Source organism: Anguilla rostrata, chromosome 5, assembly GCF_018555375.3.
Source record: "Anguilla rostrata isolate EN2019 chromosome 5, ASM1855537v3, whole genome shotgun sequence".
Classification (NCBI taxonomy): domain Eukaryota; kingdom Metazoa; phylum Chordata; class Actinopteri; order Anguilliformes; family Anguillidae; genus Anguilla; species Anguilla rostrata.
In genome coordinates, this window is record NC_057937.1 from 39,583,025 (window position 1) to 39,655,113 (window position 72,089).

The following is a 72,089-nucleotide window of genomic DNA, read 5'->3' on the forward strand; positions in this document are numbered from 1 at the left end:
TCCTAATTTAATCCTTTTTCAAGACTTTTTGTATTGAAATTCCTTGGGTTCAAATCTGCCATGTTTATCTTTCACTGTTTCTTTTTGTGCTGCACGTTAAATGCTTTTCATCGCCTAAGGTTGTGAGCTGTTCCCAATATGGCCACCAAACAGGTTTTCCATACTTGCACAAACTTCTCACTTCACTTGATCCTCTCATATTCAGAACATGTAGGAGGGATTACTTTTAGATATGTCTAAACTGGTTGTCATAGCTCTTGGCCATGCATAATATAGACATCCAGATTTGCATGTTTTTGTTTGTTCATTAGATCGTTTTGATGCATAATTTCCTTTGCGTTAACACAGCCCCATTGACCCCAGGGACCAATTGATTGGCCATATCATGCATTTACGTCAAGTAGGGGAAACCGAATAGTTATGTGGCTGGGAAGGTGTGGGTAGTATTGGGGGACTACTTGCCAGAGCTTAAACTAACCTTCAAATGAATGCCATGGTTCAATTAGATATACATGGTAAAAGATACATAAGGTTAACTACTCACAGGACAGCTACAGACAATCTGTATCCAACTTATATATACCCTGGATGTTATGGTGAATAAAATCATGTTAAAAATAGCCGGCTGTGTCCACTGGGTGGAGCTGTAAAAAAGTTAAGCATATATTGTCAGGCATTATATGCATGACAAAAATAAGATTGTATTATTCGGTTCATTTCTCTTCAGCAACAGCGTAGAAATGAAGTCATTAAGTTTGGCAAACATTTTATATATGTCTTGTGAAGCTTGGTTGGTGCTTGACACTAGCACATTTGATTTCTGGGGCTTCAAGCTGAAAGCCATTGGAGGCTGTCCAGTGAGGTGGAGTTAAGGGATTTATGGGTAGTGAAGGTGCTGTGGTGTCAGGTGGGATATAAATGATCTTTGGTAGATTGAAAAGCACATTATTGAAAGCACCATAGGTCAAACCATCCCACAACACCATGCAAAATCAATATAAAACGTATATATTATTATTCTGGTGTGCCTGCCAAGCAAAGGAGTAAAATATATGCAGGAAGTTTCTTTCATTTCCTTGTTTTCTCTAAGATCTCATGTCTGTTACACTGCAAAGTTTTTTCAGTAGCACTTTAAGTATCTTCTTTCCCAGTAGATTTACCAAAAGATCTCAGCAGAAACATGTTATGGTTTTCACGGTTTAATGGGAATACAAACTGACTGACAGCCTAGGTTATTGTTAGCAGTTTTTAATATGGGTCTGAGTGAGGTGCTGGGGAAGAGCAGAATGCATGAGGAGACAAATGTAGTCATTGCACAATACCTCTGAAATCATCCAATTACATTTTGGTTCAAGGTGCGAGGGGATTCAGAAAGTGCTGTCTTAATCTACTGTAGAACAAGTCATGTTTGAGCCATGGCTATGTTCTGAAATGTCTAGAACACTTTCCTTGTACATGGTCTCAGACTTTAAAATAATGAGCAGCCTCATTTATTTTAGAACTCTTACAATGCCCATTAAATACCCTGCAGCAGGCACATGCCAGGAATTTTTTTTTTTTTTTTTACAGTAGGGTGCTAAATATTTTCACCAACATCTTTATTCAGGGAAATAAATACAAGGGTTAAATTGTTATCAAAGCTTTAATTATCAGTGTAAATTAAACATTTCTGTCATAATTTATTAAATCACATTATAAAACAATACAAAAAAAAACATAGGTAGTTGTTCACAGTCACAAACAATTTACAAGTCTTAAAATGAATCAGTGAAGTCAAATCTTGATATACTGTGCAAAACGCAAGTGTTTATGCTTTTATGAAGAAGAATATTAGTCAATCAAATATGTAAATTACAGATATGTATTACTTCCCTAACCATTGTCAAGATTTAGATGACAAAAAACTCTTCAAACATCCCAGTAGAATGATGCTGTCCATAGATGCTACCGGGGCCTGCTTCCTCGTCTTGATCTAAAAGTGAAAACAAGGAAGAAAAAAAAGAAATGTGAACCTTTTATAAATTTTTTGAATGTTCATGTACAGTACATACAGCGTCTCCAGAAAGGTTTCACCACATTTCCTGTTTATCAGTATTCAAATATATTTAATTCAATTTTCTCTACTCCTGTATACATAACTATGTCAAAATCAAATAAAGTATTTAGATGTCTTCAGATCTATATTACAAATAAAAACCTGAGAGTGACTTAAGTATTCACCTACATCAGGCCAGATGTTTACCATTTTTTGAGGGATCACACTTAAATATGTTAACTATTGTTGATTTCAAATTGACCTGTGTTCAACTGCTTCAGAATAAACATCACAGGGTACATTCCAGACCTGGGTCAAATACGTATTTGTTTTGGATTCAAATACTTTTCTACGCTTTACTGATCTTGTCTGGTGTATTGGAACCAATGAAATGCTCTCAAAAAGTGCAAACCCCGCCTTCTGGTTATATTGGCAGGCTCAATTACACCAGGCAAGAACAACAGAGCACAGAAAAGTATTTGAATCCAAAGGAAATACGTATTTGACCCAGGTCCGGTACATTCACATGCACGCTCACATTGCGATATTATTCCATATGAGACAGTATTGTGTTTTAGATATGGGTTATGTAAAGAGCACATTCTGATTAAATATCCTGAATAAGGCCTTATTCCGAATGAGATATTTTGATTAAGACATGGCACATAGCAATATTATTTGGGTTATTGGAGCATTGTTTGGTCATGTATACAGGTCATTTGATGGAATATCCATTTCAGTTGGGTTTTCATAACAGTTTGCAACACAAACGGCCTGAGGATGTCATTTAAGGTCAGCACTGCTGCTACTAGGCTATCCATTGTGTTTTAATAGTAAGGTAATTATATGAACACTTGTGGGCTTCAGCAGCCTGCCCTGGCTCATACCCTGGATATGGTGGAGGGGCGGCGTCGTGCGGCCCAACGTTGGTCATTGCCTGCTCATAGGTGGGGAGGCCGGGCTCAGGCACGGTGGGCCGGTCTATGGGTTGCATGGGAATCTCTGTTGTCTCTGGAACTCTGGATAACGGGGCGGAGCTTCCTCGCCGCGCAGGGGCCCTGCAGGAACTCAGATGCTTAATTCGGAGGGCTTCAATTAAACAGTAAGATCCATACAATTATTTACCCGACTGACCTATTTCAATATTTTCGGTTATTCATCTGAACCAATAACTGGGAGTCCTTACCTTCTCGTCCTGTTTTTTTTGTACTTTCTTTGACAGACGAACCAAGTCAGCAGGGCTATGACGACAATTGAGATCGCAGCCGCTAAGAGGCCAATGAGTAGAGCTGTAACATCAACTCTCGATGGACGACTTTTATGGTCTGGAGGATACATCATAGACTGGCATTCAGATAATTTGGTACATTCTCAATACATTATATTGCACGTTATCGCATGCACAACGTGCAAAGAAGATAACTTTCAAAAATGGCTCAACATCCTTGTCTAAATACAGTCTTATATAATTTAGATGAAAAATGATTATAAGAATATGATATAGGCGACTATGGCTAGTGACTACCATCATTTTCAGAATGACAATAACACAGTGTTACAATGTGAAATCAATGTAGAAACAGGCAATTATACTACTATATACTGCCACCTCAGAGGTTCATGCTTAATAAGACAACTTGGGTGAAACATCCTAGTTTGTATGGACAGCATTTTAGACTTCTTTGCAGAGCTGAATTAATGGTGGGTAATTTCTTTCTTGTTAAGTTGTGGTATAAATCATAATAAAGTTAGAAGCTAGAAAATACAGCTAGAAATAGTAGCAGGCACAGCAATAGACTCATATGTTTGCCTCTTACTGTATATTAGTTGTTCAGTATGAGCGTGAAACTTTTCAGGGATTACCACAGAAACAACTATAATGACCACCGATTCTAACTAACTCCTTACAAACATTAACTATTACCTCTGGGAGTATTTCATGAAGCAGGATTACCGAGTTAGCTGAAAGACTGATTTCCTTAGGACAATTATCCAGCTAACTCACTACTCCTGCTTTATGGTTTACCCCCTGATGCCATGTCGTAATCACAGAATTCTGATACAACTTAACACAGCCACACAAAGCATTTAACACACATCACAGCAAAAAGAAAATAAATTATTCTCCAAATGAGACAGCACAAAAAAAATTATCAAAGTACTTAAAGGATATTTGAGATTTTATTACCAAACCAATACTAGACCCATTTTGTGACAACTTGAGCCATTTCCTCTCAGCTACTGGTCCATATTAATCTGACATGGGCTGCCTCAATGTAGAATGAGTGATTGGCATGAACTAGAACATATCTCTTGATCAATTAAGGTTGTGAAGTCAGTGGTCTCCAACCTTGGTCTTGGAGAGCCACAGGGCCTGCTGGTTTTTATTATCACCTTAAAATCAGAACCATTTTGAAGCCTAAGTAACCAGGTGAGGGGAGTTAACTAATCAACTGCTCTAAGTGGTTAAGTGCCGAGAAGCCCCGAAAACCAGCATCCCCTGTAACTCTCCAGGATCAGGGTTGGAGACCACTGGTATAAGTTCTATCATTATTGTGTGGTTACTTATTTTAACACAATGCAGGTTTGGCTTGTTAACATTTGCTATCAGTTTGAAATTCCTGGGATGTGAATATAGGACATTTATTTTTTAGGGCATACATGGCTATTTCTGGCATAATGTGGCTTAATGAGGGTAAATTGTCCTTCAATGGATGTAAAAAGTCTAATTAAGAACAATCAATGTCTAATTAAGAAAAATCAGCAGCTTGTTACAATACAGACCTTGTTATGATGGAACAAAAACCAGCATACACAGGACTAGGATTGTGAAAACACTGAACTAGAGCCAATCAGATGTAATTATTCCCAGAGTTCACAAAACTAAATCATTATATTCAAATGATTTGCAGCAGCAAATCAAAATATTTTTAAAATATGACTTTTCTATTTTAATCTTACATGTCTGCATTTTGACTTGGTAATTCCATTCCAGATATCTAAAATGAAATTGACTACTAATAATATTAGCCATTTTTAGATGAAGGTAAACACAGAAAAGGAAACACTTGATTGTGGGATACAAAGTATATTGAAAGAAGGTGTTTCCACTCAGGTTTTGTCCTGTGTTAATTAAGCAATTACCATCCCAGCATGACCAAGCTTGTGAATAGAAATGGGCAGGTCCAAGTGCCCATTACTGTGACTACTATGACTAGAACGTGGATCATCAAATCTGGCCCTTAAGGTCAGTAGTACTGCTTTCCAGCCCAATAGTGCACAGTCCATTAATGTAACACTCATTTGGTGTGTCCAGTTTAAATCAGTCCCTCATTAGAGGGGAAGAATGAGAACCAGTGGTACTACTGACCCACTGGTTCTTGTTAAAATTTTGGGATTGTAGCTGAACGAAAACCAGCACACACAGTGTGGAGCCCAAGGACCATGTTTGAGAACCGCTAATTTAGTTGATCTGTCATCGTAGTCTTCAACATATTTTCTACTGAACATTTAAGTCTACGAAATTCTTACCCTCTGTGTAGTGTTTCCAGAAAGCGTCCTGCAACACAAAGCAAAATCGCTTGGTTTTTCTCCTGGTTTTAAGATTAAGTGCATGTTAGCGACGTTGTATGACGTTGCAGTATAACTGTAGCGAGTGTTCATTCATAATAAATTGAATACTCAACTGTTTGTGGAATGTTTTCAAAAACCTCGCGTGCTTCCTCATAGTTGCAGACTTCCTCAATGCACTCCCTTTCCAAATTACCGGGAGTGAATATTTCGAAGTCAAATCTGTTGAACAACAGGTGGCGTCCTAGGAATTTATTTGCAGCTTCCTCCTCCACAAAAACTAGGAAGCAAAAGTAACCCAAGTGAATACAGGATGTTTACGGGACATTTATAAATGTAGGTTACACAGACATATAATTATATTTAAATATCGTTTATATTCTATACATCAAGCTAATTCAAATTTCATATAAATTGATTTTTGGCTGTTGTTTGGTTAGCCTATGAAATAACGATAACAGCACTATCTCAGAGGACATACTTACACATTTTTAAAATACTGTATCCCTATTTACTTGACTTTCACACACTAGGCTACTTGTGTAACAAGGCTAGAAAGCAATCGTAGCCTATTCGTAGCTTAAAGTCTAGCACTTAAAGTGTATCACAAAAGGTGATACAATCGCATAACCAACCTTGTTAAACGCATTATATACCCCTGTATGGGCGGTAAATTGTAATTTATAACTCACCTTCACCCGATGGGTCCTCTCTCGGAGTCAACCCTCTTGTAGGTTCACATACAGTGAATCCACAAAGAAGTGCACATAAGAATAAATAAATGAAAAGCATGACTGTCCACGCGATTCAAATTAGTCTGGTTTTATAAATTTGACAGGTAATGTGTTGAACAAAGAGTATGCAGTGAAACATTTGCCAATCAGAAAAACGCTCTCACTTGTAGCTAACTTGCGATATCCTTCTGGGACGGTTTTAAAATAGCCTACATATTATTCCTTGTGAAAAGCTAACAAAATAATAAACAAAATCACTTTGTGTTTAACACGATACAAGAACAAGACCGCTCAACTAAACAAGAACAAAAATAAAACAAACCGAAACTAAACTAGCCAGCGACTATAATAAGTACCCTAATTTGTACCACCGGTCCATTTGTGAAATTTCTTCTACAATCTCTAAAGATTATACATTCGGTTTCAAAAACACACGAACAGATACTTTGATCTCGACCACGCCATTAAATATTGCTGCCTTGTCCAGTTTCACTTTGAACCAGGTGATTCACCTGCGTGTGTGCGTGCGTGACTATGGCGTCGGGTCGCTTTGTTCAGAGTTTTAGCTCTGCTTTCACGGATCAACACGAAAGCATTTTTGTCTCATCAAATAAAAATCCAAACAACACGTAGAAATGGTATTGAAAATGAACTTACAGGCTATGCGTTTCTTTGTTTAAGCTATGACTTCAAAATCCATAGATTTCACAAAGCCTAGCCTATTTATTTACGCTGCTTTTGTTCCTTGAAGTTTTGAAGATTAGCTAAATCACATGAATGATTCTCCAAAAAATAATAGCACATATATCAATTTTTGAGAAAATTTTACAACCGAATTAACGACTGCGTGGGTGTTGCAATTTGCTTATGCGTTTGCATATCTTAAACGCCAGATGGCAGCAATTACAAAGGGCAGCGTCCTCCAACAACTTGTAAATACCGACTCGCTTTATTCTTTTGTACGTAGTCTCCTCATTTTTAATTATGAAAGCAAAATATTTCTACGATGTACAGAAGATTGACACTTTCTCGTGTACGTGGTTGCAGGTAGGCCCATTACCGTATCAGAAACGAAGGCTTACTGTTTTGAAGCGCGCAGCCGAATTGGCCCCCACCCAGACTACTGCAGGATAAGGGTGTCAGAAGTGCCATTAAATTGAGTTCGAATATTAGCTTTTGTAATTAGTTAGAGTTCGAATATATTCGAATATCATTTGCATATAACTCACAAAAATAAGCTGCTTATTGTCGGACGCAATATGCACGTGACGCTCCCTCTGAACTGGCCTGCGCGTTATTTTCCACAAGCGGGCAGTAGAATAGAGGACATCGGTGAACTTTCATACTAGGTTACTACATCTGGGGCCTCGTTTATAAAACGTATTTTAGATCAACTGTGTGGCGCGTACGTAGAAAATCACGTCAAAGTAGTGATTTATAAAATTTCAACACGACTCGATTTGACCGTGGAAACGGTTGTGGCTCTACGTCAGGTCTTCACTTGACGTATGCACACGCAAGTTAATTTTATAAATGAGCCCCCAGTTTCTATAACCTAATGTGCAAATTAATAAAGCACTTTCTCGTGGATGTAATTTGGCACAACTCGGCATTTATTAATCACAATAATTTGGGAATGATTGTTTATAGAAAATCCCTGTTTATTTCTTAACACAAAAACTATTCAAACGGCTAATACTGGCTCGCGAGGTTAGCTGACCAGTAACGTTAGGTGTCCATGGAGCTGAAAGTATCACCGGAGGTTATTGACAAGGAAAACCAGACGATCCACTTGCTCTGGGTCCAGGGCAGGACGTTTTTTGTTGACAGAGGAAGTAACGTTAGCACAGGAAATTAACTTTGCGTGCATGAACATGATTCGTATGAAATTAAACCCTGTATATTCATGTTAATTACAAAAGGCGGGATCCAAAAAAAAAAAAAAAAAAAAATTCGAATGCTCAAATTTAGGTTCAAACTTTTTAAAAAAAGAAAAAGATTTTCGAATATTTTTTTGACAGCCCTATTGCAGGATAGTTAATTAGCAAACATCTCGAGCGAGTGAGTTCACTAACCAATTTGATGTGGTCTGTTTCGTCAAAACTGTTTGTCTTTTGTAAATAAATATAATACAGTTTATACTGTTTATTCAATTTATATATTAAAATGAAATTGCCTGGTGGGCTGGTACAGGAGGGGGACATTTGGTTGATAAAATAAAACCCATTTGTGGAAAGTGAATATTTTGTAGCTGGAGCAAATGGCTGTCAGTCCAAAATCAATTGTAAAATCAATTAAAGTCCATAAGAATGGAAGAAACCTAAATGTATGTTTTAAATAGCCTAAATTGATCAAGGATAGGCCCCGCCTGCTGAGTCTGGTTCCTTCCCAGAGTTTTTCCTTTTCACGGTTGCCTCTGACTTGCTCTGAGGGGGTTTAGGCCAGAGTAAACTGTGAAGCGTATTGTGACAGAACCTTTGCAAAATGTGCGATATAAATGACATTTCATTGATTGATTGAACAACCTGTGTGTTTTGTGATAAACGCACATACACTTGTTCAATCAAACACTCTTTGACTACGTGCAGACCAATACCAGGTCTGATTCAGATCTGAGAATGCTTAGGTGCAGGTCTGAGGTCAATACGATTATGATAATGCACTGCTTGCCCATACAAAACCAAACGTGGTTTAAAACAAAACGTGGTAGACTGGGTGGAGCTGGCGTTACCTCGAGGCAGAGAGGGTCTGGAGGCCGCTCATGATGGTGGATAAGTTCTGCTGCCAGGAGATGATGGTGTCGTGTAGCTGCTTCCCGAAGGTTCGGTATGTACTGTGAATGAAGTGGGTGATAATAGGCCTTTAACATGTAGTAAGTGATCAATGGATTGAGAAGTAACCATATGACTACTGTCAGGCAGACATGCACACACCGCAAAATCATTCCCTGTTCTGGCAGAGATATTTAAAATAAATAAAATATTTTAAACGCATTCCAGTGACCAAAAGTAAAGACTAATAAAGATTCTCCTTCTAGAACTGAAAGCTTTTAGATTGGACGTTTAATGTGCATATCTTGCTAAAAAATAACATTTAGTCATATAAGGTGTAGCCCTGCAGTCAAGCTTGATTAGGCTTGGCCCTGTGGCTAAAGAACCGCAAGCCATGGTAATGCTCCAGACCAGGTTGAGTCATTGAGAAAAGTGTCCTGGGAAAGCATCTCCTTTCACACGAACTGCTAAAGCCATTCCACCCTGGACTTATAGGAATCAAAAAATGACTCAATTGATAATGTGGGAAGAGGAAGTAGCAGCATCCAAAAAAGACAACCACTACCTCACAACTTTGTGCTGAGTCTAGTTGATTTTGCGATATAACATCTTGGTTTGCACTGCTGAAAGCCAGTGAAACATTCAGTCAAACACAAACCATAATATGCCTGGTCCCCTAATAATCTGCTTCCTTTAACTGGTTTATAAATACATCCTGCTCCGAAAATTAAACACAATCTAAACAAGTGCAGATCCTAAAGCAGATCCATTCAGCACCACACCAAAAATAATTACTTCGCATATTCATTGATATATCATCTACGTATGCGAGTCGTCCTTGCTGAAATACATTCTTACTGCATTCTGTGTATGGCTGCCGTGATGTCACACTTGTGGGAGCTTTTAGGCTCTGGACACTGATGATGCCATAAGGTTAGGAAAGGCTTTCCTTTGCAAGCTCTGCACTCTTGATTTTGTTAAATGAATATAATTCAACTCGCCATTAATGTCAAAACTCCACTTGCCACAGAAACTGACCCAGATCTTTTGGAGGGGCGAGGATGATATCATAATACATACTCCAGGTTATGAAGCTGTGCTCCTTTGAAACAGTCAATTACACATGGGTGTAAGGGAGGGCCCAGGAGTTAATTACCAACCCTTTTTATAGAGTGTAAATAAAGAGTATGCTGACATACACATTCCACCCCTGCACACTATGTGCCAAAGCCAAAAACAAACCTGCATGCTGTGCTTAGCTTAGCACAATGGCATCACTCCATTTCTCATTTAGAAAAACTTGTACCTGTCCACTATTTAATTAGGTCTTCACTTCTTGACTCTAAAGCTGATTTATTGCAGCAAATACATTTTAACAGCGATGTTCATAGGCATGTTTAGTCAAGTAACTAAACCCATCTTTTGCCCCAAATTCTATGGAAAAAAAAAACTTTGATTAAAAAGGAATTTGCATAGGGATCTCATGTCACACTGGCCTCTCAGCCTTCTTGAAAATTGAATAGAAATGGTAAATGAAATTGGCCAATCACCTCAGCAGCCACTTCACTGAAGGTACAGACACAAGTGGATTTGGTATGATGTAAATTAAATAACGAAAACATCTCCCACAAATTATTCCCTACATCATCAGTAAAGACGAGTGAGCCTGTTCCAGGGCAGCCATACATGCCCAAGCCATGACTCTATCTCCACCATATTTCACAGATGAGGGGAGGGTGCTTTGCATCATGGGCTGTTCCTTTCGCCACACTTTCAACACTTTTCATTGCTTTGGTAAAGGTTTAATTTGGTCTCATCTGTCCATAAAACTTTGTTCCAGAATTCTTCTGGCTTGTCTGTTTTTTTGGCAAATTCTATTCTTCTATTCAATTCTTGCTGCTGATGAGAGGTTTGCATATTGTAGTGCAACGTCTATAAGTTTGCTCTCAAAGTCTTCTGCATATGGTGGCTTATGATATTTTCACCCCTGCCCTCTGGAGACTGCTGGTGATGCCACTGACTGTTGTTTTATGGTTTCTCTTCATAGCTCAGGACAGGATTAATCTGTCATTGACTGCAGTTTTATTCTTTGGCCAACCTGTGCGGTGTTTAATTCTGAGTCCACCAGTGGTTTTTTTTTCTTTTTTGAGACTTTCCAAACTGCTGTTCTTGATATACCCAGTTTCTGTGCTATCCATCTTCTCAAATCAGAATGCCTTAATTATACAGCAAAAATGACAGATTTCACTCTACCGTTTTCATACTTTTGGAAGGCACTATAAAATCTTCCTGTCCTTTTCATTTCAAATTGATTGCTATCTGTATCAGTCTACACCGCCAGCAATAAGGTATTGTGAGTTTTATTCTTCAAATGAATTGTATTTCAGTAGATGCCTAAATTATGATTCAATTATTAATCAAAACAGATTTGATCTCGTTTATCATTCCATATTTTTGTTGTAGCATACACTATGGCTAATCACAAATGCAAAGCCTCTGACTATTAGAGTGCTAACAAGCATAATAATAAAGATTTGATGAAGCACATTCTTTGCTTCTTGTCTGCAGGTTCTCATGAGGAATGACCACAGGGTGCAACCTACCTCCGTGACTCTCCACCACACAACCACAATGAATAATATCTTGGCTTCCTATATAAGATTACCCCTCACAGTGCTGGGAATACAAGACCAGCTGGTTCAGTGCTATCAGAGGTGAGGGGAGGTTTAAAGTTTACAGGTCACACCATTTATCTCCTCCTAAATAATTCCCATCTCAGCATACTTGTAAGTCTCCTTTTCCAACCTGTTATCAATCTTTAAATGATGAGATAGTCCAGCCCAATGGCTTCTGGAAGAAATACTATATGAATACTATTCCCCCTTTGAATTATACTCCACAAGGCCAGCCACAATACCATGTGCATAATTTTAGCACACGATTACACAATGCTCCCTCTGCCATGAAATATGTCACCGTTGCCGATATATTTGGTGGTCTAGCTATGTGCGTCATAAAGCATGAGCCATTTTGGCACTGATTGAGGAAGGAACTGGAGGTGGGCCTAGATGCCTCCATGCATTAACCGCTGCCCTACGGAGATGTCAGCTCGTATGTCTTGTTCTGAGGGGTATATCACCTGAAAGAGAAACATGTCCGCTTTCCAGAATAACTTGTAAAGCTGTCATCTCTCATTCGTCAGCTCTCTTCCTCGCCCTTGCCTCCTTGTCAAGTTGGCTTTACTGTCTAGATCATGGCCCAAGGTGTATCACATTCAAATCCATTGAACAAAGAAATAAATGCAGTCTTTCAAAGGGACCCCACAGATTCAGATTGTGTCTCCTTACGCAGTATAGTTTGTTGGTGGTGTGTTGTCAGTTATGTGTGTATAAAGTTATGCGTCCTTTTTTCAAGTGTTTTTGTGTGTCCAAAGCAACTCTTGTTTTGGAGATTAGCATCCTCTGTGTGAATGATCAACTATCATCTATATTTTTTGGTAGATTCAAGTGTCACAATTTGTTGAATTAAAATATATTACATTTTAAAATAAATACGTCACTATTTGCACCAGTATTAGCTATAGAAAAATTGAATGTACTGACTTATTTCTGATGGAAATTTTTTTAATGTCAAATTGATGACTTCATTTGGGTCATTCAGGACTGATAGTGATATGCTTGAGTGACTATGACAGTTGCAAGAGCCCTGTATCACCTCATCAATCAGAGAGGTAATTAGTTACAGCTGACATGGTCATTTAACCTGCTGAACATCAGCCTGGTGAAAAAACTGCCTCCTTTCAGGAGGATAATGTCTAATTATTTTGATGCTAGTATTTTACCTATTTAACTTCTTAACAACACTAACCCAAACGCAAGCATATTCTTACCGGTTTTATATAGTAAATAAATATTGTATATTTATATTATAAAAATATCAGGAAGTGCAATCCTGTAAATCTAATTGAGCTTTTAAATAACATATTTAACACATTCACTTTCATTGTTGTAGATGACTGCATATGAAGGATTATTTCTTCATTAATTTCTAAATTAGATTTTAGTGTTTTGTGCTCTATTGTAAACAAGGTATCAAAAGAAGGTGAACATATGCATAGCACTTACTGTTACAATTGTAAATGGGTTATGTTAACAGGAAGTGTATTTCCAGAGAACACTGCAGTAAGTAATTCCACATCAACATTTACTGAGCATGTCTGGTGCTGGTGCCAGTCTAGTGGTTTTACAAAATGAAAATGAAACATCAGTACAAGTGATTAACAATATAATATAATATAATATAATATAATATAATTCTTGCACATTTCAAGGACATATAAACTCATGTTAATTTCAAAATGGAACTAGCCAGCCCAAGCAGATTAAAACAAAATAATGGAAAGGCTGGAAACACTTGATCAACACAATACAATGTCCTGTGTTAATGTAACTATCACAGAGTACATATGAATCCAATAGGACTCATGTATACCCTGTAAGAGTTGATTTAACACTGAACATTTTACTGTGAAGGCCTAAATGACCAATTTCTCTGCCAACCAGCACGTGGTTCACAAATTTTAATTTGCACTACTTTGATGTTGTACTGCATGGTTTGTGCAGGAAGAAATTTATGATGTCATACTGAAATATCCGTATATAAAATTAAAAGATTACATAAACAGATGTCATAAGCTGCTATTGCATAGTCGTTGTATTTCCTAACCATTCAAATCAAATGACGAGTGTTTGCTGATAAGCAGTTAACGAGGACATGTCAACAGTGAATAAATGGTAATCCAGAATAGAAGTATGTTGTGCATACAGTTTTATTTGACAACACTTCATGTTCTTGACCTTAAAATTCTCTGCTGTGCCTGCTAAGCAATACTATATTCTTTCTGCACGAATACTACACCAAATCATATCATTCTAATTCAGGTCAGCTTAGCAAAGATAAGAAGTTCATAAATAAATAAAAGGAAAAACCCATTTTTATATTTTACTCGATCTTATAATCTATTCAATATCTCAACGAAAAAGCACCAGAATCAAGGTGTTATTGTTCTTTGGAATCCATATCACAGGTGTCTGTTTATGCTACATGTATATAAATAAAGGCACACGTATGTCTATGAATATTCATTTTATTGCACTGAAGTTTTGGGTGTGGACAGCCTTTCTCAAGATATATGCAGGAGAATGGCTATAGACTGCCTTATGCGCTCATATTGACATAATAACCCAACCCTGTCATAAGGTAAGTGAATGTGCTGACTATAATTGAGTACCTGAATGGGCAAAGCTGTTTAAACATATGCAAAGTCACAGGAAGGCAGTGAGCAAATCATTCATATTCATGAATCGAAAGGAAAAGCATTATCTATATACAATTGAATGTGTGTATGTGCATAGCAATTTGGAATTGTTTTAATAACTATGTAACAAAGTGCAATAAAATGGAATACCACAATGTAGAGAGACGTGCGGTTTTATCTAATTCTGTAAAACGCATACGATTCCACCAGTATAACTAGGCACCTATGAAATGGATTCACAAGTGCAATAGCACCTTGAAGCAGATGCATTTCATGGGTAACGGATGTAAAATAAGAAGCCCAAATTAATTCCATCAGTCCATTGCTGGCAGTTCCATGGGCTCTTGTGATATACCCCATTGTTGCTGTATAGGCATGGTTTACACCACACTGGTGCTGTGTTGGGATGGATTATGCCCCAACATGCCCATAACTTGAAAGATGGCGCTCTACTATTGCAGTAATGTGGAGCCTAAACATGCTTCCTCCTGCGCTGCTTTTGCAGACAATACCGGGAAAACTTTAAACACAGAACTGAGGTTTTCCACACAGTTGTAAGTTGTGTCTTCCTCACTACCTTCGTAGCCTGTAACACCAGCACCGGTCGCAATAATCTTTGTTGTCAACCTGGAAAGGCTTGGTCTGTGTCATCAAGCAAGCTGTGCATGACGGTCCATTGATGCACGTCATTGCTTTTACCCACTGACCCTCGATGGCGCCTCTTTGATTAATGAAAACACCAGATAAATTTCATCAACAGGTTCCCACTGCCTCTGCTGTCTCCCTGGTTAATTGCAGTATCAGTGCAATTGCACTGAGAACCAACCAGGTCTTGATAGATTTCCTAAGCACTGGTTCACAATGCACGCTCCCAAAAAATATTGGACGATACTATTGACAAATGATAGCTTGTATCCTGGCCTGTCAATGTCCATAATCAGCTATTCATCAGAAGACCCTTATTTTTCCTGTGCAAAGTCTGACTTGCCAACTCCATGTGCATCATAATTTTTCTCATAGAACAGGTGTACATTCAGTACTTTAATCTAGCTCCCCATAAAACTTGTGATGTTACCACCACCACCACCCCATGATTTTAGAAATGAAACATAAATCTTGCAATATTATACTTTGTTTGGTGTTCAGCGCTAGTGCTTGCAGTAGATAAAACTAAGTGAAAACGTCCACCAGGGAGTATTTTGTGATCCCCGCTGATAATGGGGTGACAGCTATGCCATTATGGTTTGCTCCTCTTAATTGAACCGAGTATTGAGTTCCACCGTGCTAGGCGCTGAACGAGCCAGGTTTGATCGGTGCATAAGTCACTTTTATGAGCAGCCCCAGTCTCCGTGCTAGAGAGGGCCCCCAGTGAGGGTGGGGCCGCCAGTCAGACTCTTCATCCTCTGGTTTCCACAGTTTCTATGTGGCTGTCGCCCTGTTGAACAGGGCTGGTCTTATTTTTCAGCGCCTTGAACCGGGTCCTCAGTTCCCACTGTCTGGGCGTTCCTCATCAGGCGACGTCGCGTCTGAGCGAGCCGCAGGTATGCTGGGCGGCGGTACTCCGGGCTCCAGGAGCCCAGGGGATTCTGGGAGAGGGCAGGCCCTGGCAGAGGAGGTTAATGGTGGGGAACTCGGGCCTGGAGCAGGTGTCTCCTGTCAGAGACGTTTTTGCGGGATCACAGCCTGGCCTGGCGCGCCCCGTGCTGACCTGACCCACCCCGTTGGCATGGGATAGGCATGGGAAACAGGGTAACACCCCTGTGTGTTTTCCCTCCTAATCCCGCTGTCCAATGATCACGGCGACCACTTGTTTTCTCTCAAAGCATGCGGAGTGACTTCGTTCGAAAGGCTCGTCTGTCTACTGTCCTGTCCGCTAGTGTTTGATAGCGTAACGCGTTCGCTGCTCGAGAATTCATTCTGATTGTTTGCATTCCGCAATGAAAGAGTGATGGAGAGAAAGAAGGCCCAAATACATCATCCTGTGTTCGGTTAGACAATTAGTTAAGGGCAATGATAAATTATAAGTTTGCAATGAGAAAATCTCTTCTGAAACATTGATAGGGAACAATGACCCAGCTTTCTATATGGTTGTTTGACTGATACTGCATAGTTCAAGCATTTATGACCTGTCATTGTAAGAAAAATGAGGTCAAAGGTTTTATGACTGAAATAATAATTGATGCTAGTGTGTGTGCACCCCTTCTGACATTTTTTCATTTTGTTGCTGCGATAAGAATGGTTGTGTCTGAAATCACAAAAGTTTATCTTGAAATCATATATTTTGTCTATTATGTTCAGAGCTCAGTACATATTTCCACTATATGGTGAGGGTATTTATACATTAAATTCTACTTTTAGAAAACAGTGATTAGTAGAAAAAAACGAAAACCAGTGCAGGCCTATTTCTGTTTAAACCAGTTAATTAGCCGAGTCATTGCTCATGTCAAAGTGTCTTTTTTTTACATGAAGGTATGTAGGGACATTAATTACCAAATGGAGGAATGTGGTCTCTTTTAAAATTTTAATCTATGGAACAAGAGTCATTATTTTCTAGGAATTTGGATGATTTAGGTCTGGCCTTGAATGCCAGACAATGGTTCTTTGAATGACTGGTTGCTTTCCACTTGATATCAGAGAGCAGTAAATGAGCACGAACAGTCTTGCAGAATAATTCTGAAGTAATGTATCAGGGCTAATCTTGCAATTCCTAACACTGAGAAAAAGCAATAGAAAATTAGTTTCCACAAAAATAAACAAATACATCCACAATAAATAAAAAAATAAAACCATGGGGTTCTGTCCAGTAAATGTCTTAGTCTTAGTCTGCTGCATGTGTCCATACGAAAAACAGCACAGGATATTGGAAGACAAGACATGAATAAAAATTTGGCACATTCATAGCCAGGTGACTGCCTGTCATTTGAGGCACATGCAGAGCCAGTGATTTTGGTCACCATTTGATGTATTGATGTATTGAGTCAGTTGGTACTCCACAAAACAGCTCTGCAGACATTTCCTACTGAAATGAACCCTTGTCCTCAGCTGTGGTATTTTTTAATTTAAACACAGTGTAGCATTTTTTAATCGGAGCAATACCTTCTCTTCTTTTATTACCGGATTTTGATCCCCTGGTGGAAAACAGGCTTGACATGCTCCTCAGCCCGAAGTTCAGGGCTTTCTGTCTGGCAAAAGATAAGCGCTTTGCCGTGATTTGTGGGCCTGGTTTTTGATTCCTGCAGAACCGAAGCTGTATAGTACAAATGTGGAGATACTATCTCTGACCAGACAATATTTCTCCTGTCTGTTGGATGGGAGCCAACCTCTCTGAGTTTTCATTCCCATAAACCTACTGTAAATGAAGAATGAAATATTTCTCTGCAGAAGATTAATTTCATTTTCTGAAGATATAAAATCTGCTGGATTCTGGTAAAAGGGATCTTTTCCTGGACTCTTTTGTTGTAATCTATTTAGGGAACACCTTTTCGGGGGCATTGAAAGGAAAGTTTCAAATCCAAAGCTATCCATATGTTACTATTTTCGTGGGGGCGGTTGGCTATGTGGCCCATTTCTGTGAACTTTGGTTGAAACAGCTCAGTCTATTTCTGTGAACTTCAGTGGGGATTGGCTCGTTACATTGAAGCGAGCAGTAGCTTTATTCAATCACTCCATTTTGGCTCGAGCTGTTCATTAGGAATTTTGTTTTGGGCTTTTTGACCAGCAACCAAGGCCGTTCTTGGAACGTACAGAGGTGCTCTAATTAATGAGCTTGCAGCTGGCCGTACCACTCTGACCGGTACACGGTTGCCTCCTCTTCCATCCCTTCACCGTCTGTTTAGGTAATGTTGGATGGGGTCCCACATCCAGTTAAAAACAGAATTCTCCCCATTCAGCCTTTTGAAGAGAAGCCAGTATTTTAGTTCTTCAGAGTGTCTCACACTAGAAGGTTTTTTTTTTTTTTTTAGATTTCCCTAATGCATCATTCCAACACGTACCGCTATTAAACACCACATGGAACACTGATTTTAATATTATCCTTTTGTCCACCTGCTCATAATATCAACAGCACCCTAAATTGTTTTCTAAATGAAATATTTGCTCTAGGACAGTCACATGTAAGCCAACAACCACATTGTTGGCTACAATTTATAGCAGGATTTTGAACGTTTACACTGAAATTGCCTTTTTTATGTAAATGTTTTAATTATGAATTTTTTTAAGTTGTGTTTGAGATGTACAAGTGATGTTGGAAACCCTGGTGTATGCATTCTACTTGGTGCTCGGGGCATAGGATGTAAAAATTGTGTCAGTACTATAGTGAGCATAGCTTGTATCTGCACTGTAGTGCATTTACTATATAGTGCTGGTTGTAGATATTTCCTATGTTATAATAGACAAAGGGTAACTTTTCAATGCAGTGTGATTATTGACAGCAGTGATTATGGCACAGTGAACAATCAAAGAGAATAGAAGCGCTGTAAGGTATGCAGCCAAATGAAGGCCACTGCCATCTTCTTTTGAGGAACTCACGTTGCTTACAGTGCCCCTTTCACTCTTTACATGTTAGTAAAAAATGTTCTTTGTTTCTTATTTGCAGAGTGCCTGTTCTTTCTTCCTTATTTGCAGAGTGCCTGTACTGTGTTTTTGCCGTCTGAAAGTATTTCTGCCAACTGGCAAGGTTGCCGGCTAACCCCCCCCCCCCCCCATTTCAAAAAACAGTGGAAGGGAGTGAAGTGTCATAAGACAGCCTCCCTTTCATAGCCCAGGGCCCAGGTGAAAAGTGACCTCATTCTACAAAACTAATCCTCTTCATTATCTCCAGCATCCATTTCCAATTCACTTTGAAGTCCATGGAGATAGATATCGCGAGCACATTATACAATGTAGATCATTGGTTCCCAACCTTGATCCTGGGGATCCTGTGTATGCTGGTTTTTGTTCCAACCAGAGTTGTAATCCTGGAATTTTAACATGCTGTTAATTTTTCTTAATTAGGTGCTTTTTGTGTTCAGTGGAATTATTTACCCTCTTAAGCCATATTGTGTCAGAAACGGCTATGCACTAATGTTGCTTAGGTTAAATAATCCCTCTAAACATAAAAAGCATAATTAAGAAAAATTAATGGAGTGTTAAAATGCTGGGCTTGCAACTGTGGTTGTACTGAAAAGCAGCACACAGGGGATCCCCAGGATCATGGTTGAGAACCACTGCTGTAGATGATCGGCAAAGTTTTGCTGCACCCTTGTTTATATTAACATGACATTGTTGTGGTCCAGACAAAACAAATTAATTTGTATTGTGCTATATGTGACTTACATAAAATCTGAAGCAGGTATTAATTGGCAGTTTCACACATCTGGGGCTATGTTGATGCATGACTGTGTATTGACCATGGAGGAGAGTTTTCAGGTCAACATTACCACTTGCTACAGCTTGTCCTTACAACTTTCTCCACTTTGTAAATCACTCACATTCCACAATTTCAATAAATTTCCCCCATCTTGTTATGTTTACTTAAACCACTGCAAGCAACTTCCAACTTTGGTGTCCTCATCCATGGGTGAAAAGTGGCATTGACCATTTCCCTTTTCTTTGAAGGCACTGTTGTTTTAAACCAAAGATGGATCTGTGGGACGAAAGTCTGTTAGGGGTTGACATCAATCAAGTGGCTGAATGTAGGCAAAGGTTGAGTCTGCTACCTTGATAGAGTCCTGGATACGGCTGCTGGATGTGGTCAGCCAGCATACTTTCTGGGTCATTTATGTTGTTTTTTTTTCGCTTGTACTTTTTTGAAGACGTCTTTGGCTAAACACAGTCGAGTTTTATTTTAAGACAATTTGTTGTTTGTGGAGGAAAAATGCATTATAACGGTCAAGGGACCCATTACTTCTCTCTGCTATTATTTAAGAATGGCTCTTTGGACATTTACAGATGCCTTTGTGTTCCTTTGGGATTGGACGGGCCGAAGCTTCCTACTTCCAAAACAAGTAACTGCAAGTAACTTCAGGATCTTTGTTGTGATAGGCGTCAGCTCCTCAACCAAAAGTCTCAGCCGTGAGGCTAATTTGGCCTAGCTGTTAGTGGAGTGATCTTATTGAGCTGTTTATTTATTCTGTCCCAGAGAGCTTTGAAGAACTGATTACGGTTTATCTCTGAGTCAAGCCAAACAGTAAAACAAAAGGCAAACAGTTTCCATAAGGAAAGTGAAATAGTGAAAAGCATCACAATCAATGCCATATTTTTTTACAATAAAAAATAGTTTCACCATACTTATTTATTCCTAATTTTATGTTTCTCTCTCCCTCTGTTGGCGTGTGTGTGTGTGTGTGTGTGTATGTGTGTGTGCATTAAGATATACAGTCCACCCTATGTATACTGATTGAATTTCTATGTTGTGGGAAATGTTCACTAAAGACAATTGAAAAAAGCACCTATCAGAATCTGAAACAATGCAATGAGAGAGACAGAGAGAGAGAGAGAGAGAGAGAGAGAGAGTGGGGAGCAAGTGGAATGGAGGGTGGGGTGCGATGGTCAGCATTACACTTAAAAAAATACAATAACTTTAACTGAATTAAATCTCATTTCCGGAAGGAGACACAAGATAATGATAACATGAGCAGTAGCCATGGGTTCAGGCTTGGCATTCTCAAGTTCATCAAGGAATTTCAGGAACCGTTGTTACCACAGTCTACCAACGAGAATGCAAATAATTTCTGGGTTTGACTATGCAATTGAAGGGGGGGTGGGGGGAACTGTTTTCAGTATGTCAGCGTTGTCTTCAGGACTCATCCCGTTCAAATTGTGCACTGGGCTCCATTTAAATAGGGAGGCAGGGAGGCTTGGTTTTTGTAAGGAATCAGACTGCAGATTCATCAACAATCCTGAGTGTGCTGCCGGCTCCTTGTGTTTACATTGTCGTCTTTCTCTTTTCAGGGCTTGCAAGAATCATGATACATGGAGCAATATTCGCATAAATGTAAAAGAAAGCAAACAGCTCTTAAAATAGACCAAATCTGATGTGGCTATTCTGGTCTCCGTCATAAATCCATCTTTCATTTTATTCTGAGAGGCACATGTGAACAAAGATCTATACTGCTGATGCTGATGATTTCACATGAAGCCCAGAGAGAAGCCAGAGAGGGCCAATGACTCGGCCTGAAATTCAACACTGAATGTCTGAGCATTTTATTACTTAGGTCTCATTCTCAATTCACAGCACTGGTCCAGGTAAATGTTTCTCACTTTGTTTTCCTCGCTCTGTATCTTGCTATCGTGGCCTTTGCCTGGAATTGGAAGTTCTCCAAGCATGTTCCTATTCCCTGGATAATGAGAAGATAAAGAGGCTCTGACACAGTGACTCCTCTGACACTGGCAAGCTTCTTTTTTTTCTCCCCCTCTCACTCTCGCTCTTCTCTTTTCCCCGAGTTAAAGAGTTGAATCCTGGGTCAGCGGCTTTCTGCGGAATCCCAGACTAGATTTCCAGATGCTGCAGCCGGAGAGAGGCGGGCGCGAGTTCTGAGCTCATCAATTTCATCCTCGCGAAAACCCGGCCGCCCCGCGCGCGGGGTTGAGCCGCGGGGCCACGCCGCGGTGCAAATGGCGGACAAATCGAGACGCGCGCCGGTCTGACTCGTTCCGGGGTGGCCGGGGCTTGCGGTGAAAGAGGAGAAAGGGAGTTTCTGCTGAAACGTTTCGACTTAGCGGCTCCGTTTGCGTTCACGGCACCTTCGAGGGAAGACCGCGAAAAAGCCTTGCTCTGGTTGGCGGTAAGTGAGAGTTCTAATTAATGAACGGAGTGACATTACAGAAACAATTAGGATGTCGCAGATAAGCATGCCCTTTTCCACACAGACACACTGAAGAATCTCATGCCTGGTACAGATCATTTGACTCAAGGGATACTGTTTTTACTATAACAGCTAAAAATGCATCCATTTATTAAACTAGCATTATCATTTTTTGTTTTTTCTTTATTTTCCAGCTTCCAATTGCAATTTGTAAGCCCTGGAAACATGCAGCCAATCATATATTTTGAGCTTTGCAATTGGCCTACCCTGCCTGACCAACCAGGGCAGTTGCTATGAGCAGTTTGGGTTTGGATTACCCTGCTGAATGCAGCCCTTTTTCCTCTGGAAAACATAATTGATTGACAGACAGATTTATTTATCTTTATCAGTCATGTTTAAAAGAAAATGTAGTTTTTCTTGGTGGCCATATAGTAGTTGTATATTAGTCACATTTATACATATGATAATATATAATAATCTAGAAGTTCCATACGAATGAAGAAAGGTACAGTTTATGCGTTTATTTTCATGTGTCATGGAGTCATGAAAGCATGCACCATATCATATTATTTATTCTGTTCTGTTGTATTTGACCAACAGCATTACTGCTACATGTACTGTTGTGCCACGGTACTGTCAGTTAAAATTCAAAATAGACAGGTCATTCAGATGTGCCATGGAGATTCCGTGAACAAATGTTTGTATCACTGTTATCATGATCACAGCAATGGCGGGCAAAACCAGTAGCTGAAGAGATGTCCTTAAAAAGTTCATAGATTAAATGCAGTTAGACTGCTCAAGGACAGCATTGAATGCAACATCCCATGTAAGACATATGATTACATACACATATGTAGGGGCTGTACGTAATACGATACATGGATCAAATACAAGTCTAAGTCAAAATTTTCTGAAATATACTTCATAATCTTTCTCCTTTAGTATGCACAAAATGACTAACTGACACAATTATACCCTATATATACACACACACACACACACACACACACACACACACAATGTTTCATTGTTTGTATGACTTTAAAAAATAATTTTGAAGCTATAAGAATGTTTTCTTTTTGTAAACAACCCTATTCAGATATTGCATAATTGATCGTCTGTGTGAATCTCTGTCAATGCCAGCTGAAATATTTTAGTTCAGTTGGATATGTAGTTCAGAATAGCTTGAAAACTGACTTTTTTTTTTCTTTGTACCTTTGTGTTTACTTGACCAATGAAATTATCCACTGTTAAAAGTACTTTATAAAACATAAATATACATATATAGATGATCAGCTAATTCACTATTGATGTCCAGTGCAGTATTAATACAGGCCTATTTGATATACTGTATTATACTGAGAGCACTACAGTACACACTGTAACTGTCTGCCATTATCTCAATCTGACCTCCTCGTGAACTCATTTGAAAATGTTTGTATTTTTTTTTCAGTCATATTGGACTCAAATATACACTGTATTTGTTTATTATTTATGTGGCATTTATAATTTGGTAATGCTCTAGAGTTTTATTCCATTTTCAATAGAGCAGAATCTGCTCTGATGGTGTGTACTGGTGCTTGTGTGTTTTTTTCTCCCCTCTACAAAGAACAATGTTAATGTTAATTAACATTAAACATAATGAGAAATACATATATCAACGTTGCAATTTTAAACTATTTTTTAGTAGTTACCAACAAATGACAAATGCCATATGTAAAATTCACGAGTTGCTTTAATGTCTAAAACTAAAACAGGCCTGTTTCGCCCTTTATTTAACAGGTTAAGGCCAATTTGTTTTTCACAGTTTTGCCAGTTCTATGTGCTACTAGTAGCCAATTACTAAATTTGTTAGGAATATATAGGAATAGATTGCCATTGCTTACTATTTTTATTTGATTGCATTTCGCCATTGACCACTCTGCATTTGTTGTGGGTATTGGACGTTGGACGTGTAGGATTCATACGAAGTCGCGGATGCCTCTTTTATTTAATGTAAGGGTTAACGGGGTTTTCAGATATTCAAAACAGAATTCCCTCCGTGCCAAACTCCATCAATCAGCTTGAACTCCTTTCTCCTCACTATTTCGGCCTTTCGCTAGTTGGATCTCCCGTGAGATAAACTGCTAGTAAAAGATAGCCTATACAAGGGGAGTGTTTTAAAATTATTTTATTACTTTTTTACGTGAACGGTGTCTGTTTTCTCCAGGGTGTACAAGAGATGGCACGAGATGGCAAGTGTATTTCATAGTACAGCCTATTGTTATTAAAGACTGATTTCAGAGACAAGAATTAATAATCAAGCTATTTTATTAGGTCGCTGTTTTGCAGTATAAGCAGAATAAATGCGCGGAATATTCCTAAACTAGTAGGCTAGCTACTATTATTTTTTCTCATCTTGGTACTGGAGATAATTTATATGCGTTTAAGAAAATAAACAATAGCATATGTCAAACTTTAGAATGAGCTACATAGAGGTTAATAATTAGGTCTACTTATTTTGTTCTAAATAATGGTTCAGAGGAGTAGCCAGGAGAAGGCATTTAGAAATAAACCTATTTACCTACGTAGACTATCAACAAATTTTTTTGTGCCCCTCCCGGCAATTTAGAATTTTAGTGGTTAATCTGTGCAGAACTGACATAATATATTTTCTCTGAGAAAGTAAATGTCGTGATGTTTTATTTTTACTTTTCAATCTGATGGAATTAAATAAATAATTCACAATCTACACAATACTACAAGACTAGCCTTTTGTCTATTACGACGCCATTAAATGACAACAATTATTCTGTACTTTCTGTTCTTTTATCTGCACTGACAAGAGACAATAAGCCTACAATTCAGATTTGTTTCTTATAATTCGAACGATCCGACAAACGATTTATATTTAATGTAGGCCAACATAAAAATAAAAATAAACCACAAAATGTGTATTAGGCTACAATAATTCGCTACTAGGACTACAATAAACCATTATGTCACTACCACTGATAATATTGCGTTATACAAATAGCAGCCTATTCAATAAATGTACTATCGTGGGCCAAGCTTGGAAATATGACTTTAATTCATAAAATTGCTGGTTATTCCAATTGTAAACACAAAATTACGCATTTATTTTCTGTCACATAGGCTAATCTACAGATACTCGTGATACTAAGTTATGAGCCTTTATGGAATAATAATAATAATAATAATAATAACAATAATAATAATAATAATAGCAGCAAGAAGATAATTATATGATATACACACTGCCAACAGAAACTATCGTTACATCCACCTGATTAACAGTCTTTACCACAATTATAGGGTTATTGGATGATATTGGTTATATGAAAGTGTTGTACTAATTTAATAATCTAGCCTAAATAATTACAACGTTCTTCAATGGTTTCGCAACACCATTATGTTATGTATCACATAAACCTCTCCGGTATTAATCAATTCCACATTGCAATTTGAAGAATTGTTCCACCTCTAATTGCAATTTGTGGAAAAAAAATTTTTAAAAAAAGAAAAGAAAAAAAAGGATTTTAATGGATTTCACTTGGTCTGAACGTACGCGTATGGCAGTTTGTCTCATATTTAATTAGACCTATACTTAATACACGAAACAACTTTCAATAATATGTAAGAAGCACAATAATTGTGAAGGTTAATACAGAATTTAAAATTTTTAAAAATTTGTTTTCCTGGGTTAAATTCTGCGATGATGCGTTGGGAATAGCAAGGTTATGGGAGGACTTCTGACTGAGTACCGGAAAAAGTTCCCAAGCTGCTTAGCTGCTTTAAATTAAACCTGTTCGGAATTGTGCAATATTAAATAATGTTCATATCAGAAATACGAACGTAAATTATGTGTTCCAGATGCTAATTTATTTCGCACTTTACAATGTTGCTATCGTCGGTGGGCAATACTTATTTCATTTGTTTAGATACATACGGGACATTTGTGAAAATATACTTAGTCTTCATGTAAAATTTCAAATAAAAAATGTAAAAAAAAAGAAATATATACACATACACACGCACACACACACACACTCTCTGAATGGAAAGCTCAGGCAAGTGTATTCACTTCTGGCCGCGTGTTATGTTTTTTGTTGAAGAATTCCTTGATGGCAAACTGTGAATAACTGAGAAATAACTGCATAAAATAAGAAAAAATATAATAATTCAAACAGTTGCAACACCAGTAACATATTAATCAACGTGGGAAACAAAGCATATATAAAAATTTTAAAACAGTTAACCGCCTCCCCCACCACACACCAACATCCATACAGTTGACATCCATCTAACCCCACTAGGCACAGTCTCTTACATTCTCACTTGCGCTGCCTGCTCTGGGACAGTGGAGTGAAAGATGTTTAGAGAAGAGGGTCAGTGAATGAAGTGGTGGACTCATCCTCCTTACTCATTGGCTCGAGGCTCCTCCCCCCAACCCCGGAGTAAGGCTCTATTTGAGCTTTCGGGACTCCGGCGAAAAAACAGACACATGAGTTACGGAGCTGAGGGCAGCTCCTCCACCCCCGCACTCCCCATCCATTGACAGAACCAAGACCGCATCACCGCCAGGACCGGGCCTCGACCATCCGTCACCGCTCCACCGCGTGGACCGTTCCCGGTTTGTTTTGAGCTTTCAAATTACCGTTCGGAGGAAAGCGGTCGCTGCTCTTTCGCTCGACTATGAGGGTCTGTTGGACTTGACTTGCGGCTTTGAGAAGCAGGACTGTGCTAGGAACCTCTTTCAGTTGTGTGGCTGCTAGGAACTTTCGGCTGTGCGGCTGCATCGCCCCCCACTCGAAGGCAACGAAAGTCGTGCCCGGCCGGGTCAGGAGCAAAGTGGCAGAGATAAGGCTCGCCGACCTGGGCGGACCGATGGGGTCGGACATGCGGGACCTGAACGCCCTGCTGCCGGCCGTGCCGGCGCTCCCGGGGGGCGGGGGGAGCTGCGCGCTGCCCGTCAGCAGCGCCCCTCAGTGGGCCCCCGTCCTGGACTTCCACGGCGGCTCGCCGTACAGCTCCCTCCCGTCCCACCACCCCTTCATCAAGCAGGAGCCCGGCTGGACGGCGGCCGACTCCCACGAGGACCCCCACTGCGGCCTCAGCGCCTTCACCGTGCACTTCTCCGGGCAGTTCACCGGGACGGGGGCCTGCAGGTACGGGGCCTTCGGGGCCCCCCCGCCCAGCCAGCCCCCCGGCAACCAGGCCAGGATGTTCGCCAATGGACCCTACCTGCCCAACTGCGTGGACAGCCAGCCGGCCCCCAGGAACCAGGGTAAGTCTTCCACACTCCTTCACTGCTGTCAAACAATATATGCAGGGCTAACCATTCTCTAGGAAACAGATCAACACCTTTGATCGATCCACTGAACTACATTTTCAGGCCTGCTAGTATGGAATAGAATTATTACTAATTATAGGCTTTGTAGTTTATTATTGCCAGGCTCATGTGTTTGGTATGATAAAAGTGTATCAATTATGTATCATGCTATAACTGTATTTTTATTAGGGAAAGCTAACATCATGTTAGCCGTGGCTGAATATGCACAGTGGAACTGTATTTGTCATTCCAAAACAGCCTGAAGCTGCATACAGGTCATCATGCATCGCTCATCACACTTCTGATTCTGTTTGGAATAATCATTCTTCTACTTTTTTCTTCTTAATTCTTTCTTCAATGTATTTTTTAGATTTCATTAAAATAAATTACAAATCAAACTTCTAAAGTAAAAAAATGGCATTTAATGTATTTTAAGTTTAATGAAATCATTGGATGTCAAGATAGGTGACAGCCACTATGCATATTTTTAAATATTTATTTATGAAAAATAGCATATAAAATTAAGTATATATTTCATACATTTTGAACAGCAATATATTATGTAAATGTTTTGTTCCCATTTAAACTTTGACATGAAGGCAGTTGCCAGGGTTAAATGTTTACATTTATATTTTCATAAATGTGATAGTCAAATTATTTACAATTCAGGATGAAATAATAGTCGTAATTATACTAATAATGCATATTTCATTGTTTCAAATAAATAAAAAGCCATTTTCAGTATATTTGAAATGGCAATATATTTGAAATGGAAATACATTTTTGGAGCCTTGTTCTTGTTACTTTTTTGGAGTAGAGATCATTGATATTAATACTGCTTTGTATTGCTTCTATTTTATATATTTTTTACTTCTTTAATCACAGTAAATGCACGAGAGCACACTACATCAGAGGTCATATAAATTATTGTATTTCTGAATTATTGCAGGTAATCGTAGTTGTTATTAAAATAAATTAATCCAGACACTCTGGTGAAATAACAAAGGGCAACACAGAGTCAATGTTTCAATTCTAGGTGATCTTTGTCAGGTCTCAGACCCCAGAACTATCTTATAATACTGAAACTTTGTCGCTGTTTTGTCCTTTGGTAATATGGAGCATTGCAGATGTTATTTGTCAGCTCATTACCTCATCTAAATGTAATGTGCTTATGCCCACTGGTTTCTAAAATCATATTTATTAAAGTATCTTTAATATTCTTATTATTAGAATATCAGAATATTTTTCATAAGAAAATCATGATATATTACTATAGAACAATGAAATAATACCTAATTTAAAGTTATCTGAAACCCACATGTTTATGCATTGTGAAGTGGAACAATGGTAGTCGATATTAGAGTAGCACATTTTGTTTTCCATTTAATTTTGGCAGTCAAGGTTGTGGCTTGGTACATGTTAGGCAACAGGATGTGGGAACAGTGTTAGTTTGGCTCATAGCTTGTGGCTTTTTTTCACTAAGTCTAACCGTAATCTTTCTAGACAAAAACTATGGTCCTCCATGACCCGTTCCCCCATGCCCACCGCACAACAACTGGTCCACAGCATCCAATATCTGTGGTCCTTCTCAGGGACATTGGAGGCCCCTCAAGATGGGACAGTTATCTCCAAACAGATGTACAGACCTTAGCTTTACTTTCAGCACACTGCCATAAATCCCTGCCTTTTGTATGGGCCTAATTAAAAATGAACGTGCTATTGAAAATGACTTTGCTGCGTGGGCCAACCTCTTTATCAAGTTCCTCCAGGACCAGTGGCAGGCTAACACCAGGAAAAACATAGCCAAGAATCAATCTGCTAGGAGAAGTTCTGTGAAGGTCACCAAGGGTATGCACAAAGCTGGGATAAAGCAATCTACCGACATTGGGTATGTGCGTGTGTGTGTATCTGTGTGTGTGTGTGTGTGTGTGTGTGAAGTGGGGGAAACTCTGTTAGAAGAAGAAAGAGAGGTCTGTTTCATGAGTTATTGAACTGATAAGGAGGACAACACAGCTGTGAGACTGGAGTGTCTCTGCCTTTGACCGCAGGATTTTGAGACCATACTTACGAATATGTCCCCCCCCCCAAGATTTATAATAGCAGGTGAAAGATTGGCCCCTTGCTGCAATGTCCAAACAAACACTGAAATCAAAATATAATTTTCACGGCCAATGTAGCCATGAATCAAAATGCAATATGGAATTAAAATAATTCATTTTGATTACTTTTTTTTCCGAGGAGTGCGTGTCAGCATTTAGACGTGAGAATATTTTCAGAATATAAGTGTCTTTATAGCTTTTTCTGAATTCAGCGTGAATAATCGAAACAAAAGTTGACATATTCACAAAACAAAGTCATTGAATTATTGTATCCGACGAGACAATGTATTAATCAGTTTTATTAAATTTATTATTTATTGACTGTGTATGTGATGAATAAACAGTACATTTTATAATATACGCATATGTGTATATATATATGTATAAATATATTGCTGTTTTACTGGGGTGGGGTATTTTAAAGAATATTCCAACAAAATAATGCACTACAGTCCCATAATTCATTGCTAGCTAAATTTCAAACAATATGGACACTGCTCAGAACAAAATACACTTATTTGAAAAATAGTCTTTAATGAAAATATACGCCTTATCAAAAGGCCTTATTTATGTCTTTTGAAAGGGCTGTTCAAGTATCTAAAGAACAATACGCGTAAGAAAAAACAACTCATTGAGGGAAAAGGTGATTCTGGGACAGAATTCCCAGTTGCTTTTTTATTGCGTTCCGACCTAACCAGTACTGTAGCTAGGCCAGCTCGAGAGAGCTTTGGGAAAAGGAGAGTGCTGAACTGCTTATAGTCTATGCTTACTGCGTGAACTGGACTTAATGTGTTCATGGCTACGAATAACTGATAAATAACGAGTATTGTACCCTATTGGAACTGTGCTGTGTAGTTGTTCCAAAAACCTTCGGTATGTACTTATTGTACGTGGCTTTGGATAAAGGCGTCTGCCAAATAAGCGCAACGTAAGTGCAATGTAATGTTATAGGGATTCCCCTCTCAGAGCCAAGTCACAGTTCTGTGAGCACTCTCTCAATCAGTTCATTTCCACGGAAAAACACCAGGGTTCGAAGAGTCGGGGACCGGCAGAAGAAAAATAGGAGCCCTTAATGAGTTTTGTGTCGGAGGGTGCCGCGAAAGTGGTGCCCGGTAATTAATGGAGGTGGCGCGTTGAGATGGGGTGATTTATGAGGCGCCGTCAACCGGGGGGTCAGGGGTTCGCGTGATTCACCCAGGAGTCCGGTGTCACCGCCTCAGCGTCCCGCCGAGGGTTTGTTTCTACCTGGGACGTTTCCTCTCACCTCTAGGGGGACGGGCGGCGAGAAAAAATTGAAAAATGCGTCCCGTTCAAAAGACGCCCTGTTTCAGATATGGATACTGGACTGCTGGTGTTCCTCTGGTGTCAAACATACCATGCTTGATTTATGTTTTTTGTAAAGGTCCAAACAGTTTGTAATGATTAACTTATACTTACTAAGATATAAGTTCATTTATACGTATAAGATAAAAGATGCTTTTATGATCACACCTCAATGCCTTGTGTTGTTTCACTGTTGTAAAATAAACGTATCAAACACTGTATTTGTTTGATATGTTTGAGATATTTGAATGAGCACATACACGCTTTGTTTCTCAGAAAGGGAACTGTCATAGTCAATAATGTGTACATTAAAGGGAACATTTCTCTGTGCTGTAGTTTTAAAAATTGAACCATGCTACCAGAGAAACATGGGTACTGTCAAAGGACTTATGGATTGTTTTTTTTCTTCTATGAGTGCCCTGATACTATACATTAAATTAACAGTGACATCATAAAACCATTTCCCTTCAAATCGTACAAACACCAAGATTGCCAGTATTCTTAATTGCGCCAGTTGTAATTTATTTTGAGCATATTTTGTGCTGTATAATGTATAATTAAAGGGTGATAAAATAATAAATGGCTTCCAGGGTGCATCACATTATAGTTTTTTTGATGGCAGTTCCAAACAAAGACATTTTTGTAAATCCTCTTAACCAAAAATGCACTTCCTTGCAACAAATACATGTCCACAACCTAGGAGACGATCCGCAAGGCTAATACACTGTCCCGTCTCTCTCTCCACCACTCCCTTCTCAGGTTATGGCGCAGTGGCTTTTGACAGCGCCCTCAACTATGGTCACACTCCGTCACACCACACCTCCCAATTCTCCAACCAGACCTTCAAGCATGAGGACCCTCTAACTCAGCCAAGCAACATGGGTAATGAGTGCAACGTTCAGACTGACCAGCTGCCTGCTGTCCTGTGCTGCTGCCCTTATGATGTATGTCTGTGTGAGTATGTTTGTTTGCGCGCGTGTGTGTGAACTTTTGTGTGTTTCCACTTGTTTCTTGTCTCCGTGTGTGGGCATACTTTATGTGTCAGTGTTCATGCGTGTATGCGCATAAGTGTACGTGTAGATGCTAGACGTGTGCAGAGATATCGCTATATACTGTATGTATCTGTTTTATATGCAAATTATGTGCATTTGGATACAGATAATTGACAGAAACCTGGAAGTGGGCGTGGCTTTGAGCAAAAAGGTGTGCAAACGAGAGACAGTGGAAGTTATTATGCCATACAAACTCATGATTAATCACTGATATATCATTAATCATGATCATAACAGGTTTTATAAAAATGAAACCATATCAACCGTAGGCTAAGGAAATGTCGCGAGAGTATGTAAATAAGCGCTAGAAGACTACAAGGGGTAAACTACAAGTTTAAAGGAAGTTAGGGGACGTGACGTCAATGAGGGGACATCGCAAGGTGAGCAGAAAGTCGTCTTCTGGCAGCCCGCGTTGCAATGATGTATCTGCCAATGTGGCAAGAGACCATTAAAATATTTTTTTAAATGTTTTATTGTGTGTAATAAATTTTCATTGTTTTCTTTGCAGTATGATTTTCCTTTGGAACTAGCTGAAGTTAGGTGGACCAAATGCTCGATTAGAGCAAGATGTGTATTTCCAGTTTTTCATCATTGGAAAGCGTTACTCATTTCCGTTTCATACTCACCTTTTTCTGCAAATCAATTTTATGTAATAACAAGGGATTTGCATGCTTTAGCAACAGATGAAGAGAAAATCTGAATGTCATTGGGCAATTTCAAGAAAGGAAAATATGTGTTTACAACGCATTATCTGTGGCTTTCTAAATACGGCTTTTGGATTGAAAAACAACCTTAGTAGTTATATATTCTTTGTGGTGTTAGGGTAAACTCTGCCATTGGAAAACTCCCACCATTGGCTTTTCTCTGAGGGGATGCCTTCCATTGTGAAATCAGATACAAGTTAACTTACACCTACTCAGGGTAATGAATACATAGCGTCCAGGTTCTGTATGTTCTTTTGCAGCCAGTGTGTGAAAAGCTAACAAACAGCAGAGTAACCCTTCTCTTAATTTTGTGGAGATAAATTATCAATCTTTTTTTCTGGAGGAAATGGCAATAAGGGAAACTATTGGAATGTTTAGAACTACCAGGGGACCAATTCACAATGTTTTCAGGCGTAGAAAGAGCCCAGATTGTTCGTGTGCTCCTTGATATAGAGGAGTGTGTGTTTACTTTTTTTTCGCTTCAAAGCGACTATTGTTTTCAGAACTTAAGTGTGTATGAGGCTACATTTGGCTCCCCTGCCTCCCTTGATATTTCAGCTTTTCATCTCTGAGAATGGATTCCTTCTGGGTTAAATGGACTAATAACCAAGGTTCACTGGAAGCACACAGCTCTGAATCAGCATTGAGTCACAGCAAACTTAACTGATTTGTTAAGATTGGTGTAGTCCACTGAAAACCTGTGACTCCACATTTCTATATTTCAGTGTACACATATAACCCTGTGAAAAGGCTTAACAGAGGACCCTGATCACAAATGGTAGCTTACATTTTTTACATTTTACTCCCACTCACATTTCACTTAGTAATGCAGAAGTGCTAGTCTCCGTGGGATTGGGAATTTTATTTTCCAAGAAAGGAGACTTACGATTAATCAGCTGGTTTGCTTTATTGATGTTACACAGAGGACTTGATTCTGTAGCCGCGGTCTCCTTCTAGTAATGTAAAAATATGAATCCTTGAATGTGCAGGTCGTAGTTTTGACATTCTGACAAAAGGGAGAAAGGAGGCTTAAGCTCATTTGACCTGCGTGTGATTTTAACATTGAGACAAAAGAGAGATGCGATATTTCGGCTTGTTCGATTGTTGTTTTTTTGTGATTGCAATGTAGGTTGAATGGTGAGGGGTAATGTTTAGCATTAGCATTTAGCAATGCTTAATGCTGACACAAGGGGGAGAGATGCTATTTCAGGCTGCCTGACCTGCGTATTTGTGGGTTTTGCAGGTGAGCAGCAGTTCCCAGCGCCGCCTCCTGTGTACAGCTGCCACACCCCTTCTGACAGCTGCTCCACCAACCAGGCTCTGCTCCTGAGGAATCCCTACAGCAGGTACCCTACAGACCCTCCTGCACTTTCCTGTGCTCCTATGCCAACCAAGCTTTATGACTTGTTTAATAGGTACAGATTCATTGAACCCCTTCCTGGGTATGAAGGCACAGAGTGTGTTGTATTGGTTAGGCAAATAAATTAAAAGGGTTAGACAGGTTGACTAGAAGGGTTAGAAGGAAAGAAGGGAGCGGCCATGATGAATGGGATTTATGCAACCAAAACTTCTCTATTGTGGGTCTTGATTACATCTGGGTGACTCAAACATATGGAAACATTGCTCGATTACATTTTTTCTGTTGGCAAGAAGTGACTTAATGCTCTGTGCATATGTTCTCAGGATTACGGTAAATTAGGCTTTCTAACATGGGAGAGTGATCTTCTTTGTTGTAATTCCAAGTCTAGATCCAAGCACACAAAATTTTATAACCCAAGTTCCCAGCTTTCTGCAGTAATTTGACCCTCACGCCAGTCCTGCTTCTGGCAAGAGGAGAGTGCTGACATGATTGAATAAAAGGACATAGTGTATGTTAGGATGCTTACAGACTAATACCTCAGTCTATAATCTACACTGGTAGAATTATCTTTTCTGTCATTATAAACATTATTTGAAGAAGTAGCCATATTTTGTTTTGGGGGTGGGCGGGGGGTTGGGGGTAGGCAAAACTATCTGTTGGTTTGGTACATTCCATCCCCTGCACCCAACCACATGCACAAGATTGGGTGATTTTGAGCAATGCTCCTTCCTGTCAATGTACCTCAGTTTCAATTAAGTGCCAATACTGACCTGTGCTGCAGAGTGCTGTAGATTTTTAGGTTTTACAGAATCATTGGTTGAAGTCTGCAATGGTCTTTTAGGCTTTAAAACACACATCCACTCCAGAACCTCACAAACACAGACTGTACAGGATGTTCATTGGCGGTTTTGTTTCCCTGTGACCTCACATGCGGAGATTCTGTTTGTCTGTGAGGACAACATTTGACATGGGCCTTTCAAGATGTGTCCAAAAGTCACATTGCCATTGAGCACATCCTGTAGCTGGGAAAGGATGCAATGTAGCAAAAGAGGAAGGAAGAGGAACTCAGTGAGAGTCTGTGCTGGATTTTAGTGGGAGACCTTCACTCGTGACATAATCAAAATAAAGACATCGATCAGCTTGCACACAACAACACACCATACAACCCCTCCACATTCCTCTTGTAGTATCATACCTCACCCCTAATTTAGTAGTCATGTTTTAGATAAAAATAGATTCACTGAAAATAGCCTTGTGAGACAGTATTATTGGGAAGAAGGGGGAGGAACCCTAATTATATCACATCAGTGTGGACCACAATTTCAAACAAATGGAGTTTCCTTGCCAACAGCCAAAAATCTAAATAACTTAGTATCAATTAAATTTATAGTAACAGATATCCTCATATAGATATTTACAAACATATATTCTTTAAAGAATATATGAAATTCATACAACTGCACTCATTCGATATAAATACAAGTGTGTGTGTGTGTGTGAGTGTGTGTGTGTGTGTGTGTGCATGTTTATATACTGAATGTATGTACCCTCTGAGGTCAAATCTCTTCCTGCTTCATAATAGAAACCGAAGCTAAGCTAGTGCAATGGTTCTGTCTGGTTAAAAAGGACAGCTCTACACAGCTGTGCCCAGCAAGCCAAGATAAACTCAGTGTGATCTACTTCTGGTTTCCGTCCGAACTCCCCATCCCAATTACTGTTTGGCAGTCTTCTGAATAAAAGGGCCCTTACCCTTCTCTGCGCACCAACTTCCTAAGAACCGTAATTACCTTATTTTAGTGTGAACAGTCCAGAACAGTCTCAAAGGATGATGCATACTGGAGCTGCATTAGTGAGCTTTACTTCTGTGTACTGCATATATATTGTTATGAACAGCAGATACAGTAGCTATTGGGGCTTGGTAATGGGCAGCCCTCTCAGGAACCTTTGTGCCATGCCATAATCATAAGCCTGTGTAAAATTATTTGCATTGGCAGGTGTCTGCTGAACTCCAAGCTGGCTGGACATTACAAATGAGGTCCTACAGCACTGACTTCATGCAAATAACTTCGCTGTTTTACTATGGCCCCACATCATGGCCAATGCCACCTACACCTGCACACATGCATTATTCCAGTAGTGGAAGATGCGTTATTCTCAGCCAAGGGATAAGTGTATCTCTCCCCTGCAAAAGCGGGAATTCTTATAGTTGCCTAGTAAGTAGGTAGGGACTGTGCACCAGTACCCCTAACTGTCCAAGCCCTTTCTGACATAAAAGCCCCACACCACCTCAATTTAAGAGGACTCTTGTGTAGAGCCATGTGGTGATGTGGATCAGAACCACCATCCAGGCAGAATCAACCCAAACGCATGAAGAGTCTGGATCCATGGAAACTGCTGAGTACTGAAAGGTTCATAATGGTACTGTCACCATAATGGATGACAGTGTCCACTGTGTATAATTAATGAGAAGCAGCATATTTAGAAGCCTAGAGTTAATATTCCCCCCAATACACTTTGCTCAACTCAAAGATTCATCCTCAAAACCCTTTCAGGTTGATACCGTAAGAACCTTGTGTGCTACGCACCAGGCACCAAATCACAGTTCTGTGTAGAACATGAAACACCGAAATGTTTCACTGGTTCTGATAAGTCACGGAAAATATGTGTTTGTGTAAGCATCTGCCAGGATAATGAATGATCCCACTGTTTAGATTTTTAATAATGGATCGGTATTTGAGTCCCGAGAGTGTGTGGGATTGGATTAATTCATCACCCTGGAGGTGTGGGTTCGCTTCTTTGTGCAGTGCATTCATTCCATGTTACCCAGGATGCCTCAGAGGGGAAATTTTTCAATTAGAAGGTAGCTTGCACTGCACTTGGATTTTCGTCTGTTTTTTTTCTCCAAATCTAGTATCCCCCCTGCGTCTTCAAAAAAGGCTGAAGTTTTTTGTTCTTTTCTATTCATTTTGGTCCCTGCAGTAATGCCAAATGGCATGTTTGGAATTCACAACATGGAGCCCTGCTAACATACTGGCATTCATCATGAAGGGGTATGTCAGTTGGTCCTCCTCCTGTCAGCTACAAAAAAATTACAAATTTCTATCGGGATTTGCACCCATTGATACAAGCCCAAGCCACAGTACAAGGGTCATTTTGCAGTCTCTGATTATCCTTGACCCAGCACTAAATCACATGTTTGGCCTTTCCTAACAGGCCAAAAAATGATGCTGTCAGATCGGCCTAAAGGGGCCAGTAAAATCTATCAAGTGGTTATCAAGTCTGTTTCATATGGTTTGGATTGAACATCTCATCTGAAACTCTTTTTCGCTTGAACACTTGAGTCCCAGATTTTTTTTATTTCCCCTAATCCATCACGACACACCCGGCCCTGGCAATGCATGTGTCCAGACCTGCCATCCGTGGAGATCTGGGACGTTCTCCATACCTGAAAGGCATCTTACTCCATGGCCGTTGATCTCCTGCCTTGAAGGATCTTGAAGGCTTAATCTCCTTGAAGGTTTCATGGACCCCTGCCTGCTGACATATGCAGATAGCTCGTCGATGGGTCCTCCCTGAGGATTATCTCCGGGTGGAGGCCTCGCTGGTTCCCCGTAGACACTAATGAAGGGGCAGACATGCTGTGCTTCAGCTCTCGACTTTGCTGCTTTATGGCCTCAACACGCCTTCTAAATCTTCCAGCATGCGGTGTTAGACATTGTTTTGTCTGTTCCCAAGGAATATATCCTGTGGAACGTTTCCTGAGCAGAAGGGCAGCCTTGACCGTGCTCCAAGATGCGCTAGCGGGGAGGGGGTCGGTCTGAGGGAGCTGGGGAAATGGACCGGGGCACAATGGGACAGCGCTTCTCTCTGAGGTCCCAGAGCCCGCCCAGATCCACGCTGAGGTTAGGGGGAGGGATTGACCCCTCCACCACTGCAAAAAGCAAAGAGGCAAGGATGGTATACATCTGCTAATGTCTACTGCTCTAGTAAACGGAGGCTGAGCTCACAGATGCTTGGGCTCATCTCTGCTAATGCAAGCCAAGGGATTTATGTGTCCCATCCAGACAACTCTACAGACCTTTATCTCTGAAGTTACAGATGGCATGAGCCCAAGGTATAAAATGTTAATCTCCAAAATCAATGAATGAATTAATTGTATGAAATTTGTTTTTCGTCAGGAGGAAACAGCAATCATAATAAAGCACAAAAATAACTTATTAGGGTTATGTGAAGCAGGTTGTGTGACTGGCTACTGTAAGTGTGTGAATAAATCAAATGAATTGCTTATACTGATATATCAAAGTCTATGTGTAGCCAGTTTACTAAAACCTTAAAAGAATATTGATTTCTGAAGCCAAATATACATTTAATGAATAACAAAGCAAGGGGATGGCATATTCACTTTCTGTAGTATAATTTCTTATATTTCTGTCAAAATATTGATACCAATATATGCGATAAATATTTCAGTTGGTTCATTAAAAGTGCCTCTCATTAAGACAGTTTTGGGCTTTTGATTTAGGAATTGCAGGTAGCTGCCTGGTCTATGTCATTAGCCAACTGAGAATAGCTTTGGAGTGGGTTGGTTGTTCCAAGCTGGCGGCTGGAGTTCCAACAATGTGCAACAATGAGAAGAAAAATACTTCAGATGTTTATTTTTTAATCAGATTGCCTAACCATACAGGTTAACTTAACATAGATTGTATTGTTAGACACCATGTACTCCAGTTAAACTGTTGGATTTTAATGCATAGCATGTTCAGCAGTTTAATTGTAAGAATACAAGGGCAAAGCTCTACCTTGGAAGTGAACCTGCAACCTTTTGACACTTGACCGTTACACTTCACTGTCATCAGCTATATTTGGCCATTTTATGGGAGCCTCCTCACTGCCTCCTCGGATTGTGTAATGAGCAGATGTTCAGGCTCTCCGCAAGTTTCTGATGAACCGATGATTGTATAAAACCTTGGAATGCCTGAAGATTAGATGGTCAACCAGCCATGTGGTCACATAGGAAAGTGCTAATAGAAAAAAAGGAGCCATAAAGCAAAACTGATTTGCCCTAATCTGGGGTCAAAGACTAGGCCAGCTAACTGCCGGGCAATAGGTATAAATTTTGGGATGTGGGGAAGTTGCCCATTTATCTTTCTGGGAGTCGTACCTCAGACCAGAGAGGCAAATTTAGTGTCTTGTGGAGCAAAGATCAATTTACCTCCCAGAGTAAAAAGAAATACCTTTTAATATAGGCCTATTGTCAACATTACATAGAGATATTTACAAACAGGGACAATGTTTTTATTTTTTGGAATATTTTAGTGGGGATTTACTGTTGTATAATTTTTGTGTTGTTTCAATAAATACTGAAATGAATATCCCAGAGTTTCTGAATAAAAAAAAACAAACAAAAAAACCTTTTGGCTTGTATGTTTATGCTTGTGAAAGACAATTTCAGCATACTATTGGCAGCGTCTCTCAGAGTCTTACGTTCTCGCATTCAAAAATCAGACCAGGAATGGGAAATAGTACTTCTTGATATGAGATCTTTTTTATGCAGAAATGTTACGAAGCATAACACACATCTGGCATTCTACTGTTGAAGTTTCAGCCTTTCTCTTTGCTAATTTAAAACGAGCTGCTGCAAACCTGCCTCGAATTCTTCTCTCCTCCGCAGCCATGCCACGGGCTACGAGAGCGAGCCCAGCACGCCCATGGTGTACAGCTGCAGCACCCAGTACCACATCCACACCCACGGAATGTTCCGAGGCCTCCAGGTTAGTGTTCCAGCGGTCACTCAGAGGTCACAAACTCCCGACGTCTCCTCCCTGCCAGCGCTTTGTTATGCACTTTGGGTCCAAGGTCAGGACACAGAGTACGCAAAGCTCCAGTGCGAACCGAAGTAGATACTTTGTTGGATGGGTGTTGCTTCACGAGAATAGCAGCTTGAGCAAGATATGCAGTTAAAGTCTGACTGCTAGTTACCTGAACAGAGGAGATACTCAAAAAACATCTGAGTAATAGTCTAGCAATGCTTTTCAGAAAAGGGTATTAGTTCTACATGTTTTCCAGTGATCATAGATGAGTATCTTAATTCATTCCTGTTGACTGAGAAGAAAGCCTCTGAAAGAAAGCACTGGGGGCATTCTAAGAGAAAATGCACTTAATACTGCCTTGTTTTTTTAAAATAATTTCCCATACCATTTTCTTCTCTATCAATTTGGAATAACTGATTTTTTCCATTCAAGCTATTGCAGAGTCAGTTACACAAACACAGAGAGCGCTGTAGCTGAGACACTTCCAGCCAGTGACTGTTTTCATACTAAAGCCCACACTGTCCTAGTCTAAAATCCACTTTGACCATTCACTAATTTTTCATAGATTTTCCTCTGAAAGGATACATATAGCGCACAATTTTTTTACTGAACCAGTATGGTCCCATTCTTTTTTATAGACCCAGTCAGGTGTATGGTTTTACTAATTAGTTTAATGTATTTGTTGACAATATTGCTTTCATTTGAGGAGTCAGTGACCCTACCCTGACTCAGCTATTGGATGTCACCAGGGTTACTGGGCAAGTCAAAAAGCCCTTTCATACTTTACTTTTTGATGACTTGTAATGCTGCATTAATTACTCCTGGGGGGAATTAAATGGCCGTTATGCAAAGCTGTTACTAATTGAGAGCAGATGGGATGAACTGCTGAGTTGGAGTGAGGAGCTTGGGAGATTGAGTTCTGAGATTGTATGCCTGGCCTCCATGACTAAGGGTCAACATTTAAATAACAAATCAGTAACATGAGACAATTTGGGCGATCATTTTACAGCAAAACTGCAACAATGTGGCCATTAAACAAGATAAATCACTTGTTCCCTCTAATCTTGAGCCTTTGCTGTTAGGCCACCAAGTTTTATTGCAGAAGCAGGGGATATCAAAGCAAGTTTATTTTAGCATCGTTTGGGCTGTACAACGCTAGTTTGTCATTGTGTAATTCAGTCAGCCTTGCATACAATCACATTAAACTGAATAGCTATGAATACTGTACAAGGGAGAAATGCCCCATTATCTTCTCAGCCAAAGATTTAGAGATTGCATATACATTTTTGTATGACATTAAATCTTACAGCACTGAAAGTTTTACAACATTCTGGTATCCCATTAAAACATGGTTGCTTTCAGTTCCCATATAGATAAAAATAACACATGGTTTTACAATATTCACAACTAAGGTGAAAACAGACAGAACACATCAACCGTGCGTTTATATTTTTTATTAACATTATTACTGCGTACATAGTTCTTGTGGTGTGGTAATGTTGTTGTAAATCGGTATGTATGTAGCTCTGTGAGAGAGTGATACCATGGTCCATTTATTTCTTCATGTCTGTGAATTTGGTGAATATTGAGAATTTTAATTCCGTGTCTGACGTCCCCCTTCCCAAATCTCGGCACAGGACGTCCGGCGGATGCCTGCCATAACCCCCTCCATCATGAGGTCATCAGAGACCAATGAGAAACGGCCATTCATGTGCGCATACCCTGGCTGCAACAAGAGATACTTCAAACTGTCCCATCTCCAAATGCACAGCCGTAAGCACACAGGTGAGATCAGAAAATGTGAGCACAGTGTTCACCCAGCTGTTAATACTACTCCCTGTTTGGATTGTTGTTCTGCCATTGATTATTGTGGCCTGAATATGGGTTGTTTGTGGCAGCTGGGGAGAAGGGTGAGTATAATGATTCATCTAGCACTGTTGCCTATTGCTTAACGGCGAGTAAAACAACTAGGAAGAACTCCACTGAGTGTTTATACTGAGCTTCGATGGGCCGCACACAACCAATGTGTATCACTCTACGAAACTTTTTACAAGCTAGTGGACAAGTCTGGCTCAGCATAGATGTAGCAGAATTTTTTATTAGTATCTGACCCACCAGTTATTTATTTATAGAATACTATATTATAGTTAGTTATAGTACTTATAAATTGTGAAACATTTAGCTCTGATGAAGACATTACCCAGGTAAATATTTTGGTTCACTTTGATAAAGGGTGTTCCTATCATATAACACAGTTGCAGGGATATTGCGAAAAGGTTCGTTAATGCTTTTTTGGCACTCATCGACTGCAGATGTAGTGTTGAGGGGTTTAACCTTGTCTTTTGTGAGGTAGTGAATAGGTATAACATGCAATCACTCAAAGATTAAGAATGATTTACTGTGAACAGGCACTTATAAGAAACCACAACTCATATGGTATCTCCTTGGCTTGCATAGATATTTTTTACTGTCCACCAGTAGTTTTTTCTCAGACAGCTGTACTTGAATTAGCACTAAAACAAATTCCATTGCTCTACTAGGTAAGGGTTTGGCTGAGGTGGACTCAGTTCTACCTAAAAAACCCATAAAGAACCAACTTGATAAAAATGTGTGTGTGTATAAAAAGTTGAGTGGTACTTTTTAGGATCTGTACGGTTTTGCTGGCCAGGGGAGCAGGACGGGGTGTTGAATTCACAGGTTTGCTGTTTCCCCACGTAGGAGAGAAACCCTACCTGTGCGACTTCACAGACTGCGGCCGGAGGTTCTCAAGATCTGACCAACTGAAACGGCATCAGAGGAGACATACAGGTCAGCCGCTTACTCTGAATCCCTCTCTATCCCCTTTCCTCCACCCTTTCTCTCATTCTACCTCCCTCACGCAATTTATATGTAAGCATCAGCCACAGTGACTATGTTTCTCCACTTCCCATGCTGGCTGACTCACCACATTGAACTCTTTACCCACCATGCTGTGGGTCATACTGAGATGACGATGTCCACCTGTCCGTCAACAACAACTTTTCAATACTCTACATGTCAGAGAATTTCACATCGTCACTAACAAGTTTCTTTTGACAGCGCTGAATTCAGTCTATGGTTGCCCAAAATGCTTTGCTTCTGTCAGTGCAAAATGAAATTGTCAATTAGATTAAATGCATTGTAGCAGGCCTTGCATTGACATTTTCATGATACGATGATACTGTCTGAGAGGCACTTAGTGTGTCTCTTAGAAACGATAAAGCAAAACGACAACATAATAATCGCAAAAATGAAAGGTTATCCCCTGTGGCCTAAAACTGTGAGGAGGTTGAGGTGCAGTAATAAGTGCCTTATTACCCTCCTCTTACATGCTGGCACCCCAACTTTGTGTATATTCCTCTCCCCCCTCGTATGTGTGCCCAGGTGTAAAACCTTTCCAATGTGAGACCTGTCAGAGAAAGTTCTCACGATCTGACCATCTGAAGACCCACACCAGGACTCATACAGGTAAAACAAGTGCGTATAATTTTATATTTCCCTATTGCTTATCGCCATTTGCCGCCGTGCTCTTTGCAGTACCCAAGCATGCAGATATTACCTTTAGCTGTTCATTGCTAGGCTAAATGAATCACAGTCATCTGAAAATTATCTCAGTTAAATCAATGTCTCAAATTATGTCTGGTTTGGTAAAATACAATTGCATGACCTTATTTTTAATAATAAAACAGATTAAAAATGAGTCTTCACTTTTAATGTGCTTCCAGAATTCAGTCACAAATATCTTGACTATTTTTTCCATTGATTTTCCCCTTCAGGTACTCTTAATAGTTCTTGTCTTGTTTGCTGCTTCCCTCCATTTTAAAACCTTTCCCTGTCTTTGCAGGTGAGAAGCCATTCACCTGCAGGTGGCCAAACTGTCAGAAGAAGTTTGCCAGGTCTGACGAGCTGGTGCGTCATCATAGCATGCACCAGAGGAACCTGACAAAGCTGCAGCTGGCCATGTGACGTGGCTGACCAATGACTGTCCTGGAACGAACGTTTTCGCTGAACAAGGGCTCAAACCGCGACAGAGGCCGTCACCTAGCGCTGATGGGTAGGAGCGCATCTAGGCTGACGGCACTGGTGCTGGTTACCCTAAAGTGCCTTCCCATACTTGCCAAGGCACGGACGTCGGCTAGCAGAAACCAATGTGTTTTGTGTTAAAGCGTAACCGAGCACCTCCATTACCTACGGAGGTTAATAACTCCTTTCACTTTCTGTAGTTATTGTTAAAATGCAGTCTTGTGTGTGCCTTTTTGAAAAAAAATTGAATAGACCGTGTGCTGTCTGCGACAAACATATTTATTTTTTTAATAAAAATGTCAGCTTCTATATCAGTCTGCTTAAAGAGATCCTTGTTTCCTTCATTTTTTCCCATGGATTTTTATGGTCTATTCAGTAAAATCAGAACCATATACTGGTCTGTCAAAATTAGATTCTTAATTGACATCCTTACATGGGGACAAGATATGACTATATATTACTTCACATGACATGGCTAAATTGTACATGGGTTTACATAAATCTCAATAGTTATGTGATTTGAGAACCATCTCCATTTTATCTTCTGTAATGACATCAAATATTTATAAGGCTCTTTGAGTTGTGGATTTGTTCACTATAGATTTGTGATTATGGAGTTAACAATTTGTTTTTAAATTCCATAAACTGGTCTGTTTTATAGGTACAGTTTTATACTATCCAGCCTTAAGTATGCTTTGCTTTTTGTGATATTTCAAAAGCAGTGGGGTCAGAAACTGAGGTTTTTTTTAAATAGCTGGCAGAAATGATTAAGCTGTTTTAAAAGCATATTTTTCATGTGTTCCTCACTGTGTATACAAGTACCAATCATTAAAAAGCCTTTTAATACAATACAGTAAAGCAGAAACTGGAGTCACACCTCCTCCCCCTCTCGAATACGTTGATAGCATAGTTTTACAGCCATTGGGCTGTGTTTGTTATTTTTTCCAGACAGCTTTTAATTAAAGAAGACTGGAGGCGAGCTGTGCGCTCAGCGGTCGCGTTGGCTCACGGGCGGTGTCGGATTTCCCCGGCCTCCGCTAACAGGGGCAGGGCACGTATAGCCTCTGAGAGCCGCCGAGAGCCGCTGACCACGGGGTGACCCATCCAGGTCCTGACCACACTCAATTCACCTGACAACAGCCATCGGAGGAGAGTTCACTCTGGTTAGATTTCAAAATGTAAAAAAAAAAAGAAGCGGCTCCCTCCGAACGCTTTGTTATCTCTGCAAATTTCTGCGCGGATTCCTCTCGGATTCTTGGGCCGCCCTGAAAGCCGCGAAGGGGGGTGTGGGGTTTTTTTTTTTTTTTGGGGGGGGGGTGAAAACATGTGTTCTCACTCTGTCTCAACCATGTCCCATTTCAGCTGACCAGAACAAAAAAACTGTATTCCCCGGACCTGACCCTGAGTGAATTTCCACAGGGTCAGAAACCTTCGGAAACTTTCTATGTTGCGCAAGTGCACCCTATTCCGCGTCTCGGCCGAAAAAATTAATTCGGTGTTTATGTGAACGGTGAGAGAGCGACGTATGTTCAACATTCAAATTTATAAAGGTTTAAATGAAGAAAGCGTATTTCACAATTGTTTTCTTTGTAAAATATCTACAGGCTCTGGTACTTTATCATGCGCGAGGAACCTTTCTCGGCAGATATACTGCAGAGCCTTGCACCAGCGTTGTGTAAATCTGTTTGGCTCCCCACCCAATTACTCATGTGAAAACCTCGCAACATGTCCAAATGACAGCCCTTAATCTCTACCCTGGACTCCTCTCTTCCACAGACCCATTCCACTGCCTTTGAAGTGAGGTGGCTGCTTTTTGTAACTACTCTGCTTGTATCAAGAGCTGATAAAAGAATCAGTTGTTTACGATGATCGGAATCTTTGTGACAAAGCAATGCAAAAGCACGTAAATCCTCCGTGTATTACAATTTAATTTCTCTTGACTAATTTGGTCCTGCAATGGGTGTGCAGACTACCCCACAGCGTTCCATTAAAAATGAGCCGTGCAAATGGACACTGAATTGTATGCAGTGGATTCTGAGTAATGTTACTTCACTCTCACCTTCGTTAATGCAATGTAACGTCTCTCAGCGTCTCCCTGAACTTTCCCTGGCTTGCCATGCAAGCCACGTATATAAACAAGTTTATCAGCATGAAATTCATTAGCAGTGTTCCAGAGACAGGGCCAAAACAGAGGCCTGAATTCTCTGGCAACCATCTGTCTCCGAATGTTACAGCCAATCAAAAAGTGAGAGTCTTTTGTTTGAGCGGAGGGGCCTTTCCTTGGGCCCATTCCACCAGATCATTTATCAGAACTGGGCCAATACTTCCTGGAGAGATGGGGGCACATGGGGTGAGTTATAAATGTTGTTCAGGGTCGAAGGTCATTCCTCGTCTAAACAGTCCACCAATGGAGGAAATACAGAAGCTGGTGTTTGTGTGCCAGGTACCTTCTGTATGTATTGACATCTACTTCCCCTACTTCCCTCACTTTCACTACCCAACATATATTCAAAATCACTTGCATAATTTTCATATTTGCCCATTAATGAGTTTAAATAACACCACTTAAGTCACTGATGGTTCATGGCCTTGTGCCCATACTTATAGACACTAAGGTCTTGTATGTGGAATAGCTCATGTTAAGTATCAATGTAAATACATTCACCGATGAATGACTGTACTCCAATGACTGTTCCTCCACTTGTAGACCAGCTTGTGACTAATTTTCAGTCTCATTACATCACGTTACATTACAGGCATTTAGTAGACGCTCTTATCCAGATCGACTTACATAACTTTTTACATAACATTTGCATCCATTCATACAGCTGGATATATACTGAAGCAATGCAGGTTAAGTACCTGGCTCAAGGGTCAGTCTCACCAACAATCAGAAAGATATTTTCACATAAAGCCAGATGGTCATGCTATAGCTAATATACAAAGCAACCCCACTTAATCTGATAGCTCTCAAAGTGCAGTTTCAAACTTTCGTTGTTTAATCCAGAACACATACAGAGAATAACATCACTCAGAATTTAGTTATATTATTTGAAATTCACCATTTAACATTTCAGTGGTCACCAATACTGCATGTCCATTTTGTGAATGATCTAGTCCTGCATGACATACATTCAAACATGCATATATGTCACCTGAGTGACATGCAAGAAAATATGGATGGTGCTAGGAGGGTAATGCCAATAGATACTAAATCCCCTTTGACTTTCCGTAAAATGTGTCACTGGTCAAAGCTGCTCCTCCCAGTAACACATTTATAGTCCTGCCGCTTGGTTTCAATTACATCAAGCCCACCAGGTGATTTGTGGGGCTAAATCTAAAGATAAGCTAACAGAAAACCATAAAAGGATTAGATGCACCCCAGAAACAGAGCTTCATTGAGAGGTGTCGGGGGGTGTAAATCACGGAGGGTTGAGGACGGAACCCCCTCGCAACAGGGGAAGAGTAACAGCATCAGTTAGGGCCAGTGTGTGTGGCAGAGAACTTAACCTTGCTGAGGGTCAGTCTCTAAAACAGCATTCCCCTTTAATACTGACATGGCACAGGGCTTGCACTCTCAAATTGTCTACATATGTTTCCCTCTCGATAGCATCTGGCCTGTCATGTGAAACCACGTACGGCTGACAGCCTGAGCAAATACCAGATAGAAGTGGGGAGTGCTTGTAGTATCAGCAGGTACATTTAAAAGAGCATATCCAACTGCTTTTGGGTTGTGGACAGGCTTGAAGGTAAGTAGCAGACATCTGTGCAGAACTGGGGCATTTACGTTAACAAAAAGAATTCTACTTGTTTAATATCACTTTTAAAGCTAAGTGAAGAATGTAATGCAGCTCCATTAATTCTGAGCCTAGCTTTATTATAGTAACCACCAGGGCAATTGGGAGTTCAGGGTACTTCAAGTAACTCCAAAACAGCTTGTACAGCTACATCATGCCTCCAGGGGCTATATGAATCTATAATACCTGATTTTTCTTCAGACAGGTTGTTTAATCCTATTTTTGTTTGGAGCTATTACCTATGGCCATACAAACTTTGATCAAGGACATTGTCACACAGTTTCTTATATCAACCTTACTACATGAGTCCTTTGGAGTAAAAAGCTGCTGCTTGAGAACTGAGGAGAGAAGTACTGCCAACAATATGACAACTGATTTTTTGTTTATACTTGTGAATAAATTGTGCAAAATGAATATACTCATGTGATTAGCCTCAAGAAACAAAGCATCATGGCACACAAAGACAGTTTGGGCAAATCAAAAACATACATTAAAACATACTGTAATACCTATGAAACAGTATTTTGAAAATTCAGTTAACTGTCCCTTTAAAAGTCAATTGTTACAATACACTGAAGCAAATCAATCAGGTCATGAACTTTTTACAATTTCAGGTAAGCATAACAACAGAAGACACATGACCTTCTTATGTACCTGCAAATAATCCTGAAGAAGTTTCATATTGTGGAGAAACTGTCATAAGATTTAGGGCGCTGGGACTGAGAGTAAGTCTAGATTTTGTATCCCTGGAAACTGCATTCCTTGAAATTCTTTCAGAGGACAAGAGGGCATTACTTCAGGTCCATCACAATTTACACACAACCCAGCTCCCGCTCCCTCTCCCCAGCCCAGGCCCTTGTGGGTACATTAGCAGAGTGTATGGAGCAATGAATTTCGAATCCCTATAAAAAAACAAAAAAAACAATGTATCCTTAGCTGTGACACCACAACACGTCTTGTCCGGGATACACATCTTATTTCAAGTGCAACGTTTTTTTTTTTTTTGTCAAGGCCTGGGCACCGAAAGGCTTGCCGGACAGCTGAGGGTTTCATTCAGCAAGCTGTTGATTATCCCTGTTAATCAGGTGTCCAGGACTTGAACCACAAGGCCAGTTGAAAAAAAAAAGAACTGTTTCAAATCTGCATAAAGCTCGTGATAATCCGCTGGTATTCATACACAGAGGAGAAAAGAGCCAGCATGTGCTCATTTTGATAACCGCCACAGCCGTGTGTGATAAATACTGTCCGCACACAGAGGCATGAAGCTGATAACATTTCCCAGGAGAGCAGTGATGAGGCAGCTGCGTTTCTGGCTACAGGCATGCATCATGTCCTAATCAGTGCTGTCAAGAAGGATAAAGAGGGATTGCTCATAGAGTGCTGTAGAAGATTCAGTGCTCAAATATCATGTAAACCAATTAGACATATTTTGTACTACTTGTTAGTTGTAATGTACACATCTTGAGGTAAAAAAGGACATTTTAAAATGGATCCATCACAAAGGTTTGTCAAGGGAAACTGGCAGAAGCAATTGCTTTTCTGTGTTGGTCTGGATGTACTGTATAATGGTCTTAGTGATAAGTTCTGTAGCCCTTTTAATAGGTATTATTTTAGTGGGCAACATCTGATGGAATCCATACCATTGTGATGAAGAAACAAAACAAGCTAAATCTTCCTGATGATGAGAAAAATCTACTTGTCTTTTCGCCCCCATGTAAACTGGCCATTGTGAATTCTACTGGAAATTGTAAAACTGAAAAAGTCAGTGCAGTGATAAGGACACACAGGGCATGCAGTAGCTTATACTGTCCCCAGGGACCAAAGAAATTATTTTCCTTAACTGAAAATGATTTTCCCCAGTTTCTACAGATGAGTAATTAAGCTCTGACAAGTATAGGGATTGCAAATGCTTTTTGGCTCCTACTTTGGCAATTAAGGTGCTATTGTGAAACTCTAGTGGTGACTTGAGGTGGTGGCAAATTTAAAGGAATGGCTTTCTGGGGTTTTTGATATTATTTCAGTTTTATCGTAGGCTGAAATTTGGGCCAGAAAGTTTTGTGTGTGAAAAAAGATAAGTTTTAGAGACTACCTTAAAATGTACATCAACATTATACCTTGTGAGATCATACGTGTGTGTTACCTGATTATCTCTTAAAAAATACATTTAAAGCACTATTAAATGTACTATTAAACAGCCCAGTTTTGAGTGGGCATATTATTTTGAAACTATTGCTGCTTGCCACCTGACAATGCTATGCTTAACACCTGCATGATATAGCCTAACACTGATATTTATGTCTATAATTGTACTCTACATGACTAATGTGTTCGATATCTACAGCCTCTGGAAACATATCATCGCAGTACAAGCAGGTTTTGAGTAACTTTAAGGGCCTGGATTGTGAATTGACTTACTACCTTTGCATGAGCAAAACATTTTAGCACACACAAAACCAATAACACAACCAATTATTGATGCAAAACAAATAGGCCTACAATGACCAATCATTGGTCATGTTATTGGTTTTGTGAGCTAAAAAGTTTTTCACATGCTGAATGTCTTAGCAAATCAGGCCCCAAAGCCACTTTCACTTGACAAGAGTGTTCAACGTCAAGAAGGGCGGTGACTGCACAAGAGAAAAATTGAGTGCCGCCAGCTGTTGAAACTTGATGTCATCCATTCGGAAAAGTTGTTGGTTCAAAAAACTGTAACGAGCAGTAATAGTCTGTGGGATAAGGCTAAATTGTGAACTCACATTGTGAAACCGAAAATCCTGGGTTTATCACAAAATATTCTTCTATGTTAACATCTGCCTGTTTCATACAAGTCTGTGATGTGATTGGATGCGCTACGAAAGGTGAGCTTCAAAAAAGGCCAAAATTCAAATGATTTGATCTTTGAAGATCGCACCTTGGCTTTAATTTTGAGCTGTGCGATACAGAAGGCTTAACATTTCTGTGTCGGGCATCAACGCTCCCTCCATGGGAATTTACTGGTTTAATGCCTGTTAATGCTTTAGTCTACCCTGCTGAAATTTACAGCTAAAACCAGCTGGGATTCTAAGCCGGTTTAAGATGGTTTAATGTGTGTTTTGGACACTTCTAACTGGTCATAGTTGGCCTGCGGCTGGTCAAAGCTTACCTCTACCCGGACAAAGCTAGTCAAAGCTAGTTAAAGGGTAATTGCAATTTCAAACACATATGGGATTATTTTGTTTATATTGTCATTCTAATGAATGTGTCGACCTTAATTTTTTGATTAGTTATTTCGTTTTAAATGTCTAACGTTTGAAAAACAAGGACCTTTTTTTTTCTTTTAGTGCAAGTCCACATAGTAGTATGGTTTCCGGTTTTTTCTTCCTCCTTTGAAGAAAAGCATAGTGTTGAAGTCGTGCAATGACATGCTGCCTAGGTCTACTCCCTGAATTTGTAAAGGTAAGCAACAAAATATCGTAAAATATTAACAAAACGAAATAACTAATCAAAAAATGAAAGTCAACACATTCATTAGAAGAAAATTTGAAATAAAATAAGCCCATGTGTGTTTTAAAGATGTTTGAGTGTCAAATGCACAGCCTAAACCAGTTTGACCAGTTAAGAGAGAATTGTCAGTAGGGTGCTATCCCTCGAATGCCTTATAAAATACCTCCAATTATAAAATCGGTAAGTCATCAAACGCCTAGATATAGCTATAGCAATTGGAAATTTCAGTAGGTGTTAATGATCACAAAATAACTTGCAAACATCACCTCTTCTTACAGGTAAGGTGGTAGAAAGTGTTACCTAAAACATAACAGTTTCCTGAGCACGTCAAAATGTTACATTACAATGGTGGTGATTGTAATGCTCATCATAACTCTCTCAGGCTTATATAAGCCTAGTACTTAGTTATGGTAGGCTGTATTAATGGGATGTTTAGGCTACTTGCTTGTTTTGTGAGTGCAGTAGGCCTACCTTTGTAAATTCTGGAAATGTGGCAGAACTCTCTTGTAAACAGAAATTCCTCTCTGTGTACTGCGAGGGACATAAGAAAGCAAACAGAATGAGTAAGTGCTTGAAAGTCAGGCAGTGGTTGCCCTTGAAAAGACAGGGTGGAAGGTGTTCTGCGCACATGGACACAAGCCCCTTGAAGATAAGTTGTTTAGCTTTCAACAGTGGGAGAAAAAGCTTCCATTGAACAGAGACATCACTCATCTCTCTACAGCTTTATGTGTTTATTTTATCTGAGCACACAAGGCTAAATAATTCACCAGCCCAGGTTAAGCGGGAAACAAGTTATTGGAATTATTGCAGTTGAATGGAATGATTCTGATTATAATGTGCTTTTAAAAAAATTCCTGCCTTAAAATGGGTAGTGAGTTCTTCATTTTGATCTGAGGGCTGACGTTTCACAGTCCCAGATTGGGATTTTTCACCGCAGTTTGTGGTAGGATTAGAGGAGTTTGACCAGCGATGAGACTTGTACTGCTTGGGAGAAACCAGATCTGCATCAAGTCTTCCTGGACATGTTGGAGACAGTAATAACTATATTACTAGTAATATTAGCAATACTAATATTACTAGTAATATTAGCAATAATCCACATTTTTTGAAAAGCTGAACTGAACCCAGGCCAGTAGGCTACTATGAAATGGCAGTACATTTTTGAAAGGGTGTTGGGTCATGCTTCCAATGGGGGTCTCAAAAATTAATAATAAATCACTGATTTTGCTGTGTGTATGTGTGTGTGTGTGTGTGTGTGTGAGAGAGAGAGAAAAAGAGAGAGAGAGAGAGAGAGAATGTAAATGTAAAGAAAGTGAGAGAACATGGACATCAATACAAGAAAAATCCATCGCTGATGTTAATATGGCATTATTTTGACACTGGAATATAGGCATTCACTGGAAATTTCAGGAGTGGCTTGGCCCAGTATTAATCTGTCTGGCCTGTTCACCTTTTGTCTTCCTCAGACTAAAGAGCTCTTGGGAAGTCAGGCCCAGGGTGATGTTGAATGTCCTCTGTGGAAAATTGAAAGATTTAAGATCGGCAAGTCATTAACTGATTCAGGAATTCCCATCTGTCCACGTAGGAGTGACAACATATAAACCTGTGTTATATGCCTGCAGATATTCATCACATCCATTATATAAGCACTTCAGGTTTTATGTTGTTGCAGGTGGGGCTTTGATTAGTGTTGGTGTGTTTTAGGTGTTCCTTCTCCTCAGTAAAACAGTGTTGGTGGCCGTTGTTTATGTCATTTGTTTTCCAGAGGCATTGAATTCATACATGCTATGTCCTGTTTTGGTTTTCTACGCGTGGTATTTTAGATGACAAAAGGGGGTTCTCTTTAACCTCATTCTCCTTATTGTTCTTTGCCATGGTCCATTATATTTATCACTTTGTTTAGATTTTTCCCCTTTGGTTTGGTGCAACTCTTTCCTTTTTCTTTCCTATTTGCCCCCATTTCAGTCCTCTCTGACTGTGAAATCGACAGGTTCATTAATTGTCGATTAATGAGTTAACCTGATTGATTGTGGATCACCGATGCTCGGTTAAGTAAATTCACCTGAGGAATCTGGTGAATTTCTTGGGGGATTGCGTACCACATAGTCCATATATGTAAATATTGCTCAATGCAATATTATTCAAGAAATATGCTGAAATCCTTCACTGTGGTTTCCTTCTCTTTGGTCCACATTTCCTCCAGCTCATCGTATGGTTGTCCATGTGACCATGTGTTCATTTTTACAATAAAACCTGATATATACTGAGTACCCATCAGTAAGTAGGAAGCTATACTTATTTCTATTAGTTTGCATAATACTCATGTTCCAAAGAAGAAGCTGGATTGTATCTCCTGGAGTGGGAGTTTGTTTATCCCATTTCCTTAGGTTCCACGGTATCATTAGTCAACTGTGATCACTGTGTCTTATTTGCATGGTTTGGTTTTCTAAAACGAGATATCTGAAAGAGAAGTTTAGGTCTTTAGCAGGGTCTCAGTCTGTCCTGGCTCTCAAAATACTTCCATGTATTGGAAAAATTATTTTGCTATCAATTAGAAAAACAGGAACAAAATGTGTTCCCATGAGTGATAAAATCTTTTCAAAACATTTGCATCATTCATATCTGAATTAATGTGGAAGGCTAATAAATAAATTTGCTCTTAAAAACAGAATGCGTATGAGTACGCCGATAAATTTATTTTTATTCATTGTACAGTAGCCCCATTTCATATTTCATAAAACTTAAAAATAACCTCAGTGGTGGTATCTGACTAGATCTGCATAAACCAGCTGTATTTAATTTGGGAACATTTGTTTTCAGATGTTGCTGGTCTGTCCATCAAAACCTGTATTTCTACTGAGCCAAAGGGAAGTAACGGTGTGTTCTCATAAAGATGTTTATTACTCAACTGGAGTTCTATCCCAAGTAATTGATTTATTTAGAGTTGTCCAAGGTGTAAGCTAGTTACCCTTCTGTGTTTCAGCCATTGTGGTCAGCAATGAAAGTGAGTATGCAAAGGGGAATTTTGTTTCCCAATAACCACAGACATTGTGCTGAGAAGGATAGTTTCCAGTAGCAATTTACGTAAAGCACTCTGGCCATGGTTGCATGAAGATCATTCCTTTACTCTGAATATTCTGCGGGTGTTTCTGGGAATGTACAGTCTTGCAGAACAGCTCCATGATTCACAGAAAAAAATCTCTTGATATAATTTTTAATCAGCAAGTTAAAAATGTTGACAGTGTCTCCCTCTAGTGGTTAAAATCAATTTCATTTACAGGCTGCTTGCTGCAAATTGTTTCAGATAGTGTAATGTTAGATGCTCTAATCATGTCATGTCATTGCTATTGAATGTGCTGTCTACAATAGACTAACAAATGAATTCTATAACCTGTATTGGACCTGAGCAACCCTACCAATTATAAGACGCTATAATGTTTTGATATAAAACAAGTATTGTATGAAACCTCAGGCATTCTAAGCTCTCAAAACGGATAACACAATGTGCCATCGACTCATTTTTAACAAACCTCCATCTCTAGTTAAGGTCCACACATTTCGTGTTTTGTTCAACATTCTCCCTTTGTAAGGCAGACACTGTATATTTGTAACACAAAAGTATTTGTAACACTAGTAGTAACACAAAATGCGTTGAAAGCAACACAAAAATCGTGTTTGATATTAACACATCATTTTTGAGGTAAAGCCATATATCTGCTATTTTAAACGTAAGTCTTTTATGTTTTGTCAGCTTCCTGTAAAAGACGGTAAACAATTTAACAATAGACTTTATATGAGCTCATGTATAATATAGCTGTATGTGAAAGCTAACAGTACTACGCAATACAGCTTCAGAATTGTGCATTATAGATAGCATGCCAATACCCATTCCCCTGGCAGCAATGCCACATCTGATTGTAGTGCATTGTGGGAGGCCACAGTACTGCAGCAACCTACTGTCTTATGTTTGTAGCGACTTGTGTAGCACTAGTAAAAGGATCTCCCGAAGTCTCCGATGTCATGTGCACATGCATGGCTAGCATTTGCTAATTGCTATGCTACTCCCAATGGGGGGCGGGGGCGCTCTGATGGATCGGCGACCGGCCCAAGTGAGGAGTAGTGAGGTCGGTCGGGTTTCACTTTCCAGTGGCTAATTCTTTGGAATGCAATGGGAGGGGTTCGGTCACACAGGGTTCAGATTGATGATGTGCACCGGCCGAGCTTGGCAGGGCTCCACTCTATCACCATAGAGCTGCTTTCTATAGCTCTGGATGTTTTGTGCACTGACTGTGTGTCTGGGGGAGGGTTCCCACTTTATTATTCATTCATTAAGCTTATGCCCTTATAAGGAGTGGCTTGCACGTTTTTTCCCCCTCGCAACAGCAGAGAAAAGTTCGTCAGATCTGGTTGATATTTAACGTAACACGCCTGTGTCTCACCGGAAATGTTCGCTTTGCTTGCGTGGCTCTGAGAAAGTTGGAGCTGCGAAACCCGCAGCAGCCGTTTCCCGTTACAAACGGGCATCCATCAGCCCTGACCAAACAGCGCGTCAGAAGCACAGCGGCCACAGCCGTTTGCCCTTGTCCCAGGAGTCAAATGTCAGTGGCCTGGGTGCTTGTGCAATTTATTTTTGTCAGAGCGGATATTAAGGTGAGATTTCCCCAAAAAAGCAGACGGATCTATTGTGCCTACGCGGTAATGATTGTTGCGCTGATACGAAACCTCTTGAGTTACGTTTCTACTGCTCTGTTTCTATTATAATTCCACAGCAAGGCCGTGTTAATTGCTGCGTTGGTTAGGCTACCTCCAATAATCATTTTGCAGCTTTACTTAATAAAACCTTTCTCTAGAAGATGTGGAAGCGCCTGTTTCTTACTTCAGAAGAAATCCCAGTACAGGCAAAAGGTTTTACGATGGTTTTAATGTAGTCTCTGGAGTAAGCACGCCCACACTAATTTAAAGGGAAGAAATGATAATGCTCTTCAAAGTGCTGTAGTTAGTAACAATGTTTCCAGATGCTCTTTTTGGAATAGCTGTTTGGAGTTGCTAAGTGTTTGTGCATGTATGTATGACTATATGCGATATATGTCCTGTGATAGAACACTCCTTGAGGCAAGACTAAGAGATCAAGCAAGAGACCCCTTTTAGTGCATTTACTTGTATGGAAATTGCTATATAAATAAAAGATTGATTGATTGATTGATTGGTTGATTAATAGGAAGAAACCTTGGGAGGAACCAGAGGAGACTATCAATAGGGAAGCCCATTCTCCTTTCGCTGCCTTAGGAAGTGGATTCTCACACAGTAAAATGGTAAATTAACACTGGGCATTTTAACTGAGTATGGGCCAATTTTCAGACAATCTGCAGTCCGTTGTATGAAAGCATTGGTACGTAGTAGGGGTACTGGATTGGTACTGGAGCAGAGGGCGAGGGGACAAGGAGCAGGGCCAGATGTGGCTTGGCACTTAGGGCAGGCAGAGACTCCCCTTGTGAAACACATTTCATATACGCACACGCATGAACAAGCGGGTGGCATGGATATACACTCTTGCACTCGCACGCACACATGTGCACATACACACAAGCTACACTCTAATGGAGCACTTGCGGGCTTTGGAGGTGCCAGCATTCCCCACAAATCCAGACTTCATTCTTCATTTGGAGGAATCGAGGTTGCAGTTATACATTTTCCCCATGCGGGGGAGCTCATTATCTTTTTATGCGAACCCCTGTGAATCCCGTTAGGTCTGTGGTAACCAACCTGTTCCCAGAGATCTACCGTCCAGTAGGTTTTCGCTCTAACCCTAACAAAGTACACCTCATAGAGATCTAATTGAGCTGCTAATTAGTAGAGTCAGGAGTGCCAAATTAGGGTTAAATGAAAACCAACAGGATACTGGGACAGGGTTGGTTATCACTGCGTTAGGTCACGCTAGCCGTGTAGAAAAGAACGGAGAGCTGAAAAAGAAAGTGCAGCAAAGAATGGATGCTTCGTTCATTATATGTCTATGCAGCACTGCTCTATACTGCATCTATAATGCGAGCAAGAAGCGAGAGAGTGGTAGGCTATTTAAAAAATGCATGATGTGGATGGAATTGTGTGTCAGTTTGTGTGCAGTTCAATAAATGGATGAATAATTCAGACATAAGTGTGTGAATAAAATATGACAGAGTTTTGCCTGAAAGACTGCTGCTCGGCTTGACTCTTTCAAACTTACAATAGGCTACATAAGAACCTAAAATAAACGACCGGTGACTCTCACGCAAATTACAACACAGGAGGCCGATCTCACACAATCCGCCTCAGCTAGGGCAAGAGGCAGGGAGAAGAATTTTTCCCATGCTTCCAATCAGGAATGCGAATATTCATGGATTCCCTGGCAGTTAAAGTCTGCCCGTGAAATCTGTCACATACGACCAAATAGCCTATTATAGCCTGTAGCATTACGTTTACGGACCAAATTAACCAATCGAGCTATAAAAATGGGAACATTTAGATTACATAGGCCGGGGAAATTACTCGTTTATAATTCCCATGCCACAATCCTAAAAGTATGATGTATGAGTTTATCCACTTTTGAGCTATTCCCGTGTCTATTATAAATTCAACAAAATTGACGTGTTTATTTAATAGCTGAATGTCGTCAGCCAGAAGGCACAAACCATTAGAATATTTTAGCGAAATATAAGAAAATGTGTTACGCATCTTCCGCGTACATCGCCGGAGATACAATATATGAAGTGCGAGCATTCACCATCCCCTTTTTGCAAGTAAAATGAGCTCTGGCCACGTACGGTAATGGCCTCACGTAACTCTTTGGGTTAATGGTAATGGTCATATCTGTTGCGAGTCTTAAAAAAGGAAGGGGATTTGTACACTTGCACTGTTCTGTTAGCATCATCCATAGCTGAGACAGAAAGTGTGGAGGTGTACAGACGTGTTCAGCACGATAGCATATCTTCTCATTAGCAGTAGAATACGTACGCTGTGTTAAATAGCATGGCAGTGTATTCTCGTTCGTAGTGCAGCAGTTTTTGTTTGTGCATATAGGACTAGGGTGAATTGTGTGGCAGAGCGAACTGATCACTGCAGTTTTTCTCTCAATATTTTTGCCCTTTTAACACTGTGAGAAGCTTTCAAACGGCATGCTCTAACAGATCACACGCCAGTGGTGGTGATAAACATATGCTAGACTACACGAAGACATATTTAATTAATAGTAGTTAATAGTAATGAATATTCTTGAAATATTGATCAAATGTGCAGTTTGTGTGATGGTTTTGGCCACTAACGTGGCATGCAATAGGAAGAAAGTCCTAAGTACAACACTAGACAATGATAGGTGAGGCTCAGTGTAGGTAAAGGACATTCGATTGTAATAACTCAAATGCTAATGAGCTTACATGATCCAGACATTTGATACCGACCAGATGTAGGCTAGCTAAAACATTGCAGTAGAAACTCAGTGAATTGAATTTTTTTTAGCCATGTACTTTACCTGCCTACTGCCACAAACAGGTGGTTTTTGTAAGGTTAAATACAATGCAGCGGTCTCACATTGCTGCATTTGCCCTATATGACTTAACAATGTATGCCATGTATGTCGTGGCTGCCTTCTTGACCTTAGGCATTTTTTTAGTCATGTTAAAATATTTATTTAAGTGAAAAATTCACTGTCCTCTAAGCCTTTACTCATGACTTAGGTCAGATCATAAGGGATTAAATTGTACACAGAGATAAAATATTGACTAAGTGGCAGATGGCTTTACATTCTGTTGCTCTGAAAAAATGTTCTTTAGTATGTTCAATAAAATGCAGTATTTATTGCAGTGTTAAATTAAATTTGCACATTAGTGCGTCTACAGACATTTTTTACTTTGGATAACACTGCTTCTCACATACTAATACTAATAATAATAACAGGCAAATATTTGAAAATTTGTTTAATTACAAAATGGAAATATTCCAATCTCAGACAATTGCTGTATTATCAATTTTCCGGCTTTTGTCTTTTTCAGATTAATATCTCAATTTTGAGTCCGTATCTAGGGATTTAAAGATTTTTTGACAGTGTTCCTTTTTTTCTTCAAAACATTTACGTAATTCTGTGCCCTGCAGAAAAAACACGCGACACTGTTTTTATCCGCTGGGGACATAGTAGAGGCTGCCAAGGGGTTTGAGCCCTGGTGTCGACCGCTAACTGAACATTTGTTAAGTTATAATAAGACAAACATGAAGCTCTTGGATGTGACAGTTACTGTATATTTGGCTCATAACTGTGTGATATCATGCATTCTAATGCAACGCACCTATTTATGAACTGCTCTTCATGGCTTGACAAAAGCAAAATCGACAACTCTGCGTTTTCATGATCACCCATTAAAAGGTGCATCATTTCACCATTTGTGGTTTATTTGAGATTTTCTATTCTCTGAAAATTAAGGGCACAGATGTGGCAAGGCCAGTGCAACAGCTCCGAAGCTCCTCCTTAAAGAGCTTCACCGTCTTGAGTTTGGATGCGGGGAATGAGTGATTAGCGAGGGCCGCCAAATCCAGCCCTACCATGAACGTTACGCTCTCTCTCCCCCTGATGCCCAGTAATTGGTGAAGCCTGCTATTTATGGCTTGAAGTGTGCCCTGCCCATTGGAATAATGAATGCTCTTCTCCCCCTTTTTTACGCTGCTTGTCTAAGTTTGGACCCTCATTACTGAAATGTGATATTCAGCGTCGGGACCATTTTTCTCCCCGCCCAGGAATAAATGTGATGTTTACCGAGAGCGGTGTAAATAGTTAGCTCCGTCTTTCGGAGCGCTGCTCAGAGGGAATGGAATTAAATGTACGCCAAGCACACACGTGGGCAGCCAATCGCATCTGCGTGCAGTGAGGGGCACTGGCGTTGATGGACTCAGACTACTTACCCGACAGATCACGAGAAACAGAGATAATGACCGGGGCTGTGGGGCTGAGCCAGAGACGCTGGTTTGAAACCGTGACTGAGCCTGTGCAGTAAGTTGGACCAAAGAACCTGGTCTGAACATTGCATTGCATTGACTTAGCTGCTGCTCTTGTCCAGAGAAACTTGCAATGTAAGAGCAGAGTCATGGTATGGTTCTCTCATGGTGGACCCACTCTAAGTGGAATGGAATTTAAATCGAATTCAATGTGTATAGAGAGAGCAAGGTTTTGCGCAAATCAATCCATGCGTTATTCTCATGGCAGCAGTTGTGGAGATCTCATCTCAAAATTTTTGGGGTGGGGGTGTGTGGGTGCTGCTTGGGGGCAAGGAATGGGCCAGTATAGGGCTTAGCTGTTTATGAAGTACCGGGGGTGAAAGACATTTCCTCAGAAGTGGAGGACGCTATACAAACAGAGTAGTGTGAGGTAAAGTATAGTATATGTTACCATGGAACTGTTTCCATGGTAACAGAGAGGAAGAAGTAAAACAAGTTACACAGTTGAGAGGTTGCCATTGATGACTGCACATACACATGTTATTCCTCCCACCCTGTCCATCTCATCTCTCTCTTTTGCCTGCATGTACGAGCAATATTTACTCTAACATTTTGGGTAGCCAAAGGGTGTGCAGGTTATTGTTACCCGGCAACTAATTGATCAATTAAAGCAGCCGATTACACAGTTAACTTGCCTCACCTGGCTTCTTGAGTGTGAACTGATCATTGACTTTGTGAAAACAAAAAATACCACTGGCCCTTTGCTAACTGTACAAATGGAGAAACTGTTGCTTTAAGTATTCAGTCTTGAAGACTGCAAACCCAGTTTGGGGCTCTGCATGTGTTTGATGTCTTTTAATCTCAGCTCGCATATTAAGAAGTTGAGCCGTAATAAGGTGTAGTGTTATAGGCAACAGTAACAGTCTCAAGGGTTACTGGGGTATGGAACGTTTCATGTAATAGGATTACAGTGCTGAGTAGTGTGCAATTTAAATTTCCAGTTATTTGAGCTCTCTCTGTGGACTGCAGGAATCTGTAATCACATGCCACCATATTCACAATATTTTGTTTTGGCTAAAAAACAATTCACATGTGGTTAAACTAATCTGTGAAACATGGCAGTGGGGGTGTTATGCTTTGGGCATGTATGGCTGCTATAATTACTGGCTCATTTGTCTTCAGTGATGATGTAACTGCTGATAGCAGCAGAATGAATTCTGAAGTATACAGAAGTATCAAATCAAATGCAAAGGCCTCCAAACTCATAATAGATAATGATCCCAAACATTCTGCTAAACTAACAGAGGACATCTTCAAAGCCAAAAAATGGAAAAATTCTTGATCTCAATCCAACTGAACATGTGTTTCATATGCTGAAGAGGAAACTTAAGGGAACTAGCCCCTGAAACAAGCAGGAGCTGAAGACAGCTTCAATACAGGCCTGGCAGAGCATCACCAGAGAAGATACTTGGTGATGAGACTTCAAGCAGTCATTGCATGCAAAGGATATACAACAAAGTACTAAACTTGACTACTTTCATTTACATAACATTAATGTGTCCCAAACATTATGGTGCCCTGAAATGAGGGGGGCTATGTGTAAAATATACTTCATCGCACACAAGAACTGTGTGGGCCAGTAAAAAACACTAGAACTGTAACATCAAAAAGCTGCAGAATATTCATTGGATTGGACTGTAACCTCCAGAGTCATGCTAAGTGGCCTGAGACCTTGTATGTGATTGACAGCTCCGGTATTAGGAGAAGCACATTTAATTTATAGAGGACTCCTGGGTTTCCCGGTCCTTTGTGTACAACCTCCCTACATCATAGGGTGGTGTAAGGCAAGGGAAGGGATTTTATCACAAGAGGAAGACCACAGAGAGAGAGAGGTCCTTCTCATCCTTACTCAATTTAGGATATTAATTAAATGTATTGGGTAAACAGCAAAGCGCAGGAACAGGGGCCATCTGCTGTTTGTGGGGACTTGTTTCTGTTTCTGTGGAGGGTTCAGCAGAGCAGTGGTTAAAGTTCAGAAACGGTGAGGAGCAGATGGCTTCCCAGTTCCCGAGGAGCGAGATTTGGTGGCGGTCCAACAGCTTTTCCATGCCTCAAGGCCCCTTTCACCCCCACAACAGAGAGAGAGAGAGAGAGAGAGAGAGGGGGGGAGGGAGGGAGAGAGAGAGAAAGGGAGGGAGGGAGGGAAGGAAGGAGGGAGGGAGAGAGAGAGACCTTTTCTTTGTCTGATCTATTTATCCAAGTGATGCTTAAGTCTGATTGATTCCTGTAGATCAGGGAGTTGTAGCCACTCTGCATCTTTATTACAAACCTCAATCAGATGATAATTAGTCAAATGTAATCTCCTTGGCTTTAACCCCTCCCAAATACCTCTCTGTCCCCAAGCCTTGGCATCTGACAGCAGAGAATTATGCACTCTCCCATAAGGTTTAATTTTCCTCAAGAGGATATTTAATTATAGTCCAATGTAGTGTATTTGTGTATGCATTATCAAATACAGAAGGATATACATGCTGATCCATTGTTGGCAGAAGTATATACATACTGATCCATTGTTTGGCCCAGATTATGTTCAGACTCAAAGGCATTTTGCTGAAAGTTGTCTGTTATTCTGATAAAACAAACCTGTTGCTAGAATGTGGTGAAAGAAGGTTATTGCAGGTAACAAGAGTTTCAGGGGTCATAGAATTTTGATCAGGTTAGATACAATTCTGTCAGAATTAATAGGGATTCTCATGAATACTTTAGAATGAGGCTTATTCTGTGGAAAATAGCTACTACACCCTATGCTTTCTTCCATGTAAGAGTGAATACCTGAGAAAGTAATCAGGCAAGATGGGTGCAACACTGACAGTTCCCACATCCCCACTGTCCTAAGGTGTGCTACATGTCTCCCCAAAATCACCAGGCACAACTGTGACTTTACACTACGACATAGCTCAGGAGGTAAGAGCAGTTGTCTGGCAGTCGGAGGGTTGCGGGTTCGATCCCCGCCCTGGGCGTGTCGAAGTGTCCCTGAGCAAGACACCTAACCCCTAACTGCTCTGGTGAATGAGAGGCATCAATTGTAAAGCTATATAAATGCAGTCCATTTACCATTTACGTAAGGGAACCATCAAGTGAAGGTTCACCACTGACACTGTTGGTTGGGTGAAGACACTTCTCCTCGAGTGGTCAGTGAAAAAGAGGCCCTGGGGCTTGCTGTCTCCTGTCCAGGCAGCCTGCTGGAGAGGGACCAGGGACAGAGGCAGAGGTTAATGTGGCAATTATGCTTCCGACTGGGCCTGGAGCCTGAGCTCTGAAGCCTGGACTGGAGAAGACTGTGCTGCATGCTGGAGCAAAGCTAATCGTAAAGAGAAATGATGGTTCTGGGAACTGAACTTAGCATTATGAACAGAACTTCAGTCACTTCCTAGATGCTGGTGATGTAATTTTCACTGCCACTGCCGAGCACTATTAATGAAGTTACATGGGCCGTTTTCATTCTTTTTTATGGGAGAGTTTTTTAGGTGGGCAGTTTTTGTTGTGTTGAAATCATAATAAATTGATTGTGACAGCCCACACATCGGGTATTTCAAAATCAACTGTTTGGTACAGTGTTAAGAAGCTAAAATGCTGCGGTGAGCTCAGCATTACCAAATGACCTGGTTAGACCTTGGAAGATTGCTGTAGCGGAAGACCATAGAATACTTTCAATTGTGAAGGCAACCCCTTTTCAACCACCAAAAAGATCAAGAGTGTCGTGTCTTCTAGGATGCAGGCACGGATGTGTCAAAGACAACCATAAAGAGAAGACTACAGCATAACCTCAAAGGGTTCACTGCAAGATGCAAACCACGGGTAAGCCTCAAGAATACACCGACCAGGTTAGTTTGCAAAAAAAGTGCATTAAAAGCTGTTGAGTTCTGGAACAAAGTATTATAAACAGATGAGATGAGTATTAACCTGTACCAATGTGATTGAAGAGGAAAATGTGGAGAAAGAAAGTAACTGGTCATGATCCAAAGCACTCCACTCATCTGTGAAACATGGTGGACGTAGTGTTATAGCCTGTACAGGTATGGCTGCCTCTGGAACCGGCTCACCTGTCTTTATTGATGACGTGATGGCTGATGGCAGCAGCAGGATGAATTTTGAAGCGTACCGAAACATGTTCTCAGATCCAACCAACTGCTTCAAAACTCATTGGACAGTGCTTCACCTTGCAGCAAGACAGTGACCTCAAACATGCTGCTAAAACAACCAATGAGTTTTTCAGGGTCAAAAAGTAGAATGTTCTTGACTTGCCAAGTAAATCACTCATCCTGAATCCAAATGAACATGCGTCTCACTTGCTGAAGACAAAACTGACAGCAAAAGTCCCCTGAAACAGACAGTAACTGAAAATAGCTGCAGTACAGCCTAACAGACCGCAGACTGCACTGTGTATACATATTCTTATATTTCTGAAAACTGTTGTATTTTAAGTCAGTTGTGATTTCCAGCATTGGTTTCCTGCTTCTGGGAAGGCCTAAGAAGTGTCTGTTTCAGTTTCAGCTGAGTCCATGTGAGCCTTTCATTGCCAACTTGAGTGGCATTGTCAAGTAGAGAAGATGAAAGGATTTTTTTATTTATGAATGAATATAGAACTAGACAGAAGGCTCAGAAGCCATACTGTTGGCTTGCATTGTCAGGAAGCTTTTCAGATGTCAGGTTCAAAGCAAATTTGAAAAGCCTTTGTCAAATCAGGGTTCACATCAAGTTAATAACGTGAGGTAGAACACAACATACCAATTCTTGGATGTTAATATTTCTTTAGATTTTCTTTATCAGGCAGTGGTTGGATTTTGCATCTATTATGAAGTTCTTCCATCCTTTTTTATAGTGTTTTCCAGTGCTACTCAGTTGACGCACTTTTATGCTAGCAATAGCATTAAAGAAATGATACACTTCACGCCAGCTGAAATCATAGAGAAACCATTTAGCAAACACAGAGAACAGTCAACACTAAGGCAAAACAGACTTGTTACGACAGCTCTGAGCCCAGATGAAAGCAAGTGGTGTCTGAGAGGGTTAGGTATATAAGACATAAAATGTGGTCAAACGCAGGAAACATCTGATGAGCCAGGTATTTTTCACACCGGCTGCACCGCCTGACTCAGATCTGCTCCTTTCCAGATTGAAAATTGACACGAGTCGAAATTAATGAAGATTAAACCTCACCCTTTCGGTCTGGGTCACTTGGTACATTCATTTGAAGTACAGTGTTTTTCCTCTCTTGTAAAAATATTCCTGTGATGTAGTTCTTTTTTTAAAAACCCATTGAACAATTTTTTAAAAAGTTTGAACAGATGAAAACAGTTCATTATGTTTCTCTTTGGTCTCTGTGGGGTTTTACTGAGCCTGGGAGTTACATGGGGAATATGGCCAAGCTTCCTTCAGCATCTGGCAGCAGTGGGCACTATTTTAAGAGAATGCCACAGAACATCTGTCACCCTCTAGATTATGTTCAGGTAGAATGGCTTTCCTCTTTATTTTTATTGGTTGTGTTCCGTTATAACAGGAATATGTGTGCATGTAAGTAGTAAACCATTTTTCATGAATGATATGTACACAGCTAAATACATGCACACGCGCACAGACACACACACAGACACACGCACACACACACACACAGAGCTTACCCCGAGCAGTTATTAATCAATCTGGATTGGACTAACTGTTTATTTTGAGGTTTTTTTTTAGAAGAAACAGGAATTTCCTCAAGCCGTACAGTATGTTTTTCTAATATTGTAACTTCCCTTGTGACTGTATTTATAATTTATAATTAAAGGTATTTCTTATAACCCAGTGAATTGACTAAGCCATGTATAGCCTCATTACTCAAAGTCATTGAAGTGATAAAGTATTTTACTGGTGATTTGGGTCTCCAAATAATGCAAGTTATGTCTTGCAAATCTGGTAAGATTTTCACTAAACATCTAAATCGTGGTAGCAATATACACTTTTATGAATTACCTCTAATATGGATGCATGCTAGGGTGGTAAGATGGTGCAGTGGGGTACACTGTTGCCTCAAAGCAAGAAGGTCCTGGGTTTGAATCACGGCCTGGGCCTTTCTGTGTAGAGTCTGTGTGGGTTTCCTCTGGGTACTCCAGTTTCCTCTCACAGACATAAGACATGCTGGTAGGCTAATTGGAGACTCTAAATTGCCCATAGGGTGAGTGGATGGTGTGTAAATAGCGAGTGTACAACCTGTCCAGGGTGTATTCCTGCCTCTTGCCCAATGCAGTCTGGGATAGGCTCCAGTACCCCCTGTGACCCTGACCAGGAATCAGCGAGTATAGATAATGGATGGGTGAATGCATGTTCATTTCACTCATTTATATCCTTAGCATTGACCTTCTAGTGAAGGCAATTGCTTAGTTTACTCTAAGTCACTGGTTCAATAAAGAGCCCAGAAACCTTGTTTCCAATGTTTCCAAGGCCTAATTGAAACCCACTGTTTGACCTTCTGGTTTAAAACTTTAAAAGTGTGCAGTTTGTTCTCAATAAGGGCGTGGGCTAAGAACATAACATAATCTGGTTGTACTGTGCTTCTGTTTTGGTTATATTTCCAACCAGTTTTTTTGCCCACAGGGAAGAGCTAAATGTGTATGTAAATAAAAGCCTTTGTAGAGCTTCAGCTGTCATTAGGTGACAAGAGACCTAAAATTAATGTGACAGTCTGTCCCAGCCCTCCTATTTAAAAACAATGTGACTCTCTCATGTGCTCGTCTTAGCCTGCAAAACAAGCACCAATATTACAATGAGTCATCACAATTTACATCAATATGTATGTAGAGCATTTTTTCTGTCTGAATGTAAAATTCACATTAATATTTCAGGCCATGTTTTACATTGTTCTACTGCATGTAGATTTCCTGTAATTCATATGGAGAATCACAATGCCACATTATGTAAACCATATGAATGTTATGCTCAGTCAGCACTCCTGACCTTGAAACGAATCACCAAAAGAATCTGACAGAAAGTTGTTTATTTTTCATTTTAAAATAACAGCTTGATGTTTATATCAGATTTCATGGGAGAATGTGTACTTGATGAAAATAAGATTTTTTAAAATTTCTTTTTAGAAAACTAATCTTCACTGATTTGCACTCAAGCTTTTTAGTGAAAGCTTGTGATAGGTGGCCCTCACCAACCGATCACAGAACTTGGACATACTCTCCATATACAAAGCTGTGTGTGATAGAGAATGCTACACACATTAGGACCATTAAATTCATTTTTTTTTCACATGACTACATGTTGAGGTGCAACAGTGTCCCAGATCTCCCTTACATCACGTCCAAATGTGGTGTGGAAATCTTAAGGAAAATTTATTGAGATGCTTGTAAATAAAGAATCTATAAATTACTATTAAAGAAGCATCTGTGAAATGTGCCTTTTGCTGAAGTTAGATTTTTCGTTTCGACTGTTTTTTCATAGTTTCAAACTGCCCTCAGCCTGTCTCTGAAGTGAATGAAGACAAGTCGTCTCCTTCTCCTCCTCTTGCTGGATACTAGTGCTTATTTTGCAGTGTCTGTTTCCCATGGCTAGCTCGTTATTGCCAGCTGTTTGCTTAATTTCCTTAATTCCCTAAGGTTTTTTATCTAATCATCACTTTTGTGAATGGAAACGTACACCCCCCCCCATCCCCCAACCCCCCCATTGCACACTGATTGCTCCAGATTAGGGGGAATAGTGAGCAGATGTCACTTGAGTGATGCCCGCCTGTCAGGATTAGAGGAAGTCACGCCTGTAACCTTCCCACAGGAAAGGAAGGGCCCTGGCAGGCAATGACACGGCCAGGAACTCTCAGCCCATCCAGACCAGATCAGTCTCTGTGCCTCTCTGACCTACATAGCGATGTCATCACAACCAAACTGTTCAACATGACAGGAGGCCTTGTCACAAAAGGGGCAAATGCATTACAGGAAACATAGGATATGACCAATCTGTGAGCTAATTTGTCCCACCACTCTGACTATGTCCTAAGTGAATTGAGAGTATACTGTCCTCATACTGTTTGTCTCTGTGTTATATCATAGATATTTGCAGATTTATAGCATCATTGAAAAGTTTTTTGATAAAAATAGTTTATAATACCAGTTGCTGGAGATCAAAGATTTTTATGTAATTATATGAATATGTGCAGTAATACACCATTAAATACCAGTAAATTACATTTTACAGTACTATTTATCACAAAAATAATTTACTGGTACGTCTTTAGATGCTTTTTTCACTTGATTATGAGTAATATTGTAGACGCATTTTAATTTACACAGAGATCTGTTAAAAATGATATTTTATAAATAATACTGCGCACATCAAAATAAATATATAATTTTTGGACATAAAAACTTGTTTTCATGCGACAAAGTGTGAGTTTTTGCAAAGAGTGGTACTAGATAAGCTCAAAAAGGAGTACATTTGCTCATATTAAATTTGGCAACACACTCGTGCATATTGTACAGGATGGTGATGCCATTTGTGCACACTGCTCTATTTTTATTACCGAGATCCCAATTTGCATGGCCGAGAGACACAGGCTCTTTTATGGACATGGAGGGAGGCAGTAATGGGACAGCGGGTGTGATTAGTGATAAATAAATTGTGTCTATTGCCAAGAGTTGGCTGGAGCCTGTCCATTCAAATTAAACGTACCATGTCCAAATTAACACGAGCGAAAAGGGTCCTCCGTTTACGTGGCCAGACGAATCGTGTGGAGCAGTCTGTTTTGCATTCGTCTGCAATGCGTCTCCGCGCGCTCTTTGCATAATGCCAGCTTTTCCCCCCCATGTTTTTTGGTAAGCAGGTAAATCTTCGAGAATTGCATTAGAACGTAATTGTGAGCGGAGCGTTAATCCAATTTCTACCCGAATTCAATGCGGAACGAGAGCCGTTTTTTTTAAATTGACCTCATTGATGAGGTTAGGTAGCTGATGAATAATTTACGGGGGGCCTTGCGCTCGGCGTTGCGGCGAAAAGAGGGGAGGCGGCGAAAGACCGCCGCGAACGCCACGGAGTGTGGGCCCAATGTGACGCGTTTCACCCCGTAGCCTCTCAGCTGACACAGCGAGGGCGAAGGTACCGTTACGAGGAGCATGTCAGGGCTTCCAGTGTAACACCAGAGGCCGTGTGTACCTAATTTACAGGGATACGTACGCGTTACAGCACGGATGTGATATCACACAGCGCGTGAAAACGAGGGTCGGAGGTCAGGCGTCTGTTATGTTAAGGGGCTCGCTTCCACAGAAGCGGGGATGTAATTGAGGCAGGCGGCTATTTGACTGAAAACTGGATTATTTCATTGCACGTATCCCAGGACTACCTAGCTCATTAACTCCTTACCGTCTCGGCACAGACTGGCTGTCTTTGGTTGGCAGTTGCGCACGGCCTGGTCAGCCAGCAGGATTTGAGAACGTTACCTCACAGTCGAGGAGGATGTCCTTATTAACCTGGCAACATGAAAACAGGATGGGAGTTAAGGGCCTGTAACATATAAGGGCACACATATTACCCCGATATATGTGCCCTTATTTTTCCACTTCATGGCACACCTAATTTTTCTACTGCAGTTAAACTGATAGATAATCGAGGCTTGGGCTACATCACCAAATCATTTTTATCCAACTCTTTCAGGTTGTGTTTAATGCTGTATAAGCCATATTTAATTATCACCTATTGTTCATATAATGACCTGTTTAATTTCCTCCTCAATATGTGATTGTTTAAAGTAGATAATCTGGTTCACATCTATTTAGCATAAAAATAAAAATAGCTGATTTGAACATAACAGACAGTGCCACCTGGTGGCAAGATATCGCTCATCGCTATCTGTCGTGTAGCTCCTCTGTTGGCTTCACACTGGTACCGGATGCAGTGGTTTGTGTCATGACACGTCTCACTCCTGTTGTCCTGTAGTAGCACTTTGCTGCCTGGCACCGCGGGCTTGTTCCTGCATGTTGTAGTGGACGGCTGGTAGAGCTGGCACGGGGCCAATGGGATGGTCCTGTCCGCCCCGCCTCTGCCACTTCTCCACTCTCCTTCTGCCCTTTGCCTCACTGGGACAGCGACACACCTGGAAACAGAAGCACTTGTTTGCCATTGGCTAGCACACTGGAAGCTCTGATTGGCAGTGAGTGAGAACAGTCACCTGGAAGCATGAAACCAAAATAGCTGAAACCTCATGGCTGCATTGCCTGGCTCAGCTATGGCAGTGCTGCTGCTACTGTATCCATGCCATTAGGGTCCAGTGTGAGAGGATTCAGTCAGTGAATCAAGCCGAGAACTCCATTCTGTTTGCTAGGGAGAGAAGGGAAGGGGGGGGGGAGGAGGAGAGGGCTGCAGGCCAGTGGTTCAATTAATTCCTACATAATTAAAAGATAATTATTCATTCCTTCCTGTCATCGCTAAAGGGTAGATAACCTCATTAACTTGCAGCTTGTACACAATTCAATTACCAAGGTATGGAAAATACATTTTTGATTACTTTGCGGGTTGAGACCTTATTCATCTGTATGTATGTGCAATGATTTCCATAAGCTTGTTCTTCTCAACATTTATTCCCAGTAACATTTAGATATTTAGTGCATATAAAATAACATTTAGTGCATATCTGAAGCGATAGATTGAGGGTTTAAACAAAATAAAAATGGGAATCGGGTACTGGACACATTAAGACATGATCATGAAAAGAGCTCAGAGCAGTGAATCTCACAGTACTTGTATTTATCTTCTTTTGTACCTTCTGTCAATAAAAAAAGCTACTCCCTGAGCTGTGCCCAGAACCTTTCTGTTGATCTCACACTTGAGCGTGCAAACATGCCAAGTCCCCATTGACACAACACAGGGATGCCTCAGGATCTCTCTCCCTCTCTCCCTCTCTCCCATTCCTATTGTTTCTGAATGGCAGTCATGCCACACAGGGTGTAGCGTAGCCTGTAGCCGCAACCAAACACACGTGTTGCTTCTTCTTCAGGCTGCCATCTGGAGTAGGCCAACCGAGGATGTGCGTGCTTCATCAATGACGGAGTAAACAGGGCCAGCAGCACATACATGCTGACACACAAGCATGCCTATGGCATGTCTGCATGGCACTCCATTCTCTTTCAAAGAAGAGTAGACAAGGCTCACGGGCGCCACTGTTGTTTCATGCCTGTGTTACAGATGAAAAGATGAGAGAGGGAGGCGAGCAGGTTGGAATATCTCTCATTATTCCAGAATGTTCTATTGTGTGGTGGGATAAGCTCATCTCATGAACACAAATATGTGTACATGTCTGGTTTCTGTATGCGGTGCTTATCATTATGAAATTATAGGAGCGGCATACAAGGGCAAGACATGAGCTTTTGTGATATGTGACAAGCACTGTGGTAATCTTGAGCTTCTGAGACAATAAGGGCATTACACTTCACCGGCTGTATGTGGAGGTTATGAGACCTTCAGTTTTGTTTGCCTGGCAGTGAGCAATGTGCCTTTGAAGGCTTTAGAAAGGCTGTCACCATATACTGCATCTTCCGTTTGTATCGCATCCCTCGGACTACAGAATCCTTTTACACTGTTCCACCAGTGCATATTAAATCAGGCAAAGGTCGACCTACAGTATAATCAGCCAAACGCTTCCTCACGCAAGACAGTTTTCAGATAGCAACCCTTCCAGATAGCTATCCTTTTTATCGTGAGAAACAAAGAAATTAAACATAAACTTTACTCACAGGGTAATCTGTGTATGCCTTAGCCACATGACAGGACTGACAGCTCTGTCTTAGTTGTTAAAAGGGCTTAAAGGACACAAACACATACACACATGTATGAACCCCAGGGAGGTACTTAGCAAGTTAATGTGTTAGCTGGGTTTAGCTGATGATGAATGTG

The 72,089-nt window shown here is 40.3% G+C and overlaps 2 protein-coding genes across 7 annotated transcripts; one reads left to right on the forward strand and one right to left on the reverse strand.

The window, feature by feature from the left end:
• Positions 1-1,623: 1,623 nt before the first annotated feature.
• On the reverse strand, positions 1,624-7,060 carry LOC135255257 (transmembrane gamma-carboxyglutamic acid protein 4-like). The gene is made up of 6 exons (XM_064336165.1): positions 6,298-7,060; positions 5,722-5,885; positions 5,567-5,594; positions 3,222-3,360; positions 2,923-3,093; positions 1,624-1,972 (listed from the first exon to the last, which is right to left on the reverse strand). The coding sequence occupies exons 1-6, from the start codon at positions 6,395-6,397 to the stop codon at positions 1,945-1,947; spliced, it is 630 nt and encodes a 209-aa protein (XP_064192235.1). The 5' UTR covers positions 6,398-7,060; the 3' UTR covers positions 1,624-1,944.
• An 18,395-nt stretch (positions 7,061-25,455) lies between these two features.
• Positions 25,456-44,261, forward strand: wt1a (WT1 transcription factor a). 6 transcript variants are annotated; one of them, XM_064336171.1, is made up of 11 exons: positions 25,456-27,498; positions 31,725-31,847; positions 33,965-34,067; positions 36,126-36,151; positions 37,077-37,154; positions 38,652-38,676; positions 39,753-39,852; positions 41,529-41,676; positions 42,610-42,699; positions 43,294-43,377; positions 43,754-44,261. In XM_064336171.1, the coding sequence occupies exons 1-11, from the start codon at positions 27,099-27,101 to the stop codon at positions 43,873-43,875; spliced, it is 1,299 nt and encodes a 432-aa protein (XP_064192241.1). In that variant the 5' UTR covers positions 25,456-27,098; the 3' UTR covers positions 43,876-44,261. The 6 variants fall into 6 exon arrangements, with proteins under 6 accessions (XP_064192241.1, XP_064192240.1, XP_064192237.1 ...); XM_064336170.1 differs by having other exon boundaries at positions 25,462-27,498; positions 43,294-43,386; XM_064336167.1 differs by lacking the exons at positions 36,126-36,151; positions 37,077-37,154; positions 38,652-38,676 and having other exon boundaries at positions 25,473-27,498; positions 31,725-31,919.
• The last annotated feature ends 27,828 nt before the right edge of the window (positions 44,262-72,089 follow it).

Bases quoted from the DNA above. Each gene is read 5' to 3' on its own strand.
- LOC135255257 (XM_064336165.1), bottom strand. From the start codon at position 6,397: ATGCTTTTCATTTATTTATTCTTATGTGCACTTCTTTGTGGATTCACT. The intron at 3,361-5,566 runs GTAAGAATTTCG...TGTATCCTCCAG, and splicing joins CTGGAAACACTACACAGAGG to ACCATAAAAGTCGTCCATCG. The intron at 1,973-2,922 runs GTATGAGCCAGG...TTTCACTTTTAG, and splicing joins GCCCCTCCACCATATCCAGG to ATCAAGACGAGGAAGCAGGC.
- wt1a (XM_064336170.1), top strand. From the start codon at position 27,099: ATGGGGTCGGACATGCGGGACCTGAACGCCCTGCTGCCGGCCGTGCCG. The intron at 27,499-31,724 runs GTAAGTCTTCCA...CTCCCTTCTCAG, and splicing joins GCCGGCCCCCAGGAACCAGG to GTTATGGCGCAGTGGCTTTT. The intron at 42,700-43,293 runs GTCAGCCGCTTA...ATGTGTGCCCAG, and splicing joins GCATCAGAGGAGACATACAG to GTGTAAAACCTTTCCAATGT.